Source organism: Antechinus flavipes, chromosome 1 (genome assembly GCF_016432865.1).
Source record: "Antechinus flavipes isolate AdamAnt ecotype Samford, QLD, Australia chromosome 1, AdamAnt_v2, whole genome shotgun sequence".
Lineage (NCBI taxonomy): Eukaryota > Metazoa > Chordata > Mammalia > Dasyuromorphia > Dasyuridae > Antechinus > Antechinus flavipes.
Window position 1 is genome coordinate 661,570,101 of NC_067398.1, and position 63,934 is coordinate 661,634,034.

At 39.6% G+C, this 63,934-nt stretch overlaps 1 protein-coding gene across 1 annotated transcript; it reads left to right on the top strand.

The window, feature by feature from the left end:
* Positions 1-19,998: 19,998 nt before the first annotated feature.
* MAP2K2 (mitogen-activated protein kinase kinase 2) lies at positions 19,999-52,884 on the top strand. The gene is made up of 11 exons (XM_051971934.1): positions 19,999-20,414; positions 22,202-22,412; positions 30,388-30,534; positions 36,518-36,595; positions 38,784-38,835; positions 38,946-39,070; positions 40,800-41,013; positions 43,834-43,898; positions 45,439-45,500; positions 46,865-46,910; positions 48,472-52,884. The coding sequence occupies exons 1-11, from the start codon at positions 20,323-20,325 to the stop codon at positions 48,580-48,582; spliced, it is 1,203 nt and encodes a 400-aa protein (XP_051827894.1). The 5' UTR covers positions 19,999-20,322; the 3' UTR covers positions 48,583-52,884.
* The last annotated feature ends 11,050 nt before the right edge of the window (positions 52,885-63,934 follow it).

Here is a 63,934-nt window from a genome sequence, read left to right on the forward strand (position 1 = left end):
GTTGGAGAATGACTGAATAAGTTCTGGCATCTGAATATTATGGAATATTATTGTTCCATAAGAAACAATCAGCAAGATTATTTTACAAAGTCCTGGAGAGACTTACATGAACTGATGCTAAGTGAAGTGAGTAGAACCAAGAGAACATTGTGCATAGCAACAAGAAAACTTATTCAATAATCAATTCTGATGGACTTATCTCTTTTCAACAATGAGATGATTCAGACCAATTCCAATATACTTGTAATAGAGAGAGTCATCTGCATACAAAAAGAAAACTATGGGGATTCAATGTGGATCACAACATAGGATTTTCACCTTTTTTGTTGTTGATGTTTTCTTTCTCATTTTTCCTTTTAATCTGATTTTTCTTGTACACCATGATAATCCTGGAAATATGTATAGAAGAATTGCATATGTTTAACATATACTGTATTACTTGCTGTCTAGGGGAGGGAGTGGGGGAAAAGGAGGGAGAAAAATTTGGAACATAAGGGTTTTTTATAGCTTTTTATATACAAAACATATGCACGGCTAATTTTTCAACATTGACCCTTGCAAAAACTTCTGTTTCAACTTTTCCCCTCCTTCCTTTTACCCCGTTCCCTAGATGGCAGGTAGTCCCATGCATGTTAAATATGTTAACATATAGAACATAAGGTTTTGTAAGGGTAAATGTTGAAAACTATCTTTGCATATATTTTGAAAATAAAAAGCTATTATTTTAAAAAAATAAAGAAGAGAATACAGTCTCAGATCAATGTTTTCCCAGACTCACAGAACCAATAATTAATAATGAAAGCATGATTCAAACCCAGGTTTCTGGGCTCGGAGATTAGCAAACTTTCATGATGCTCAGGAGTTGAATTCCTAGGTTTGAGCAACAACTACTATCCATATCTGGACTGGTCCTGGGGTACCTCATAGGGTTATAGATTCAGAGCTGGAAGGAATCTTGATCCAACAGATGTTCATTTTATACGTGAAGCTAAGATAAATTAAGCAATCTCCTAACATGGTTATTGTTCAGTGTCCAGCTCTTGGTGGCCCCATTTGAAGTTTTATGGCAAAGATACTGGACTGATATGCCATTTCTTTCTCCAACTCATTATATATTTGGAGAAACTAAGATAAATGGGATTAAGTCACTTTCCCAAGATTACACAGCTAGTGAAGTGTCTAAATTGGATTTGAACTCAGGTCTTCTTGATTCCAGGCTCAGCACTCTATCTACCTAACTACCCAGGTAATAAATAACAGTTACTAAGTACTAATCTCTTCCTCTTTTTAAGATCTGAGGTTTAGTTACATTTATTTATTAACCTTGAGCAAGTCATGTAACTTGTTTATGCCTGTTTTTTCATCTGTAAAATGGAGATAATAATTGAACTATCTATATCATTTGTCCTAGGAATGTCAGCCTTCATTTCAACTACTTTGGAATAAATTTCTTTCATTCTAGCTAGATGCAGTTAGATGGTACAGTAGATTGGGCACTGGATTTGGAGTCAGATACTGCCTTTGATACTTACTAGTTGTGTATTCTAGGAAAGTCACTTAACCTCTGTCTGCCTCAATTTCCTCATGTGTAAATGGGGATAAAAATAATCCACTTCCTTTCCAAAGTTGTGACTGTGTCACTTTGCAATCTTTCAAGTGCTACTCAGATATGAGCTGTTATTATCAGTGCATAAAAAGGGGACTTAAAACATGTAATGTGTTGATTGGTTGCAAAATGGGGTAAAAGAAAGGTTTAAATTTTCACAATTTGTCTTTTTATTGAGTATCTGTTAAGGTGCTTAACTTTCTGAAGAGAGTACAAGTATTCCTTCCTGTACTGTTTTTTGATCTATGTTTTTTGGTCCTCTTTTCTCATGTCTATAAAGCTTGTGGCACATGGTGGGTGCCATAAAATTTCCCCACCAATCCTATTTATATAACTTCCTTCATAACAGCTCCTGGGTCACACTCAGATTCTTGTATTTCTTGGTCTTATAGAATAATAGTCATGTTGATAATCATCAAGATCTAGGCAATGGATCTGTGTTTAACTCAGATCTTAGATGGGAGGAATAAAGTGATTCCAAGGAACTTTGGTCAGTTGCAAACTGGAAAGTTCTCCTTTCAAATCATCTAATTATGGAGCACCTCCTTTTTTTCCTTCCTCCTCTTTCTTTTTCTTTTGGAGATTCATTCTCATGATCTCCACATTGCTATTGGCTCAAATAAAAAAAAATGGAAATGCCTAGCCTGGAGGGGGGAGGGACCATGAGAGCTGTCTTCAAATATTTGAAGGGCTATCACATGGACGAAGGATCAGATATGTTCTGCTTAACCTCTCAGAGTAGAAAGAAGTTGCAGAAGTTGATATAAAGAATTAATCATTAGAACTGATCAAAAGTTGCCTTGGTAAGTAGTGAGTTCCTTGTCACTGGAGTGGAAGCTGGATGACCAATTGCTGGGGATGTTCACAAGGGTAATCTTGCATCAGACAGAATCTGGATTAAATGTGCTCTAACGTCCCTTTTAGTTTTCCAAACTGACGCCAACAAAAAGATGCATTTATACAATTAGCATGTATCCTATCCTTTTCCAAGGGAAAATAAGATAGACTGTTTCATTCCCTCCTCTAACACTAGGCTGCATCTTTTATGACTTCTCCAAAGTTGTATTCCCTGTTTGTTTTAATCTGGTAAAAGTGTAAGGACATTTTTTACAAATGTGGAGGAGAAGAAAGCCCATTGTGTTATTTATACTACATTCATTCTCTTGAAGGACAGTCCTAGCTGTTCCTGCATGCCCTCTTTTTCTCCTCCTTCTCTGCCTCCACTTTGTTCCCTTTTCCCATTTCAGTAAATTCCAGAGGGAAAAGTTGCATATAATCTCCTGCTTTGGTTTGATATTGCCCTCTATAGGAGCAAAGGGGCTTCGGTCTAAACTTCCTCCATTCCTCCTCAATCAGAGATTTACTAAAGATTTACTAGCCCTCAGCAAAATTGCTAAGATCAAAAAAAAAAAAAAAAGTTTGCCTTCATTATCTCCTTCATCATTAACCTTCCCCTTTCAGTTTCTAGACTCTTAGTACCAGGGCTCCCTGATCCTTTGAAGGTCATTGATCTAAAACATACTGAAATATATCAGAAGTGACATATCTATGTGCTCTTGGGAAACCAAAGCAGGAGTACTTTAAACATGATATGAGATGACTCCCTTATTTACACATGAAGAAAATGAAGCCCAAAAAAGCTTCCAGCATCACATAGTTAATAGCAAAGCTGGGACTAGAAGTCAAGTCTTCACTTGAAGGCCATTATGTTGTCTCCTGGAGCACACTCACAAAACTTTAATTTAGCACCTACTTTGTGTCAGGCACTTTGCTAGGCACTAGGGAGATAGAGGTAAAAAATAGAGCCTGTTCTCTAGGAGTTCACAGTATTTTTGTGGGAAAAAAAAAAAAAAAACATGAAAAGTTTCAAGAAAGGAGAGTTTGTAATGTCCAGACTGGCTCTCTGGAAGATCTCAGGATCAGCCTTGATCTTAGTGGAGGAGTGAAGGAGGCAGGAGAGCCACCAGGAAGATGGTCAAATATAGAATGTCTTATTTCAGTCCTCTCAGCCCTTAAATATCCTATTATAATTACATCATTAGAGCGTACTGAATATGTGTGAACTAGAGAACCATTACATCACCAAGCTAAGTACTAAATATATTTGCACTAAAGAACCATCATCTCATCAATTCCACTGAGTTAACATCTTGTTGTAAGTATCCTTGTTTCAAGTGTACTTCTCCAGCGTTCTGGCCTTCTATAGGAGTTGCCTTCAACAACATACAACTAGGCAAGATTTGTTCTAAGTTCTTTTGAATTTGTATTAATTTTTGGTTTTGTGATATATTTTTTTAAATTTTCCCTCCTCCAGCCCCACTGAGGGGAAAAAGGGAAAAAATCCTTGTAACAAAAGCAAAGAAGTAATAATAGGATATAAGACACATAGCCTTTTATGTACAACAAAAGGCACCTAGAAAGTGAAAAGAGTTGGATTCAAGTCCCAACTTTCCTACAGAGTAACTTTTGTGTAACTTTGTAACTTTGTGTAACTTTGGGCAAGTTACTCTATTGCTTTGAGCCCTAGTTTTCTCATCTGCAAAACTGGAATGACAAGGCTATTGTGAAGTGCTTTGTAAAATGCTTTACAAACATTTATTTTCTTTTTTTAAATTAAAGCTTTTTATTTTCAAAATATATGCATGGATAATTTTTCAACAATGACCCTTGCAAAAGCTTGTGTTCCAAATTTTCCACTACTTCCCCCCCATCCCCTCCCCTAGATGGCAAATAATTCAATATATTATATAAATATTTATTAAAGCCCTCCTGTGCAAGACTTTATGGATTCCAAGGCAAAAATAAAATAAAATAAAAGAAGCCAAGGCCCTGCCCTCTCAGAACTCATATTTGATTGGGGAATATGTAATACACACAAATAAGTATAGTAAGTCAACAAGTATTTATGATACTTATGTGTCAGATATATGATACTATGTGTCAGATATTGCGCTAAATTCTGAAAATACAAAGAAAGGCCAAAAAACCTGCCCTCATAAGAAGTTCAAACTCTAATAAAGGAGACAAACAGCTATGTACCAACAAGCTATATGGAGGATAAATTGGAGATAATCAACAGAGGGAACAAGGATTGGGAAAGGTTTCTTGTAGAAGATTGGCATTTAGAACATTTAATTCAATTCAAAAGGATTTTTTTGAGTCCTACATGTTAGGTAGATCTTCTATGAAGTATTTATGAGAGGATGTGAATAAGAATTCCCACAAAATGGGAAGAGGGTGCATTTGGGTTGTTATTGGCCCTGATAAAGGGAATGCCTATCTCAGTGAGATCATAGATGCAATGAATTATGGAAGCATAAGAATGATAGCTCATATTTATATAGATTTAATTAAAAACAACCACAACTTTCCTTGGGAGGTGGGTACTATAAATTTTATTATTCTCATTCTACAGATGAGAAAACTGATATCAAATTCCCATGGTTAGCAGATAGCAGAGCTAAACTCCAATCCAGTTTATGATTCCCAATCCAATGCTCTTTTCACAAAGAAAAATCCTTAACTCAAATAAATGAATTTCTACTATTAGAATATCAAGCATTAATGATTAGTTCACCAAATCACATTTCATAGGCAGGCAACTGTCTTTTTCAACAAGTCGTTCCTTTCTTTTCAGCATCATCAGCTTTCTCCCTAGATCTGCTATAAAATGAAGAAGTTGGACTAAATGTTCTCTTTCGTCTATAATAACAATAACAAAACATCAATTAGATATTTATACAATGCTAATTACCTATGAACTATGATAGAAATATAGAGCAATGTGGAGACTGTGGACTTTAGTCAGAGAACGTGGTTTGACATCTTGGTTCTAATTTATTTGATGATCTTGGCCAAATCACTTAATTTTTTTGAGTCTATTTTTCTCACCTATACTTATTTCAATACTACAAGGATCTATGATTGCTTTCATCAGTGGCAATCAATCAACAAGCATTTATTAAGTGCTTAATTTGTGCCAGGCACTATACTATTCATTTCAGGTACAGAAAAGGACCAAGGGGGAGGCAACCTATAAATAATTTATAGCACAGATAGAAGGTGATCTCCAAGGGAGAACAGAGACAACTAGGGTAATGGGAAAAGTCTCCTGGAATTTTGAGCTGAGGCTTGAAGGAAGCCAAGCAGATAGGGAAGGTAAGGCAGCAGAGCATTTCTGCCTGCTGTATTGGGGACGTTCAGTGCCATGATACATAGATGAAAGATGAAGTGGTATACAAAGAACAGTGGATAGGCCAATACAATTGCTTGATAGGAAATGTGAAAGAGACTAAAGTGTAAGAAGATAGCTAAGGTAGGAAGAGGCAGGTTGTGAAGAATTTTAAATGCCAAATAGAGAAATTTATATCTAATTCTAGAATAGGAAACCATTGGAATCTTATTTTTTTTCCTTTGATGACATTTTATTTTTCCAAATACATGCAAAGATAGTTTTCAGCATTCGCTTTTGCAAAACATTGTGCTACAAAATTTTTCCCTCTCTTCCCCCATCTTCCCTCCCAACATGTCAGCAATCCAATATAGGTCAAACATGTGCAGTTCTTCTAAACATATTTCATCATGCTGACCAAAAAAAATTAGACCAAAAGGGAAAAAAAACACACACACACAAGGAAAAAAAAACTCAAGCAAACAACAACAAAGGAGAAAATACTATGCTTTGATCCACATTCAGTCTCCATAGTTCTCTCTCTGGATGTGGATGGCATTTTCCATCTCAAGTCTATTGAAAATGCTCTGAATCACCTCATTGTTGAAAAGAGTCAAGCCCTTCAGAGTCAATCATCATATAATCTTTTTGTTACTGTGTACAATGTTCTCTTGGTTCTGCTTACTTCACTTAGCATTAATTCATGTAAGTCTTTCTGGGCTTTTCTAAAATTATCCTGCTCATCATTTCTTATAGAACAATAATATTCCATTATATTCATATAATCATAACTTAATTAGCCATTCCCCAACTGATGAGCATCCATTCAATTTCCAGTTCCTTGCCACTACAAAAAGGGCTGCTATGAACATTTTTGCCCATGTGGATCCTTTTCTTTCTTTTATAATCTCTTTGGGATACAGACCTAGTAGAAACACTGCTGGATCAAATGATATGCACAATTTTATAATTCTTTGGGCCTGGTTATTGGAGCTTTTTATTGACATGGATGACAATATTTTGTATCTTGGAAGATAGTTTCCATGAGTTTATTTGGCCAAAAAACTAATTACCATGTAGTCAGCCTTCTACTAGCAAACTTCACTGAATTTATTTGGCATGAAGAGCACATGGGACTACAAAGAGAAAAGTAGTGCTTCAAGTGTTGTCTTGAGATGTAACTGGAATAGCTTTTCAGAGTATGACATCCACTCAAGCTAAGAGGTGGTGGTCCAAGCTTGGACTGCCTGTTTGCTCCCATTGCACAATTTGTGAGCATCACCCACGTTCCAATTTTAAACAATTTCATCTTCAATTGAACATATTCAGTTCACAGCTCTTTAGATGTGTCTATGAAGGAATAAGTATAATTATCATAAATCTCTTGTGACTTAGTCCCTTAATGTACTGGAATTATTCTTTCTTTCTGTTAAATCTTATAAGCTGACTGAAGCTGACCTTAATCAGGTCCACAGACTCATGAACGGCTTGAGGCTGACCAGCTGCCCCCCAACTCCTCCCCAGCCCCAGCCTCTATCTATTTTACAAAATTCAACTCTGTTCCCAAATTTGGGACAACTAGATGGCACAGTGGATAAAGCTCTGGACCTGGAGTCAGGAAAACTTCCTCTTCATGAGTTCAAATTCAGTCTCAGATGCTTACTAGCTATAGGGTCCTGGATAAGTCATTTAACTCTGTTTGCTTCAATTCCTCATCTGAAAATAATATGGAGAAGGAACTGTCAAATCACTCTAGTTTCTTTGCCAACAAAACCCCAAATGGGATCATGAAGAGTCAGACATGACTACAAAAATAGAGGAAACCACAAAAACAAAAAACAAACACCCAAACTGAACAACCAGAAAAGATTACACAGTGAAATACCATTAACTTAGATGTCAAGGTGATGTTCCTAAAGCAAAAGTCTGATCTTTGACATTCCCTTGTTTAATAAAAACCAGTAGTTCTTTATTCCCTCAATGCTTAAATATAAACTCCTCTGTTTGTCATTTAAAAATCTTCACAACCAGGCCATAGACTACCTTTTCAGTCTTATTAGACAATATTCCCCTTTGTTTATCCTATAATCCAACCTCATCAACTCTGTGCTCCCCACACACATTTCACACCCTCCATTTCCCCTGTGCTTTTGCTCCATGTCTTAAAATGCACTCCTTCCTCCCCTCTGCCTCCTGGAATCCCAGGTTCCTTTCAATATTCAGCTCAAATACTACCTCCTCTAGGCCTTTCCTGATCCCTCTGTTTTGATAGTGCTTCTTCTCAGTCACCTCATTTTAAAAATATGTTTATATGTGTGTGTGTGTTATTTCCCACAATAGAATGCAAGCTCCCTGAGGCCAAAGACTTATTTCATTTTTGTCTTTGTATCTCCAGGGCTTAGCACAGTACCTAAGGCACTTTTAAATGCTTTTGGACTCACTGATTTTCTGATGCTGCTGTACTGGTATGGACAGGCTTATCAAGTTCTCTAAACAATCTTGAGTTCTTTGCGGGAAAGGTACTTTTAACATTTATAAATAAACAAATTAATAAGTTAAACTTGGACTAGTAAAAACAATCTTGATACATTCATACACTTATCAGATCTTAGCAGGTCTAGGTTATTTTTAATTGCCCTGTACAAAAGTCACTGCTCTTCCGGAGACCTTGAGTTTGATACTTTGAACAGAGAAATTATGCCATTTCATCAGAACCAAAATTGAATTCTTCTGACTGAAGACAGTTTATTATAGAACAAGGCAAAAGTTGGTGACATAAGGAACCCACAGCATCTCTTTGATTACCAGTAGGTTACGAGGAAGTGAAAGTTAATTAATTACACAATCATAATCTCAGTATGGAAAGGCCAAAGAATTCAATTTATTACTTGCATAAGAATTTCCTCTACAACAATGCTGCCAAAGTCAAATAGAAACCATCCTTGAAGCTGGGAGCAGACTGACTTAGAAAACCACAAATTAACACTATCTTGTTAACATTATTTATATTGTTAAACATTTCCCACTTACATTGTAATCTAGTTTAGGCAGCACTTGGGAGTTTTGCTAGTGGGGAGTTTGACATTTTTGCTCTATAACATTCCTCAAAAGAGGTCACTCAGCTTTCACTGTTGCTAGATGTTCTAGTTTTGTTCAACTCTTTGTGACCCCTTTTGGGATTTTCTTGGCAAAGACATTGGAATGGTTTACTATTTCTTTCTCTCGCTTATTTGACAGATAAGGAAACCAAGCCAAACAGGGTTAAGTGACTTGCCCAGGGTTATACAGCTAGTAAGTTTGTGGCACTGGATTTGAGATCTTTCTGATTCCAGGCTCAGGGCTCTAGTTCTTTTGATACTCTGCTATCCTTCAGCTTTCACTGGAAGATTCCTAAACGGAAACCTTCCACCTCCAGGGCATTAAGAAAATTTAGTGACTTGAATTTCATTGACTGATAGGATACAAGTAGACTGCTTGAATCACCTTTTTAAATGCAAAGGGTCATAGAATATTAGAACTGGAAGATACATGGAAGATCAAATCTAGTTTCCTCATTTTACAGATAAAGAAACTGAGGACAACAAAGGAGAAGCGCTCCATCCAAAGTTATAAAATAAATGATGGGACTGGAACTTTTTTTTTAATATATTTTTATTTTTTATTTAATGATTACTTTATATTGACAACATTATCCCTTGCACTCGTTTCTTTTCCGATTTTTTTTCCCCTCCCTCCCTCCACCCCCTCCCCTAGATGGCAAGCAGTCCTTTATATGTTGGATATGTTGCAGTATATCCTAGATACAATATATGTTTGCATAACCGAACAGTTCTCTTGTTGCATAGGGAGAATTGGATTCAGAAGGTATAAATAACCGGGAAGAAAAACAAAAATGCAGATAGTTCACATTCGTTTCCCAGTGTTCGTTCTTTGGGTGTAGCTGCTTTTGTCCATCATTTATCAATTGAAACTTAGTTAGGTCTCTTTGTCAAAGAAATCCACTTCCATCAAAATATGTCCTCATACAATATCGTTGTCGAAGTGTATAATGATCTCCTGGTTCTGCTCATTTCACTTAGCATCAGTTCATGTAAGTCTCGGCAGTCCTCTCTGTATTCATCCTGCTGGTCATTTCTTACAGAACAATAATATTCCATAACATTCATATACCACAATTTACCCAGCCATTCTCCAATTGATGAGCATCCATTCATTTTCCAGTTTCTAGCCACTACAAATAGGGCTGCTACAAACATTTTGGCACATACAGGTCCCTTTCCCTTCTTTAGTATTTCTTTGGGATATAAGCCCAATAGAAACACTGCTGGATCAAAGGGTATGCACAATTTGATAATTTTTTGGGCATAATTCCAGATTGCTCTCCAGTGGGACTAGAACTTATCCAAACTCCTAAATTCCAGTTCAAGTTGATTTCTGCTGGCACAAATAATTTCAATCACAAACATTCTTTCCTAAATAGGTTTTGCAATTTTCCTTAATCATAGAATATGCTTTTGGGAATCTAGAAAACTTTTAACTTACCTAAATATTTTATCGAGCTTCTAGAAGCTACAGTACAGAGAAAATGATTGTGCTTTGTAAGCCCACATGCAAAGCAGCATGCAAACAATCTTTTGCCTGACTCCAAAAAGCAAATAGGCAGCCTTTCAGAGTTGGCCCCTAAGGATAAGGTTCCATATACTGGCGCCTGAAGTCTGCTACTGAATTCTGCCACATGCTTGCGCATCATATTGTGTGATGATTCTTTAATAGACCAAGAGCTGGAACACCAACTCAAGAAGTTCCTTGCAACATATCAGATCCAATTTCAGACTAAACAGAAGGCCTCTAAGAGTATGAAAGAAGCTAAATTATTAACATTATTAACAATAACAGATGGCCAATAATATGTTATTAATTATGATTATAATGTTAATATAATGTTGATGATAAAGATAACATTCTCAAATAATTGGAGTATTTATTCTAGATTAATAATAATAATGAAGGAATGAAGTATTTAGTAAACACTAGGTGCAAAACACTGTGCTAAGCAATACAAATAGAAAAGCAAGATAACACTGCCCTTAAAGAGCTTATATTCCTGTGGGGAAGACAATACATATGGAAGATGAAAAAGTCATAGGATCTTGGGTGAATATTGGCAAAATAGAAGGTAATGCCTCGTCTTTAATGCCATTTCTATTGACAAAAGCATATTTGTTTCTGATATTAAACTTTTTGACAATACCAAGGATGTCTGTGGCAAGAACTTATTTTTCTAGGTCTTCAGTAGCTATGGTTGTAGTTCTTATGGAAGCAGTTGCCAGGCTTTATCTATAAAGGGGTGACTTGCTAGAATGATGGTTGTGGGCATCAGAGTGGGCTTGAAGAGCTGCTCTTCCTAAGGCTCTTGGGTCCTGCGTCTTGTACCATCTCCATAGGGGTCTGACGAGAGATAGTAGTGTCCAAACTGCATGACACATGCTGCTTCTGTCTTTGCCTCAGGGTGTCCAGCTTGGCTTCCCTGCCCAGTGTATAACAATTGGCAAGGATTATTGGCCCCTCCTCCCCTGGAGTTGTTTCCCTGGATGATGGCTGAAAACAGGACTGGTAGCATGAAAGATGTTATCACTCCCAGGCAAAGATGTACTAATAAACATTTAATAACCAGATTTTATACTTATACATCATGTGTATATATACATATATGTGGCCACAATACACTTTAAAGTTTTCTCTGCATTGTTAATATTTTCTCTATCCCTTTCTTAAACCTAAACAATCAACAAAATCAATAAATCAGGCCTTGATTTGTCTCATTTGTTAATTTCTGAGGTATAAAATGCTCACATGATATAACAATCAGCTCTCCCAAACTGTTTTTAGCTAACTCTAGCACACCCCTACCAGGCCTGTTCTTTTGCCTCAAAATGTGGCAACTTACAAACATAATTCCATTTCTTCTCATCAACAAAGCATTTATTAAGTATTTAGTATGCGTCAGTAGAGATGCAATATGGTATCTAGGTACAGTGCTAAACTTGAAGACAAGAAAGCCCGTGTTTGAATCCTGCCTCAGACAGTTATACATTCCCATGGGCAATCACTTTATCTTCCTGAATTTCAGGAAACTCAGTAGAGGAACACATTATAAACGGCTTGGAATTTTTGTTGGTACACAGACTCCCCACACTGACAAAAATAACAGATCTTTAATATTTCAAAATAACAACAATACTATCTGGCTTCTCAGATAGCTTTGCCATTATCATTTGATCATACTTTGATGGATCCATGTTTTCACTGCTTCAAGTACTGTCTCCTCAAGTGCTGTAGCAGACAATTCATCAGATACAATTCCCTTTTTACAAAATCCTCTCTTGTACAGAGGATACACCCAATGTAATTGAGATCTTAAGCTGGTTCTTTTAATATTTTGAATGGTACCAATACAACACTTTAATAGTAATAATAAAATAATCATAGCAACAACAACAGTAGTAGTAACTGGCATTTATATAGTACTTTAAGGTTCACCAAGTGCTTTGCAATTATCTTCTTTGATCATCACAACCATCCCATTGCTGTTGAGGAAACTGAGGCAAAAAGAGGTGCAGTGACTTGCAGGTAGCTAACAAGTGTGTTGAAGGCTCAGGACTAGCCACCCTTCAGTTCACCATCCAGCTGCTTGCTGGCTCTGTGATTAGCCACCACCCTTTCTGGTCATACCTGTTTTATATCCTTTATGTTGTGCACAAGTCATTATTATTAAGAGGTAATAGTTTATTTAGGTCTGACCATACTTAATCCTGAACAGCAATAGAGGCCCACTAACAATGAAGTTCTTGAAGCTGTTGCTCTGCCACCTGTATTGACAACACTTGTTGCAACACATTTTGGATGAGCAGAATGTTCCTTATTCATCAGATATTTATGAATGCCAGCAGAGTGCACAGCACTGGGCATAATGCTGAGAAGGATACAAAGACATTATCTCTGCCCTCAAAGAGCTTAAGAACCAAATGGAAGACAATCATGCAAGATAGCATACTTTACATGGTCTCTATTTTTGTCCCTTAAATTTCCCATGGAGCTCCACATTCATCCTCTGATTTTGCCCCTATATTAGCTAAATTTCAGCCCAGCCCATCCTCCTGAATCTGCCTTCCTCATTCTTGAGTCTTCCCAGGATTCCCCACTTACCCCCTTCAGATCTCTAGCTTCTGGCTTCACCCTTCTTCAGTGAGTTGTTGAACCAGAGCCACCTTTTATTGTCAGCTATGGCCTTGTGTCCAGACTCCCTTGGGTTTCACAGGACTCAATATTACCATCTGCCACAAGATTGGACACCTAGGGAGAGCCCTGAAATTTAATTGCCTCTCTCACATGACACAATGCATTCTTCCCATCCAAAATAAGTTGCAACAAGTGTTGTCATTATTAATTCTCCAGCCATTAATAATCTTCCTGACCTCATTCCTCAATAATTAGCATACTTAACTCCATAGTCTACCTATCTCTGTGATTCAGAACCCTCAGCTATCATTGTACAAAACCCATTCTCAACTGCCCATTCTCTTACTCTCATCCTCAATCCTTCTTTCCCCCTTCAATCTATCTTCCCCTTCCACTGGTCTTGTCCCCTTTGAAAAATCTGCTCCATAGTAAATAAATTTTAAATCTTCTTTCTCACTCTTTTCATCTGTACCCACTGAGACTTTTCTCAGTTTTCCTGGCCACCTTTTCAGCACTGGTTGAACTTTTACACATACCTTCCCTCTCCCTTCACTAGTCATGGGGTAGGGATGGGGAGTATAATACTCTGTTCCAAATTGCCACTTCAGAGCTTCCCTTGACCACCACCACCACTCAGTAAATTCTCCTACGTTGAGATTCATTCAATCCATATGTATTACCCAATCAAGATTGAAGAAGCTATTTATTGTTTTCAATTAATTCTGTATTCAGCTCAGTCTCTCATAGTCTCTCCTCCCTAACTCCCACCCTTATACTCAGTGACTTCAACATACGTATTGATGCTCTCCCAACACTCTAACTCCCAGTTCTTCAATCTGGTAATTTCCCATGAAACTAATTCTCCACTTTAACTCAGCTACCCACACAAGACAATCCTGCCAACACCTGCAAGTATTCCACTTCCATGTTTATCAGCAGAAATTCCTTTTCCAAGTCATCTTTTATCATCCCATCTTTTCCTCTTCCTTATAATTCTCAACCCTTTCATTTTCACCAATATATTTCAGTTCCTTTACCCAACACTCTACTTGTTTTCCTATTTTGATCTCTTGATGAACTACTTCAACTTAAACTGTCCTCTGCACCCAAGTCCATTGTTTCTTTATCCCATTCTGATCATTCCTTGCCAAGACCCAACCCTGAAGTATTCCTACCATCTGTTGCCTTTGCACTTATTCATGTGCTTCAAAACATGTGAAGTTGGAGGAAATTAGGAAATTGTGCTGATTGGGTTCATTACAAATTCATGTTACATAATTTCAAATAATCCTTTAAACAAGGCAGTTCTTTTATACCTCCTTAATTGACCTACTATCCTTCCTACATCATTTCTAGATTTTTTTTTCATCCTTCTTTAAATATTTCCCTATTCCCCTATCCTCTCAGTTGAGAGGACATATTTCACTGAAAAAAATTGAGTCCATTTGTCCAGAGTTCCCTTTTCTCTATATCTACTCAGATGTCTTCACTATTTCCTTCAGTCTTGTCTTGAATAAAGAGGTGACTCTTCTCCTTGATAAAGCAAACCTTTCTATATGCACATGTGATTTGAATCTATCTCATTTCCTTCAGATTGTTCCTTTTATCATCCCCATCCTCTAATGTTTTAATCTGTCTACTAGTTGCTTCTTTGCTGCCTATAATACCCTTCTCCTTTTGCTTTCAATCTTTCCCAACGTCATGGTCTTTCCAATGAGTTCTGTCTATTATGTGTCCAAGGTATTTAAGCTTCAGCTTTAGTTTTGTCTTTCCAATGAATAGTCTGAATTAATTTCTTTAACTGATTTGATCCTTACTGTCCAAGAAATTCTCAAGTCTTCTCCAGCACCATATGTCTAAAAGTATCTATTTCTATGACCCTCTGCTTTCCTTATAATCCAACTTTCACGGTCATACATTGTTTATTGAAAAAAAAACTAAAGTTTTGACTATATGAATCTTTGTCAGCAAGGTGATGTCTCTGCTTTTTTAGTATACTATCCACATTTGCTACTTCCAAAAGCATCTTTTAATTTCATGGCTGCAGTGAGCCCACAAATATAAAATCTGACACTGCTTCCATTTCTTCTCTATTTGCCAAATGTCTGAGGCTGGGTTTGAACTCAGGTCCTTCTACTTTCAGGTAAAGTGCTCCATCCACCGTGCCACCTGGCTACCCTATCTTAGGTTTTTTTGTTTTTTTTTAAGCATCAAGCCAATCAGTGTCAGACTAATTTTCTTTTTCCACTAACATAATCATGTTACTCTCCTACTTTTTCCTCTTGAATATTCCCTGAATTTTCCTGAATTTCCTCATGTTCTTCACTATGGAAAGTTCTCTTTACTCTTATTATGGCTACTAAATTCCTATCTAAGGAACCTTCCTTCCTGAATTTCACAAAGGACTTTACTTTGTACCTTACTAATTCACTTATGTATCACTGCATGTTATTATTGTCACTGATGTATCCATCTGGATCCTTTCTAGGTCAAAAGCTCCACAAGTTTACAAGTCATGTCTTCTCTAAACTGTGTGTTTTTCCCAGTATATATGTAATAGTCTATCTGTTCTGAGAGTATTCATGGAGATGGGCTCTTTCTGGCACCACATGCATATTTGTCCTTGGAACTGACCATTTCTGGCAACAATTTGCCCTAGTCCTTCCTGGTGGGTCCTTAGACAAGACCGGAGAGGATTGACCACCGAGGAACAAGAGCTGTCCATTCAGTAGACTTAAAAAGACAATATCTGAATGCGTGTTTTGGGACAGTGGCTTGAACTTTCAGAGAGGGTCAGAGTTCTCTTCCCCTCGAGCCCCTCCAGCTATAGTAGCTGTTTGTAAATGACAGCTAGATCATGAACTTGTTTAGGTAAACCTGAGAATGGCTCTCAAAATTTAAGCAACTCTTTTTGGCTTTCTTTCTCTGAGCACAGGTGACCAAACTGTGGTCCTGAAAAATGAATTGTTCAAGCCCAGTGGCTATTTAAGAGTTCAGGTGTTCTTGGGTTCTCAATTAGTGCCAAGTGTCTTGTGGGAGGTATTTCCTGGAGCTATATTCCATTCCTCAGAAGAGAAGAAGATCACCAATCACCAACTAGCAGGATGGGCCCCAAGCACACCAGTGTTCTCAGACAATAATACCAAGGTAAAAGTAATTCAGTTACCTTCTCAATCCTACAAAGTATTTCATGTATCAACCTCATGGTTGTTGGAGTTACAGATTGTAGAATCATGTTTTAAGTTTTTATTAAAGGGAATTTGAGTCTTTTATATTTTAAGCATTTCATTCATGGAAGAGAAAAAAATAGTTGTCTGATACTTGATTTACTCTATATACCAAGTGCCTTTCTATAACAGAACCTGTAATCTCTTTTGGGGAGGCCTTAGGCATTAGCCAAATCTAAGCTTCATAAAATTTTTTCTGGGGCTCTGTAGTAGGAAGGCAATGAGCCAGTAGCTCCTCTCAGGAATGAGGTACCCTCAGAACTGAATTTAGTCTATATGAGCACAGAGCTGAGACCTTTCAGTAAGAGGAGATATCAAGCTACGCCATGGGTGAAGAACCTTTTTTCTGCCAAGGGCTATTTGGATATTTATAACATCATTCAAAGGCCATACAAAATTATCAACTTGTAGAACTCAAGCATTTGGAAGATTATTGTACCTAGCTTTTAGTTCATCTTTGCCTGTGATTTAACAAATGATTTCAAGGACTTTATCTGGCCATCAAGCCAGACATCCTCCACCTCTGTCCTATATAATAGGTCTGTGAGTCTTTAATACATTTGCCAAATTAAGTAGGTTGAAATGGAGCAATTTATTATCATGACATACAAATATTTTGTGCCAATAGTGAGTGTAAGACCCAGAATTCCAAACTGCCTATAGCTGCAAAGAGTTAACAGTTACAAACCAAAAATTATCTATACTTGTTCCAATCAGTTATTTGGATATATAGCCCTCATTTAGCTCATATTCACATAATTAGTCATTAGAAATTCTGAAATTCCTCTATTCCTCTAGTACATCACATCTCTATTGTTTGTTTTCTCAAGTGAAAAATGAGGATCAATGATCAACAATTATCTTTTACTCTCAAATATTCTCAAAGATAAAGGGGATTTTGGAATCCATAATCTTCCTTGGTCAGCCTATATGCTACCTATTCTATGCAAAATACAATATATAGTTTTTCATTGCATTGTGGTCTGAAAAGGATTTAAAAAAAAAAAAGAAAAATACAATATATAGTATAATATTACATATTATTAAATATATAATAAAGTCCAGAAGGATGAATTCTATAGAGAGAAAAGTAAATTATACACATAAGTTACTAATAACCTATTATGACTGAAATAGATAAATGTTATAGCCTTAGATTAAGTATAATCTCAAAGCAAAATTTTCACTTCCTAGAATAAGAAAGTAAAGACACATATCAGTCTCTGGACACAGGGAACAGATGTAGTAAGAAAGGTATTTTTTCTAATCAGCAATAAATGAAAAGATAAATAATAGGGAAGGGCTGTAGATCAGAACATACTCAGAAGATAAACATAAGAAAAGAGGTGGAGGAACCTTGTGTACCTTGAGAAGACAAACTATGAACCCCCCATAAATTTATAACAAGCCCTTAGTGGAGAGGGCATTGGACTTGGAGATAGAGTGACCTAGGGTCACATTCTACCTAACAGCTTTTAGCTGTTGGACCCTGGACAAGTCATTTAACCTGAACTTAGTTTCTTCATTATGAAATATTAGACTTGACTTCTGGGGTCTCTTCCCTCTCTAAATCTATAATCTTAAAATCAGCCAAATTCCTAGGATATTTGTATATTTTTGCTTCCTTCATTTTCTCTCATGGTTAATAATCATTTGCAATCTGGCTTTTGATTTCATTATTCAACTGAAACTGTTCTCTCTAAAGTTACCAATGACCTCTTAATTGATAGACTTGATATTTTTTCCTTAGATCTCAATCTCTTGACCCTTCTACTTCATTAAACACTTTACTTTCTCTTTCTTGATAGCTTTCTCTAAATTGTCTTGACATTATTTTCTTCTGGTCCTATTTACTTGACTGCTCAAATTTCCTTTGCTGGGTTGCCATCTATATCACACTCACTATCTGTGTTTCCCAAGGCTCTGAGCCAGACTTTGTCTTTTGATTTCATAAGTTCCATGAATTTAATTATATTTATATAGTCTCTTCCCTGAGTTTCAGTTCCATATCACCAACTGGTCTATTGAAACATCTCAAACTGAACATGTTCCAAACAGAATTTGCTTTCCCCTCTAATCCATCCTTCTTCAGGACTTTCCAATTTTTGTAAAATAAACCACCATGCTTCCAGTCTAGTAGTTCATAATCTGTCATCAATTCCTCACTCCTTTGATCCATGTATCCAATCAGTTACAAAATTTGCTAGTTTTGCCTCTACTTCTCTTATATTCCCTTTTTGCTACTCACATGGTTACCACTTTAAGACCTAAATTGCTTCTCACAATGGGCTCTTATTTTGATTCCTTATTCCACCACTTCCACAAAGCTAAGTGATTTTCCTTATGTGTTGGTTGTTATTTATACTTTGTTTTCAGAAAGGACCGTGACATTAGGAAGGCCATACAGACATGCAGGTGGATTGGACTGAAGTGAGGGAGGGCTCTGCAAGGGCATCAACCTTACTTTCTCCGAAGTAACCATTTAAGTCCAATGGCAAGACACAGATTAGGGCAACTGCAGATGACCCCGGATGCAGGTCTGATCGTGTCACTATGCTATTCAACAAACTCCTGTGGTTCCTTACTGCTTTTAGGTCATGGCCCAAACTTATCTTTCCAACTTCCTTATGTATTGTTCATTTTCCCAAGTCTAGGCAAGTTGGCCTTCTTTTTCTCAGCTCTTGGGAAACGTCCTTTCTGAGCCTTTACAGAGGCTATTTCCACCCCCACCCCCCATTCCTGAAATGCACTGCTTCCTCCTACCTCATAAAATCCCTGTCTTCCAGACAAAGTTCAAGGACCACCTTCATCCACCCTCCCCAATTCCTTTGTATTTGTATTATATTTATTCTATTTATAGTAGTGTAAACATGCATACACATACATACATATAATTTTACTCCACAGAGCATGAGCTCCTAAGAATAGGAATTATTTCTTTTGGTCCTATACCCTGAGAGCCTGGCACAGCACCTGCCATAACGCTGGCATTCAAATGTCTTCAGATGATCCTTTGGATGCTTCTACATGGATTCCCTCTTGAAGCACAATTCCTTCCCTATGTTTAAAAAGGCACCTCTTGTCCAATGAAGAAGAGCCAGCACTCTACAGTGGAGGGACCCTGGACTTAGGGTTCAGGGGACCTAGAGACCCTCCACAAAACGCCTGACTTCAGGAGGGATAGCTCAGATTCTGGCCAGCGGGCAGGGAGGGCCTCGGAGGACGCAAGGAGGAATTCTCTTAGAACTGAGACTAACAAAGTCGTGTGACTTTTGGCCAAAAGAGGGGCCTTGCCTTAGAGGCTCTAGCTGCCCTCGCAGACCGGGCCCTTCTTTCCCATCCCCCTCCGCTGCTCCGACCCCGGGGGACTTGGCTCTCAGCCTTTCTGGGGTCATCCTCAGCTGTCCGAAGTCGCTCAACAAGAGAGCTCAGTATTGGACTCGAGCCCGGTCCTCTCAGTCTTTCTCGTCCCTCCACACTTCCCCGGCTGTTCAAGGGTGACAGCCGACCCTCGCAGCTGCCCGCTTCCTCCCGCCCGGGCCCCCACAGCGTCCCCGCGAACATGCGCGGTGAGGCTGGGGCGGGCAGGGGAAGGAGGAGGGAGGAGAGAGGAGAGGAGAAAAGAGGAGAGGATCTGGCTCGGGCGACCAACTCTCGCGAGACTCTGGGGCGGGTTCTTCTCTGCCTCCCTCCCCTCCAGCTGCAGCGTCAGCCTAGCTCGGCCCCGGCCCGGCCCCGGCCCCGGCCCCAGCCCAAGCGCCTTTGAGCGGCGGCTCCGGCTCCAGCTGGTCGTGGCCCCCGGCTCCAGTTTTCCGTACGGGTCCGGCCTCTGCAGCCTCCGTGGAGCTCCTGCTCCCCTCGGGAGCCGCCTTCCCCGCTCCGTCCCGAAGGCCGCTGCCCCAGCCTCGGGCTCGCCTAGGCCGAAGGTCCCCGCGGGGCCGGCGCCGGAGCCGAAGCCCAAGTCGGAGCCCGGCCGGTTCGGGCCGGAGCCGGGGGCGCCTCCTCCCTTATGGGCCCCGGCTAGAGGCGCTGCAGCCGCGCCCACCCCCACCCCTCACCCCGCCCCCCGCGAAGCCCCGATGCTGGCCAAGAGGAAGCCGGTGCTGCCGGCGCTCAACATCACCCCTACCATCGCCGAGGGCCCGTCCCCGACCAGCGAGGGCGCGTCCGAGTGAGTGCCCGGCCGGGCGGGGCCGCGAGCAGGGCCCGCGGGGGGCGGGGGGCGGTTGGGAGGGGGCCTCTCCTTCCCCCCACCGAGAGTGGTCCCCAGGGCCCAGCCAGATCCAGTTCGAATTCGAACCCGGCTTTTCACAGACTTCCGATTCCGTGCTCTCTCCCAAGTGTGCATCCCCACCTGGGGAGGGATGGAGGGACGGTCCTGCGAAGAAAGAAAGAGCCCGGAGGGGAGTCGGGGAAGGGAGTGTGTGTTAGATGATCCCACTCTACTAGCAAAGTTACAGTCATTTATTAAACGCTTATTAAGTTCTGAGGACCGGTGACCCAAGAAGGGGAAAGAATGGCGGGGAGCGGAGTGCCCCCCTCAGGGAAGGGGTCCTGAAAGGGATGAGGTGGTTCTAATGGAAAAGAGTAAATGTATAGGGGTACTTGGAGAAGAGAGGGGAAGGGGCCTAAGTTTAGAGTTAGTCACCTGATCCAGCCTCCCCTTATTTACAGATGAGGAAACTGAGGCCCAGAAAGGTCCAGTATATTTCTCCAAGTCACACGGGTAGTAGTAACAAAGTTGGAATCTAAACCCAGACCTTTTAAGGCTTCAAATCCAGTTGTCTTTCTCCTGTGTCATCTAATCCAAACACCTTTCTCCCTTTTTTCAATTTTATAAATGGGGAAACTGAGGCTCAGGGAAGCTATAACTGTACTCAAGGTCTCATCACAAGTAGTACTCGTAGATCTTGGATTTGAACCCAGGCCTTCTGACTCCGAATCAGGGAATCTTTCCAGTAAACTACTTTGCAGGGGAGGAGGGAGGTGTGCAGGGTTTGGGCAGAGAGGTAAGAGAATTAAAGGAAAATATTTGGGGGGGGAGGGGAGATGAAAAACTCAGGTTGGATAAAGAAAGGACATGAGTGGGAACTGTCAAGATGGAGTTGTACTTTGTGAGGGCAGATGAAGAAATTTGGGGACTTTGGAAGGGGACAAAAGCAAAGGGAGATGTTTGAACAGTGAGTGGCAGGTAATTATGGAATATGGGCAGGGAGGACTACTCCTGGAAGAGTCACCAGACTGGCCTCCCTCCCAGGCATGGAACGATCCAGGTGCTGAGGGAGCCTGGTGAATCAAGCAGGTTTATGGTCTGGCCTAAATAAATGAGCCAGGTGTGGTATGCAAAAGAGGAGACCAGTCTGTAGGGGCCACTTTCTAAGTGCCTTCCTTTGTTAAGTCCTTTTAGGACTTCTTCTGGTGTTTAATATCAGTCATATTCTTACCTTACCATTCGGTATATTGAGAAGAAGATCGTTCTCTACATATTTGCTTCCCTGATCTTGGCCTCTTATATTCTGTCTTTCTAAGTTTTAAAATATGAGGAGATTGAAGTATATTAGAAATAACACTAGATCTGATTCAAAAAACCTGGATCCAAAAAGTTGGTCTGCCACATAGTAGTAGTATGATATTGACAAGTCACTTACTGCTTTGAGTCTCTTTTTTTTGTCTGTAAAATGGGAATAGTTATATTTGTACTACCTGTTTTGCAGGACTGTTCTAAAGGTCAAAAGAGAGAAAATTTTTGAAATGCTTTGCAAACCTTAAACTGCTATAGAAATGTCATCTATTATTATTAGTAGTAGTGGTAAGCCCTTGGAATCCCAAGGCTTTTTATAGCCCCTGGTGGCGCCTTTAGACAAGGAATGGAATGATCTACACTTTCAGAGGACTGACCAGTCTTTTTTTCCTGTCTCCCTCCTTTCTGACATTCCCTTGCCCCTGGGATGTGTGCAGGGCAAACTTAGCAGATCTGCAGAAAAAATTAGAAGAGCTAGAACTTGATGAGCAGCAGAAAAAGCGGCTGGAAGCTTTCCTCACCCAGAAGGCAAAGGTGGGAGAGCTGAAGGATGATGACTTTGAGAGAATCTCCGAGCTGGGAGCTGGCAATGGTGGAGTGGTCACCAAAGTACAGCATAGACCCTCAGGCCTCATCATGGCCCGAAAGGTAAGCAGGCTGCTGCCTTCTGCTGCTGCTAGGGAGCTGCTCGCTCTCTTAGAGCCTGGAGGAGCTTCTTCTGTGTACATAAAAGATGCAGACCGTCCTGTGGATTTGCAGTGGAGACAGTCTGACCCTCAGAGATTTTATTTTGTCTTTGGTGGTATCTGATTTCATTGCTAGAAATTCTTGGTTTTCAGAACCTTCTTTTCTTTTTTGCTGAGGCAATTGGGATTAAGTGACTTGCCCAGGGTCACACAGTTAGGTCTTCTTTCTTTAAACCTAAGTTCTCTCATTTGTAAAATGAGAATAATCATACTGCCTACATCATGAGTTTGTTCCAAGGAAAGCATGTTGTAAAACAAAACACTATAGATATATACATTGTAACTCTTACCTTCCCTTTGACTCTTGACACTCGGCTTCCCCTAGGGGATAGAGGATTATGGAGAGTTCTTAAGTGAATGGGCACATTTTTTTTTTTTTTTTGGATGACTTATGGTGGGATGGGTATGGGTTGAAAGGAGTGCACTGTCCCAAAGAGACCACTTATTCCTTCAAAGTATCTATAAAAAAATAGAAATTATCCTGTTCTCCGGTAAGGGAGGAAGACAATATGATTAGAACCATTTTTAAAAATTAAATGTTTATTATTTTCAAAGATTTGCCTTATTTCTCTTTTGTCTCCCTTTCTCCTCCATTGAGAGACCAAGAAAAAAAAACCCTATTGATAAACATTTGTAATCAAATAAAGCAAATTTTTGTTGTTTATGTACAAAAAATAAAAACATTCTACTCTGTGCTCTTGTTTCTATCACCTCTCAGGAGGTGGGCAGCATGTTTCATCTTGAATTCTCTGAAATGTGATTGGTTAATAGTGTTGATCAAAGTTCCCAAGCCTTTGAAAGTTGTTTGTCTTTACTGTGATGTTGTTATCACATAAATTATTCTGATTCTGTGACACTTCACTCTTCACCAGTTCGTGCAAGTCTTTTCAGGTTTCTCTGAAACAGTCCCCCTCATCATTTCTTAAAGCACAATAGTACTCTTATCATATGCCAGTGGTTCTCAAACTTTTGTTTTCAGTATCTTTATCCTATTAAAAATTATTGAGGATCTCTCCGAAGCATTTTTGTTTATCTGGGTTATTATAAACTTTTACCATATTGGAAATAAAAACTATTTTTGAATTTGTAGACCCTCTAAAAGGGTTTCAGAGATCCCCAGGATTCTCTAGACCATACTTTGAGAACCACCGTCGTATGCCATATTCTTTGCCACCACAAAAAGAACTGCTGTAAGTTTTTCCATGTTTTAAAAAAGCTGTTTAAAAGTTTGATAATAGAGAATTGTGTAGGATCTCTAAATTTGGACTTTGAGCTCTGCTGGGGACTTAGTTTCTTGGGCTAAGAGAATCCAGGTACAAATTTTTCCAGAGCCATTGAACCTTGATGGTAAAATATTTGTCATCTTTTAGAACATTGTTTGATGCCCTTTCCTCCTACTCTATAATATAACCTCTTCAAACTTCTTATTAATAATACCTTTTGTTTAAAGAATGTCTTAAGGCTTACAAGTACTTAATAGCCTTTGGGAAATTTGGAGGAAAGGATTTTTTTTTTTAAAGAGTTATTTATAATCGCATCAATTCTAGTGACTTTATTCTCAATTTTGTATGTAGTGGAGGTTACCAGAGCTTTGTGAGAAAACTGTACTTTTGAACATAGAAGTCCACCTCCTAATAATTGTTTTGTAAGTATCAAATTGCTTTATTTAAAATCTGACTATTCCCTGCCCCAAGTGAATTTTTACAGATCCAAGCATTAATTTTTAAGGGTCTTGCCCCCACTGGAAATAGCGTGTTTTCTTTTGCTTTTTAACTCTGCTGATATTTATCCTTTTTTCCTGAGGTGCTGTTCCCTCTCCTAATGGAGCATAGTACTTTTCACTGCATACATTCTATTTTTGTTCTCACTGCAAGCAATCTTGTCAAAGACAAAAGTTACATTTCAAGCCTTTGGCTTGCTTTAGACTGGAGCACAGGCAAGAAAATGGTTAGAATGTGATTGAGGAAGAAAAAGCTAAGGGTTAAAGATATGGAGCTTGTCTCTTTGGAGAGTTTTTTCTATCTCCCAGGATCTAAATAGGCTCTCTACCTTGATGAAAAAGAATTGTTTTAGATTATTGAAAGATACCCCAGGATTTGGTTAAATTAAGAATACTAATTCTAGGAAATTTATCTTCAACTTTATTAGAACATTGAATCCTCTCACTGGGATAAATATCATGTACTTCAGCCATTTAAAACTGGGAAGCAGACCTTAGCAGAAATCATCCCTCTTGGTCTCTGACTTAACAGAACCTTTTCTTTCTTGTCTACTCTCCTGGAGCTTGAAGACCAATTCTATGCCTTCTTTCAGTCTAACCCTTCCTTTCCCTCATCCATGTTTTAAAAGATAGAAAAAAATGAAGCATAGAGATAAGTGACTTGTCCACATTCACAGAGAAAATTATTGGCAAAGCCTTGACTTGACCTTGGCCTCTGGATCATTGTTTTCCTGCAGTGCCTTGTTGGGAGCATATACAATATCTTTAGCACCATTTGGCTTGTTTCCTTGCGTTGTATTTAAAACTCAAGTTCATTTGATTAATTGCATAGTGGTCATGTTTGGATGGAAAAGGATTTAAAGGGGGAATAATCTTGTCTTTATTACAATAAATTCCAGGTGGAATGCATGAAGAGTGAGGGCTGCTAAAGAAAATTTCATGGTTGTTTTTTTTTAACCTCAATTACCTTCAAAAGTCTTGTCACAGCTATCTTTGTTAGTCACAATTCTTCTGCAGCCCAGCCTCATCCATTTTCAGCATGTTGTCTCCCTTACTCTTGGTGCAGAAGCAGGCCATCTGTGTTTGGGAGTGGTGTAAAGCCAATGGTCTTCCCCTTTTTTCTGTGTCATGGACTGTTTTGGTAGTCTGGCAACCAGACAGTAGACCCCTTCTCAAATTCATGTGTTTAAATGTATAAAATTTATAAGGATAATGTTCTCAAAAAAACTTTTTTTTTAAAAGTTTAGATCCCAGGTTAAGTAAGTATTAATCCTCCAAGAATCTATAAACATATAAAATATTGAATATCCTTACTTTACCCACATATGTCATGAAGTAGTTTCCTTTTTAAATGGTTTCTTGTATATAGTGGCTGGTTTCTTTGTTCTTCCCAGAGCCTTACATCTTTTAGTTTGGATTTTGTCCTGGTCACATAGAGAGTTAGAACCAGGACAAGAATACAGCTTATCAGGTTCTTTTTCCACTGCAATATATTGCCTCTTTTGTCCTTTGATTCTAGGCCCTCACATGTTGAATGTATGTGGGCATTTTGCCCTATACACAGTTTAAGTAAATGGAATATTTTAAGATTGGACTGAAAATATTTGAAAGGTATTTTTGAGGCCAGCTTGAGGAAGAAGAGATTAAGCAACTTTTCCCTGGTCACGTAGCGAGTTGGCAGAAGCAGGACAAGAACCCAGATTGCCAGACTGCAGTGTGTTGTCTCTTCTGTAATTGGCATTTGTTGAGATTGTGCAGAGAGCTTGATGTTGGATCAAGGATCTGTGGAGAAAGAAGAGCTGAGCTCTGTCATTCATCCCACCCTCATTCCCTAAAAGAAAATATAAATACTTCTGTTTGTTCTTTATAGCCCTTCACAAAATCAGCACAGTCTATGTTTCAATCATTCTAATTGTTAGTTTTTCCTTATATCAAACTTAAATGTCTTTCCAGCCTTGTTTACACACACACACACACACACACACACACACACACACTTAATTTCCTCTTTCGTACACAAACTGTATACTCCCATATACAAGCTGTTTATCCCTTGTTCTTAGAACACAATTCCCTTCCCACCTCCACATTGTACAATACCTCACTTACAAACATGAAATCCTTTTGGATTCCCCTCCCAAGCAATTATTAGGATCTTCCCTTGTATTTATTTTGTATATATTTAGACATATACTTGTATTTCCCAAATATATACAATAATAGCAATTAATCATTTCACTATATTTTAAGATTTTTAACACTTTATAAATATTAACTCCTTTTATTTTCACAAGCACCCTGGAAGCAAGGTGCTAGTATTATCCCCAATTTTCAGACAGGGAAACTGAGGCAGATAGAGGTTAAGTGTCTTCTTCAGGATTATCCAGTTGATAAGTATATGAAGTTAGAGTTGAACTCAGGTCTCCTAGGCTTTAGATCTAGTGCCCTGTCCACTGTACCCCTGAGCTACCACATAAGCTCCTTGAAAGTAGGGTTTATTTCCTTTTTGCTCTTGCTGTCCCTAGCACATGGCAACACATCTGGTGCTTGCTAAATACTTGTTTCTTGGAAATATCATTGCATTCTAGAGAATATGAAATATCCAGAGAAACATGTATTGATGCTGATGTGATATAAAGCAAATTGAAGCAGGAATAAAACAATAAACAGTGACTACAGTTCATTAAAGTAATAGGAAATGGCACCCAAACTCTAGGAATAGAGAACACAGAGAGCTTCCAACCTTTTGAACTGGAAGGACTCGAGTACTGAATATTGTACACTCTGTAATGGTTACATTGTCAGTTCGATTTTTCTTGACAGTTCTCCTTTGTTACAAATAAAGGGTTTGATGGATCAAGGGGGAGATATATTGGAAATGACTAAGTTTGGGGGTTATTTTTTTTTAAGGCATCAATAAAACAGACATCTAAAATGCTCTCCCCCATCCAAATAATTTGCATTCTTAACTTCCCCTTGATGCACTCATTGATTTACCTGTGACTTCTGTCTCCTGTCAAACCAGAGTTTGAACCAATTGAATCCTTTTTCCTTTCTGGCTCCCACTTTTCTTTAAAATAAGATAATTGATGATAAATGGTCAAAGTATATGAACAGATAATTTTCAGATGATGAAATTGAAATTATGTCTACTCATATGAAAAGGTGCTCCAAATCATTATTGATTAGAGAAATGCAAATTAAGACAACTCTGAGACACCACTACCCACCTGTCATATTGGTTAAGATGACAGGAAAAGATAATGACGAATGTTGGAGGAGATGTGGGAAAACTGGGACATTGATGCATTGTTGGTGGAATTGTGAATGAATCCAGCCATTCTGGAAAGCAATCTGGAATTTTGCCCCCAAAGTTATCAAACTATGCGTACCCTTTGATTTAGAAGTGTTACTACTGGGCTTATATCCCAAAGAGATATTGAGGAAGGGAAAATATTTGTGGCCCTCTTTGTAGTGGCTAGAAATTGGAAACTGAAAACTGAATGGATGCCTATCAATTGGAGAATGACTAGGTAAATTATGGTATATGAATGTCATGGAATATTATTGTTCTGTAAGAAATGAGCAGCAGGATGAATACAGAGAGGTTTAGAGAGACTTACATGAACTGATGCTAAGTGAAATGAGCAGAACCAGGAGATCATTATACACTTCAACAGCAATACTATATGAGGATCAATTCTGATGGAAGTGGCTATCTTTGGCAATGAGAGGATCCAATTCAATTCCAATTGATCAGTGATGAACAGCTATACCCAGCGAAAGAATACTGGGAAATGAATGTGGACCACAACATAGCATTTACACTCTTTCTGTTATTGTTTGCTTGCATTTTTGTTTTTCTTCTCAGGTTATTTTTACCTTTCTAAATCCGATTTTTCTTGTGCAACAGGAGAACTGTATAAATTTGTACACATATATTGTATTTAAGATATACTTTAAAAAAAATTCAGATATCTGAATTATTTAATTACAGTCTAGTTGGAATTAGAAAGTAGATGGAATACTGCATTTGAATTGAAAGTATCCCTGGATTAATGTGACTGACAAGCTAATAAAAATTGGCAGATAAAAAAAAAAAAAGATAATTGAAGTAAAAGGCCTCCAGGGTCCCTCCCAGCTCTCCATCTGTGAGCTTAGGATCTGTACTGCATCTCTAATACAAATATGAAGACCTTTTTTTAATGCTAAAGAATGATGGATGTACTGTGCATCTGTTGAGTAAGGACATATTGATTATAAAGCCTCATAAGTTCAGTGACACTTTGAATTAATATATATTATGCTCATCACAGTAGCATTTATATACATTTGAAAAACTAGCGCATATATAAATGTGAAACTTCAATTTACAGAAAGCTTGTTACATGTGTAGATTTAGGGAAAATATATAAGATCTTTGCAATCCACAGATTGAGAACTCTTGGTTTAGTGCTTCCCTTCTCTGAGCACAAGTGTCGGTGGGACTAGACTGTTGAGTTGCAGTGAGGGGGCAGTTTGGGTTTGGCAAAAGTTATGGATAAGGCAGACTCATAGGGTCAGATCCAAGAGCAAAGAGTCTGGAAGGATTAGGTGAATGGTATAAATCCAAGGAGGCAGATACTAGGCTTGTAACATCTAAAAGCTGGAAGGAGCATCAGAGTTTCTCATCCATTCTCTATCTGTAGTAGAGATCCTCTATGCCTCTAAAGATTAAAGAATTTCCACTGCACGTTCCTGGTTCTGCCATCATTAGCCAAGAGGACTAAGTCCAATCCTTTCCTGACACTCTTAGAGATGCCTGAAGACAAAGTTTACATCCTCTAAGGCTTGTCTGCAGTAAACCTCCTCAGTTCCCTCCACTGATCCCTTCCAGTTTTCCTCCCTATGCCCCCTCTCATCTCCTAACATTTTCTGTACTCTAGCTTGTTAATATCCCTTTGAAAGTTTTTTGCAAATTAAGACCAAAGAGACAGTCCACAAGATCACAATCTCAGAGTTGGGAAGAACTTCCTAGGCCATCTAGTCTAGCATATATTGAATAAGCATCCCTCTAAAACATAATTCTCTGCTTAAAGATCGAAAAGTTAACTATTGGCTTTGAAATCAGCCCATTTTACTTAACAGTAATTCCAGTTATTCACTTTTTCCTGTATCAAATTTAATTTACTACTTTATGACATCTACCTATTGTTCCTAATTTGACCATTTGGGTTCCAGCTGAACCAGTCCCTCTTCCACACAATAGCCTTCGAATACATAAAGATAGCTATCTTATCAGTTCAGTCTTTTCTTTTGTAAGACAGACATCTCTAGTTCCTTCAGCATTCTTCATACAGATTGATTTTAGGACTTCACTGTTCTGGGTGTTTTCATCCAGATGTATTCCAGTTGATCAGTGTCTTTCCTAAAATGGGATGCATACACCTGAATACAATAATACAGATGCTTTCTGACCAAGACAAAGCCTGCTTAGTCCTAGACAATGACTCTTTTACTATTGCCCAGGATTGCAAAATCCCAAGATCCAGAACTCATATAGTCAGCAAAAGCAACACCTGTATGCAACATCCCGAGGCTGTAGGCGGTGGTTTTAATAATAATAGCTAGTTTTTATATAGCGCTTGCTTAGAGTGCTAAGCCCTTTGTGATTGTCCTCTTATTGGATCCTTATAACAACCCTGCAAAGAAGATGTTTTTATTATGTCCATTTTACAGTTGAGGAAACTGAGGCAGGCAAAGGTTGTGATATGCCCAGGGTCACAGCTGGTAAGTGTCTGAAACTAAATCTGAGTTCAGCTTGTCCTGATTCCATTGGCATTTTACTGGTTAAGCTGTGTGATAATTGTTTTAGCCAGAAAGAGGTGAGACCCCTGTTTGATGAAGGATTGTAAGTGATAGAATGATTGGGTCATTCTGATGCTGTCACCTGCTCTTCTGTACCTTTCTGGTTTGTCTTTATCTAACCTGACTCCAGAAAAGCTGTTGGTATTCCATTATGATGCTGCAAAATAAGAGTAGAGAAGGGCCTGTCAGGAACAATGAGTGTGCTAAAGATAAAATGGGTCATCAGCATTACTTGACTTCTAAGCATTACTTGTCTACTTTCTATGTGCTTGATAAGTATTTATTGAATTGAATTTTTGTTACTTTGCAGTTAATTCACCTAGAGATCAAACCAGCAATTCGGAACCAGATTATCCGTGAACTCCAGGTCCTACATGAATGCAATTCTCCATACATCGTGGGTTTCTATGGTGCCTTTTATAGTGATGGAGAGATTAGCATCTGCATGGAACACATGGTGAGTCCAACTCTGGAAAAGGCTACCTTCATAAGAAGCCACTTCATAAGTGGCTTGTGGAAAAGCCATTGTTTTCTAGAAGGTAGAAGAGGTGCTTCTCTTAGGTCTCTGATCTAAGAACTTGTTAATTTGGAAGAAATAAAATTAAGCAGAAATGTTAAAAGCAGAAGTGGTGAGAAGTAAAGCCCTCTGGAGGAAATGCCGGAACACCCGCTCTCCCTACTTCCCCCACTCCTGCGGCCTCTCTCATTCTGCATCTGCCATTGAGCACAGCTGTGGAAGGCCTAATGATATTGGCTCACATTTCTTGAGTACTTTATAATTTATAAAGCCTTTTATTCCTTTCTACTTTATGGGGGAGATGACATTGTAGATATTATGATCTGGGATTGTATAGGGGAAGAGGCTGACGGTTGGAGAGGGTAAAGACTTACTTTAGCATCACACAGCTAGTAAGTAGGAGAGGTGGAACTCAGAGCTGATTTCCAACTCCAGATCCAACTTTGGTTATGTATACTATCGTAACGTTGTTCTTTTATAGTGTTCAGGTAAGACAGGCAGCATGACATTTCTTGAATTTATTTAGCTATAAGATTCTTTTGGGGGGCAGCTGAATGGGGCAGTGGATAGAGCATTAGTCCTGGAGTCAGGAGAACCTGAGTTCAAATCCAGCCTCAGACACTCAACACTGCCTAGCTATATGATCTTGGACAAGTCACTTCACCCCAATTACCTTGCCCAAAAAAAAGAACAGAAAGGTCACTTTGGGATTTGAACTATATTGGCAAAAACTACAAATATTTGGCCTACTTCCTTGAATTCCTAAATTTTGGATGTATAGTGCAGGCCCTAGATGAAACAAAAATTTGGGAGAAAAATGGAGAAATTAAGCCTGTTTTCCTATATTGAAAACTTGCAGAATGTAAGTATTTTTGATAGAAAGCAGGATAATCTAATGGAAAGAACATGGTGTTTGGCGTCTGAGCAGAGCTTATGTTCCAGTGTCTGGCTTTGCTCTTGATTACTTGTGACCCATTATACCTTCTCCGAGAAATAAGAAGCCTGGGCTAGGCATTTTCCAAGGCTTTTTCCAGGTCAAACTGATAATTTCCCATTTAGAATTTTAAAGGGTTTGAAATCTTCAGGACCACATGCCCCCACCCAGTCCTAATCCATGTTGTATGCAAGGCCAGGGTTTAATAGAATCCAGCCTAGGAACCAAGAGAGTGAAACCAGGAGTCAGGAGTTGGGCTCTGCTCAGCAGGAACCATGTCATCTTGGACAAGCCATTCCCTCCTACTCTGTGAAAGGACTGAATGAAATGATTTTGGGGTCTCTTCTAACCACAGAGGTTATACATGAATACGTGTGTCATAAAGCATTCATGGTGTGTCTTTCTTGTAATTGTTGTGAATTAGGTCCTGTCCTCACAAGGAAGTTCTGTTTGTCTTTTTAAGTACTGATTAAGCTTTTACATTTAAATAGTGCTTAATAGTTTGACAGGTTTTGTTCCTGTGTGATCACCTCCTCTTTCCCAGAGAACATTGTCACAGGGATTGTTCTGCAGGGAATAATTGTTCCAGGATTGCTGTGACCACTTTGGTGTTTTTTACCTGTCATCATCAGGCTCAGTCTTGTTTAGCCCTAAAAATTCTCACTATTAGCCCCTGAAACATTTGCACTTCATCGCCTTTCTAACTAATGACAGTGTTTACAATTGAAAATTCCTGAACATCTTACTTGTAGGAATCACATTCTTAAACTTCATTTGCATTCTTGCTTCCTCATATGAAATTGGGTATGAAATAATTGATCTTCCTTCACTCTACTTCTCCTACTGCACTGTTTAACTAGGCTGAATCAGGGATGGGTCATTTCAGGGCTGATGGATAGATAGGTCTCCAGAAAAGCTTAACATGTGAAGTGACCTCTGTGTCCAGGGCTACTTTTGACCATTATTAATGGTAATGATAGAAGCTGACACAGAGAACACTTTTCTTCCCTCTCTTGACAAAGTGCTTTACCTACTTCATCTCATTGAGGGCTCAGAAGATAAGTTGTATTTTCCCCATTGTATAGCTGAGAAAACTGAGGCTCATACACAGGAAGGACTTCATCTGAGGTCACATGATCACATTTGTTTCCTACACCAACCTTAGGAACCAAGTAACATACATTGTTTTCCTCGTTTCATATATGTGGGCACCGAAAATTAGAGAAATGAAGCATGACTGGTAAATGGGCACTCTGGGGCTTGGCCCATTTTTCCCATCCCTCAGGGTGCCTCCCTTGGGTGTCAGTGAGACCCACTAGCAGTTATGACTCATGAGGTTAACTGCCCGGTGTGGGGAGCTTGCCAGAAGGCAGTTGGCTTTGGGTGCTGCCTGGGTGGCTTCTCAAGCTCTCAATACCATTGTTTTCACTCCTACAGGAAATTTGACTAAAAACAATATATAACTGTCTGCCTCACCCAAACCAGCCTTACATGAACACCTCTAGTCTTGGGTTTTATTTGAAATCGGTTCTATCTCAGTCTTTTCATCCATACCCACATCCAGATATATATTCCTGCCATTCTTGATATCCTTTAAGGTCAAAAGAGAAGTATCATTTGTAAAGATGGAATATGGCTCCTTGAAGGTTTCAATGGTTTTTCCTTAACTACTGCCCAACAGAGTAGAAACTTGGTAAGGGCCACTAGCTGACTGTTTTCCTGAAGTCTTAGGGTAGTGGTGTTATTATTTTTAAATGATCCTCTCTCATAGATTTTCCCACTGGACATATCTTAGAAGGAGAAGCAGTTGGATATAGGAGACCCAGCATTTTTTCTAAATCTTTGATTTCATTAGTATGAGAAACTATCTCTACACAACATATTTGTAACCAAGTCTAAGAGAATTATGTAGAGCATTGAGAGTGTTCATTGTATTGTCTAGGATTATACGGTTGGTTGTATCAGAGGCAAGACTTGAACCCAAGTTTTTTGAACTCTTACATGGATTATACCATACTGTCTCTCTAGAGTAAGAAAATCCCACATTAATATAACATTTTATCATTTACAATAATTCCCTGCAATCTAGGGAAGGTGGATACAGAATGAAGTATCATTCTGAAGAATTAGCCCTATTTTGTAAACAAGGAAATTGAGGCTCTGAGCACTGTTAGATTTCTAACTACTTTGTATTCTGTATACATTTGTATTTGTCTTTTTTTGTCCCTATCAGATTACTTACCCTCCTACATATTAGGCACTTAATGATTGAGTAAACTGACTCATCACACATCTAGTAAATAGCAGAAATGAGTAGCAGAGTCAGATCTCCTGACTGCAGGTCAGTGCTATTTCTGCTACACTGTTCTATCTAGCTAAAGACTTGCATTAAATCCTAATTCTACCACTTGATCTTGGGCACGTCAGCACTATTTTGGAGGGGCCTTTGTAAAATGCCAGTATGTTCTCTCTGGCTTATTTTTTTCTTCAAAATGATAGGGTTGGATTATAATCATCCCTGAAGTTCCTTCCAGCTTTACCACTTTTTGATTCTGTAAAGAGAAGGAAGTTGCCGAAAGGGTAGGAGCTAAAGATCCTGGAAGTTGTAAGTTTTTAATAAATAAAAATCCAGTTCTCTGAAGGACATAATGCTGACCTGGATTCCTCATGAAATGGAAATACTTAGCCTCTGCATTAGGGATGATGGGAAGGTTTCATGTGAAGGTAGCTGGGAGCTCTTGACACCTGAGGAGGCATTGCGGCAGAGTATAGAGAATGTGAGCCAAATGACCAGCAGCCGTGGACCTGATATGGGCTCCTTTGTCAGCTTCCTCACGTGACCTCCCCAGGTCACTTCACTGCTGCTTCTGAGATGGTTGTCTTTTCTCCCAGGGGGGAGGTATACCACTGCCCTCCCCAGCAGAGGGGGTTGTGAGGATCAGTGGAGAGAAAACATGTCAGCATATTTTGGACAGTATTTGTGTTCTGTGTAGATGCAAGGGAGCAGGCATTTGAGACATGCAGCTGTTTGATTAGAACAATAGAAACAGTTCTTCGGTTCTCTATATCAGACTTAGGCAAGAGCTCAAAACATGTCATCCACTGGGCCTCATCTGCCCTTATACTAGAATACCCACTAAAGAGCTACAGTTTTGTTAGTCAAAAGCTTTTAAAGGCTTTAAAGTTGGAAGAATACTGTGGAGATGTTCCAATTCAGTTCCCACTTGTGGGGATTCTGTTCCTGACAGAGCTACCTCCGGTGACTCAGGAGCTGGGCCTGTGAAGTGCAGTGATGGAAAGAGTTGTCACTTGGCATCCATTCCTCCCTTTAGCTGGGCTGGCCTAATGTGAAGGCAAGATAGTAGGTCTGTTTTACAAGGAGAACAAAGGAAAAACAAAAGGGGATATCTCTCTCTTCACAGAGCTGGGAAGGGGTTGTCGGGAAGAGACCCCACCTCCGAATCAGCAGTTTCCTTTGGTGTGCCTCATGTGAGGCTCCAGAAACATTCTCCTTTGTTACCCTTTCCTCAAACCCCCGCTTTTAGGTGGTGAGGCAGCATTGTTTGGAGAGCACTAGACTCAGGGGTCATACTTGCATTAATGACCCATTGACTGTGTGACAGCAGTAACACGTACATGGCACGAGCACTTTAAGGTTTACAAAATACTTTCCGCCCGAAAACTCCATTTTACAGATGAAAAAACTGAGTTCTAGACGGATTAAGTGGCTTGCAGTCACACTGCTCATAAATTTCAGGGCAGGGATTTAAGCCAGGACAGAGAGGGTTTGAGGCTTCCAGGAGATGCGGGGAAGCCCAGCTTCCTTCTCACTCCTAGTCTGGGGCTCTCTGTGTCGTGCCGCTGGGTCTCCCCAGTGTGTTTCACTGGGTTTGTGGTCTTATTCGTATAGGCAGTCATCATCCACAGGTGCACACATTCGTGTTTGGAGTTCCTCCGTAGAGATCTGTGGCTTTCAGGTTCTTTTAGCATGTTGTGGATGCTGGTACCCTTAAGTTACAAAACTGGGCCACCGTCTTTTCCAGTCATTCATAGCTAACATTTAGCGAGCACCAGATGCTACATTGGACAGAACTCTTTACAGTTGTTTTATTTGATCCGCCTTACAACCTTGAGAGATAGGTGAATTTTGTGGAAGAGGAAACCGAGACAAACACAGGTGAGTGACTTGCCTCGTAAGTGTTTTGAGGCTAAATTTGAGTTTTGTAGACTCCAGGCCCAGTGCTGTATCCATTTGCTGTGCCCCGTGGTGTGACAGAGAACTGCAGGAGACCTCCAAGGCCGTTGGGCCAGCTGAGACCTAATGAGCCCGAGTGACGCCTGCGCTCCCTGCCTTACCCACTGTCACACCCAGATCTGATGGGGCATCGTGGTGCTAAGCGCCTTGTCAGTGGCAGGGAGCATGGAGGATGCTGCTGTGAGCCCAAAGCTTTGGGAGAGGGGCTGGTTCCTGCTCCTGCTCTTATTCCATGTCCACATTGCCCATGCAAGACCGGGGCCGGGTTTTTCTGTGGCCCCACTCGTCTGCCTGAACCGCTTCTGGTTTAGCTGACTACAGTGTCAGTGTGCTCCACATGAGCAGAATTCCCTGCCACATGAACCATCAGAAGAATAAGAACTAAAAAATAAATAATGCCCAAGCCCAGGGAAGAGCAAGGCTTCTCGGATGGCACTGGTGTCTTTTCTTTCATGGTGCAGACACATTTGTGTCTGCAGAGCTCTTATAAGGGAGACAGACTAAAGGGGCCCTTCAGTTTGCCAGTGTGTTTGGCCCTGAGTCGTTCATATTTCCTGTAGAGGAAATGGAATAACACCTTGCAGTGAACCGGGGAAATGCTTAATTTTTATGCCTGCCACTAGGGTTTTCCCTTGGGAAATTAAGGTTCAGCGTTGCCAAGTAAAATGGAAAACAGTGCAGCTACTTGGTGGCTGTCTTGACAGGGACTTTTCTCTTTTCTTTTGGGGATTTAGGATGGAGGCTCTCTGGATCAGGTATTGAAAGAGGCCAAGAGAATTCCTGAAGAAATCTTGGGGAAGGTTAGCATTGCGGTAAGTGGTGGTGGTGGTTTTTTTTTTTTTTTTTTTTTTGGGGGGGGGGGAGGGTGGGTTCTGCAAATGGAATCTGACCTTTTACACTTTAGGAAGTCCTGATTCTTGGAGGGAGTGTTAAGTGTTTAAATGCTGTATTTATATTCTTTATATTCTTATTGGTAACATTCACTCTCAAGTATACCTATTCTTGCTTTCATTCTTTTCATTTAGCAAAAATTGAAAGACAACTTGAATCATTTGTATATACTTGTATGATGGACAAGTCAGATCACTGGATTTGGTACCTAAAGATCTGGATCCTTTTTCTGGCTCTCAGTGGCTGGGTCATAGGCAAGTCATTGACTCTTTTGACCTTCAGTACCTACATCTGTAAAGGGAAGGTACTGAAGTAGATTCCTTGTAAGGTCCTTACTAATTTTCTGATTTTTTGTTTAAAAAACCAAATGGTACTTATAGGCTATTCATTGCTGCTGTTCTCTAACATAGCAAGGAGCTTTTTGTAGTAAGGGGGCTCCCTTGTTCCTCACTTGTCATTCTGTGATTGATGGAGCAGGAGACATTAATATCAGGGAAGGATGTGTGTGTGACAGGGAAGTGTTTATGTGGTGACATTGGTTGATGAAATAGGAGTCCTTGGTGATGGGAAAAGCTACAAGCAAGCTACAAAAGGAAAAACCAGACTTGCAGATTGGAGTAGTTCAAGCTGAGAGGCTTCTTGCTACTTCTCCCCAACTTTACCAGAAATGTTTTTTAATATGGAGCAATGGAGATGAAAGTAGCACAAACTTCATTCCTTTCCTTGCAACCTTTTATAATTTAGGGTCCTTGTTAAAATAATCTAATGATTGGAGGAAAGATGCCATAAAACCTGTTAATCCTTTCAGAACTTAATAATATGGTGTTCTCTCTCATTTTTGAAATACCATCATTTTGCTAAGCAGAACTATTAAAGCTAATCCAGTAGAAACATGATTTTCAGTAATATCACTTTTTGCATCTTGATCTGAATAACAAAGGGAGTAATGAGGATTCTTGGCTGCTTTCATAATGATCCTTCAAGTTCAAGTATTTATTGACTACTTTCCACATGGTTATTCTCTTCAAAGAGCTTGAAACTAGTACACTTACATGCTGGTGTAATGGCATTTTCTAACTAGGAAACTGTTGGTTCACCAGGCTCTATCTGTAGAGTACACCTAAATTTTGACTATTCCATCCCTCATCCAATATTATGTACTATATAAGGAGAATTGGGGCAGAGTGTCCTGGAGAGTGATGTAGAACTGAACAAAGCACAAAAGGCAGACATAGTCCCAGGGACAAGACAATTATACATCTGGTTTTCCTGCATGGATGGTCTTGCTTTGCTGTTAACAACATATGGTAATGGCTGGCAATGTCCATGGCTTCTTGTTACCTGTTGACTTGTCATTTTGACCTCATCAAATCTCCCAATTATATATATACTTGTATAGCCCAAGTGAAAGGTACTTTTAGAGTGAGCACTGGTTGAAGGGAGTTAGGCTCTTCCTTTTACTGGGTCACCCCATCTCAGAGTCCACCTGGAGAAGACTGCTGACAGGTTAGGCCTGGGCAAAGGCCTCCCCAGTGGAGAATGTCCTGCTTTCACAAGTCAAGTGGGTCTATGTATTCATCCCTGTGTCAGAGGAGAGGCACAAGGTAACATGGTAGAAAAAGAATGGGGGTTAGAGTCAGACGACCTGACTTTAGATCCTGTCTTTTCTGCTTGCTATTATGTTACCTCGTTCAGGACACCCCTCATCTGTAAAGTGAAGGGCTGCACCAGGTAATCTTGAAGGGCTCTTCTAGCTCTGACTTGTGTAATGGGGTAAATAAAGCTGTGTGGTGGAGGAGAAAGGAATCTGCTTTGGGAATTAGGAAAATTTGGATTCAAGCATGCCCCAGAATGGGCATTTAAAACAATAAATTGCAGGAGAATTGACTTTTTGCATAATGGAGGGAGGTTCAAGTCTGCCGTACACCAGTGAAATCACAGATCCAAACTTTTTCCTTTCCCCCTCCTCAAACCCAAAAGGGCAGCAATCTACTGTACCAGGCCTAAGAGTGCTAGATTTGCACAAAATGAAAACATGGTTTAGATACACCTATAGAGAGGAAAATCCTCTGCCCTTCTTAAGTCTGCCCTTCCCTCTGTGTTTCATAGGTTCTTCGGGGTTTGGCTTATCTAAGAGAGAAACACCAGATTATGCACAGAGGTAAGAAGGAAATGAAGCAGCCCTCTTTGGAATTTATCCTTAGGCTCCATTCAGCAATTGCTGTCAAATGTTGTTGCAATTGTGATATTTTTGTCTTGATTCACTTTTAGATGTGAAACCTTCTAACATTTTGGTCAATACTCGGGGAGAGATCAAGCTCTGTGACTTTGGAGTGAGTGGGCAACTCATAGACTCTATGGCAAATTCCTTTGTAGGAACCCGATCCTACATGTCTGTAAGTTTCTTTTGACTGATGCTTTTTGCAAGTAGTTATATTAAATAACTGTTATGTGTCAGCTACTGTATTCATTGCTAGAAAAGCTAAAAGCTAGTCCATGCCCTCATGGAGTTTACAATCCATTATGAAATAGGAAGACACAGAGTTAGAGATTTGAGAGTAGATAAAAACACAAACTGTAAAGCATAATTGTAATGAGAAAGTATAAACAAAAAGGTCTAAGGGAGAAGGTTGTTACTGATGGAAGATCAGGTTTGAGTTCATAGAGGATATGAATTGGACTTAATAATGATAGTTTATGTTTACATAGCACTAGAAAATTAATCAGGACAAGGAGAAGACATTGCTTAGGAACATCATGAGCAAAAGTGTGTAAGAAAAAATGTGGGAGTTCCGTACAGGTGACGGTGAATAGTCTGGCTTGCCTGGAACATAGATTGAGCCAGACTTGAATGTTAAGCAAAAGAATTTATCCATTAGTCAGTAAGGGAGCAGTTAAGTAGTCTTACTATATAGGAGTAAATATTAATTTAGCCTTAATTGTAATCTTCCCAATTTGATCTTTTTTTTTTTTTTAATACTTTTGGATAAAACATATTGGTTATGTTTCCTCTAGCTTTCTTGTAATTCCTTTTCTTTAAACTTCTTTTTCAAGGACACTTGGGTGAACTAGTTTGGTGATCCAGACATATACAAATGCGTTTTATGCTAATAATCTTCCTTTACACCTTACTATAGAACCACTTTAGTCAATTGTTCTGTAAGAGAATTCTCTAACTGGGTGGTATCTTAGTAAACTTTCAAGACCTCACTATTCTTCTTTTATTTAAATAAATATTTATTAAATATTTAGTGTTAAGAGCACTTTGCTAAGCACTAGGAAATGGAAATATATTCCACATGCACCAAACTGGTCCAGCAGAATGGAACTTGATAGTTCACTTTGGCTAGAACTGGAATCAGGGAGGACCAGAGAGGGAACAGTCACTTCTGTTCCAGGAGGATAAGGGTTCATGAAGAAGGTAGCGTTTAAGCTGGGTCCTTATTGAAGGGTGAGTTAAGATATCATTTGGTGGTTTGGATAGTGGGCAAGGAAATGGTGTTAAAAGCTTAGGCAAAATCCTGGATGGGGGAGGAGGCAGCATGTGTTTCAGGAATAGTGAACAGTACAGTTTAGTTTAAGTGTCAAGTACCTAAGGGGGAAAGGGAAGAAGTGAGCCTGGAAAAATAAAGAACTCAACCCTTAAAGTACCTCAGGTACTTTTACCTATTAGCAATTTATCCTGTTGCACTTTATATTTTGTACATAGTGAATTTTCCAGGGCATATAAATTGTGGAAGGGGAAGAACCAGGGAGCTTATTAATTTTTTTTTTAATCTGTCATCCCCAAGAGTATAAAGGATTCTAAACCTTGAAAGGAATTCTAATTGATAGGGAACTGAAATTCCTCTGTCTCAGTGTGTCTGAAAGTAATTCTACCCTTGAGAATTAATTAAGCCATAGATAGTATGAAAATTTAGTTGTTTGGGAGTAAGGGGAGAAAGAATAACTTTTTTTTTTCACTTTAGTATTTAATATTAGAAGATGGGATTGTGGTTTAGAACAGGATTGATACTAATTTACCGGATTATATGATACTAAAGGGATTGAACAATGTTGCCACTCATTGGTCTCTGGATCCATTTTCTTTCCACTGAAGCATTTTGTCTTTTTCTCAACTAACAGCCAGAACGGTTACAAGGCACCCACTACTCAGTCCAGTCAGATATCTGGAGTATGGGCCTGTCCTTAGTAGAGCTGTCCATTGGAAGGTACCCGATTCCCCCACCGGACTCCAAGGAACTAGAAGCGATATTTGGTCGGCCCATGGTCGATGGGGTAGAGGGAGAACCTCACAGCATCTCACCACGGCCAAGACCCCCAGGACGTCCCATCAGTGGTATGGTCTGGGCTTTCACCCTTGGAAAGGAAGTGGAAAATTTGGGGAATATCTTCTTCAGGCAATCAGCATTCAGTAACTTCGATTTTAAAAACAATCTGCAATATGCTCACTGAAGGGGTAAAAAGAGTAAATTAGATATGGGCCTTGCCCTTGTATCTGTTGCAGGAAAAGATACATAAAAAGACAACTGTAATTAAATTTATGTTATGCATTAAAAAGATACAAACATAGTCTGTCAAGTCCAGTGAGGAGGTGTCTTTATTCACAGGGATGGGGAGGTGGAGGTCAAGAAAGCTTTCATGAAGGCAGTGGTGTGAGATGCGCTTTACAAGATGAGTAGCATTTTATCATGTCTGAGAAAGGGAAGGAGACATGTCTGGGGAGGGCACGGAGCATGTAGGGGCTCATTGCACTAGAACTCAAGGAATGGATGGCTTAACTAGGTCTCATGAGACATCAGGCCTAGGCAGAAGATTTTGAACTTGATTTGGTAAGCAATAGAGAGCTGCTTGGAAGAAGGAATTAAAGCAGGGAGAAGACAGAAATGAGAAGACATAGATGGGATTGTAGATTTAGCACTTAATGTGATTTCAGAGGCCATCAAGTCCTACCCTCTTGTTTTAGAGATGAGAAAATTAGCAGAGAGAGATTAAATGCCTTGTCCCATGCTATGCTATGCAGCTCTAAGCATCTGAAGCAGGGTTTGAGCTGAGTTCTTCCCAACTCCAAGCCCAGTGCTATTCTCTACTACATGGAGGTCTGCTCTAGGGCAGCGCTATTAAGTGGAAGGGTTGTCACAGAGGTGGAATCGGATTTGATTGATTGAGTAGGAGAGGGGAGGAAGAAAGTCACAACTTTTAAGTCAGACCATGGAGCTGATAAGATAATGTTAATTTGAGGTGCTGCTACCTGGACACATGGAGAGAGTTGTGGTAATTTAAGAGTTTGAAACTTAGTAAAGCGGTCTTGTGTCCTGACCCCCACTCCATAGCTTTCTGTTTCTGAATAGTTTCTGAAATGTTTCTTTAACTCTTTTGGCCCAGTAGTTGAGAGATAGGTGCAGCAATAGAGATCAGCTGTCAGAGCTCTAGGTTAGCTTCCCCCAGCAGGAACTTCAGCTTGAAATGAGATTTCTTGGGAAATTAGGAGATAGCTGAATCATTCCCAATCCTGGCACCAATTTAGTTACCCTTATTGTAGGAAACAGAAAGCTGTCTTTTTAGGCAAGCCATTTTTAAATAACTCCCAAAACTAAAACCACCTAGGAAAATGGTAGCAATCCCATATAGTTATAGTAACTCCTGTTTCTGTAGCATCTTGGACTTTCTCTTGTAAGATCAACAGAACAAATGTCATCAAGCCCACTTTATGTATGAAAACACTGAGGTGATGAGAAAGACAAACTTGTCCAAGAACCATCTAGTTGTAAGACTTGGGAAATCACCCTCACTGGTTTGTTGTTTTGCCTTTATTGGAATCAAAAGGACTTTTGGAAATAGAATTAAAGTGGTAAGGATATTTAGTGATGGAAACAATAGGAAAAGGGCCAGTGTGAAAACATACCAGACTAGACATTAACCTGGGTTTCTGCTATCTGTTAGCTATGTGACTTCATTTACTTGAGCCCATGTTTAATTTCAGTCAGTCATCAAGCAACTATTAAATACTTATTATGTGCCAAATCCTAAGACCATAAGGAAGTGTAAAAACAAAAAATACCACAGTCCCTGCATGGTAACCTATCAAGTACTTATGATGATGATTGTGTTATCTGTCTCAGATTTGTTTTGAAAATGGAATGAGAACATGTCTCTGAAGCCCATGGCAAACTTTGAAACACCATGGAAATGTGAGCGGCTTTCTGGAATAAAGAGGATTAGAACACAGTGAAGGACATGGCTGGAAAGTGTAGTTTGCACATAGGATTTTGTTCACATAGGATCCCTTTAGGGATGGGTTTCAAGTTTAGATTTTTCTCAGTGTCCATGTCAGTCTTCCTCAGAAAACTCATGATATTGTTGGACTTTTTCTTCCCAATAGTCTTTACCTCCAGTTTAACATTTGCTTTTTCCTCAGTTGCTTAGAGGCACCATGTCTGCCATATTGTCATCCCTCTACCTCCTGACTCCCTGCCTGCATCTCACTACAAACCAGTGACTTTCAGACTGCAGCTATCTCCTCACCAAACTTCTCTGACCACTTCAGACTAGAAGGGAGAAAAGGAAAAGCAGTTTCCTCTGTGGAGTCAGATTTTGTTGGTAGTGTTGAGAATGGCAACTTATGACTTCAGCAACATGCAAAGTCTTAGCATGAGATTTTTCTTGTTCTGCAAACAGTAGGACACTGAGGGCCTAGCTTATTTAAAATGTACATGTGCATGTGCATATTTATACAAATACATAACATGCAAATACAATAATTTATACAAATACATAATGAAGCTGGAAGAGCACTAAATTTCAAGACATAGATTTGATTCTTAGCTCTGCTTCTTAATGTATCATCTTGGACATGTCTGTTCTCTGGATTTCATTTTTTTCAACTGTGAAATGAAAGGTCTGGATCAAATAATCTCCAGTGTCTTGCAACAAGAGCTCAGAATGAATCTGCAGCTGTGTGAGAACCATCTGAAGTCCTTAAAGATCTTACTCATTAAGATCAGGTTGGCTTAACAATGGATGGAAAGTTAAGCTTGTTATGTGTTTAGCACATGTACCAAAATTGGGTGTGAACAACTATAACCTTCTCTCTGCTCATAGGGCTTCCCTCTTGCTTTTTTCTGTCCATCTCACAATCCACTATTCATATCTTCTACAGGTCATGGGATGGACAGTCGACCTGCTATGGCCATCTTTGAGCTGTTGGACTATATTGTTAATGAGGTTTGTATTCTCACTGAAATTTCCTTCCTTCATCTAAACCAAATTTGTTTTGCTAAGTTCTCTAGTGTATTGCCCAAATGGTGAACTAACCTATATTTTAATGTAGTTTTATTGAGACAAAAAATAGTTTTGTATTCTTTGTTACTAGCTGGCATAAAGTTTTCAGAGAAGTGTATATTTACAAACCTAAGGTAAGAATTTCTTTAGTTATTTACTTTCAAGATCACATTTCTAGAAGTTACATGCCATCTGAATTTAGATCATAGAGTTTAGAACTGGCCAATTCACCTGAATCTTAGAAACTCAACATCCTTTATAGATCACTCTGACAAAACAGCTTTTCTGAATGTCTCAGAGTCCAGTGTACATGAACTCCTCAATAATTGCTTCTTCCCTAGAAGGATGGTCCTCAGAGAAAAGGGGCCTGAAAATGAATTGGTTCACCTTTAGCACGTTATTGAAAGAGCTAAGAATAGCTAGACCTCTGTTCTTTTCTTGAACCAGTAGAACACTTCCTTTTCTGTTTTCTGAGTGGATCTTTGCTTTGATAGTAAATGAGAATGACATGGGATGCTGGTTGTGTCCTAGGACCCTTGTATGGCCAAGGACAAGAAGAGACAGTAACAGTGCTAATCTGTAGCACTGGGCTTGCTTTAAGGTTGGTTACACAAAATGAGAAGCAGGGAGGATGGTTTAGGAAGCAGATGACAACAGAAGAGGGTGGGGCTGCCATGACACATCTTTCCCACTTCTGCCAGTGGCACCAGAGCCAGAATGCACTCCTGTTGTCCACTACCACCTTCGTCGTTCTGGGACCAGTGTTCCTTCCTCTCAGTGAGAAGAGGTTATGACCCCAGGACTTGTAAATCAGAGAATAGATAAGGAAATAAAAATAGAAGAAGGAGGAAAGAATAAATAGAAGACCCACAATCTGTGGGTTGGACCATATTGCTGCCTTCTCCATTTGTTTCCCATACCAGAGCTTGACCTTGTATCATTGCACTTTCACTTGTACTACTTTTAATTAATTCCAGCACTTTGTACACCTAGCCACGCATTCTGGAATCCCCCAGTTGTTAAAATAAAGTGGTCCTTTTTTCTGTCTAGGCATATGGCATTCCTGTAATCAAAAAAGTAATATTCCAAGGAGGGAAATCCCATAAAGCATGAGTGAAATGGTTTGTGGCCCTTTTAAAAACAATTGGAAAATTATAAAGCAGTGTACAAATATTTTTATTACTAAACTCTTCCCTAAAGGAAGAGACTGGCACATGTCATACGTTCAGTGAGTGCAACCCTCCCTTTGTGGAAGGCTGTTGCAAGGAAAGAACAGTTACCTAAACCATGAAGGAAGGATGGTGGCCTCTTGCCTCATAGTAAATGGTTCAGGGGTGGGAACCAAAGGAAGCTACATGAAGATGCACGTTGAAGTGTGATCTGATTATATTCTGTGTACCTTGGTGCCATTTCTCTGGCCTTTTCTGAGATAGTGCTGAAGTTTTGCTGTAACTGATACAAATGGATCTGTTTGCTTCCCCAGCCTCCACCTAAACTGCCGAATGGTGTTTTCACACAAGATTTCCAGGAGTTTGTAAATAAATGGTAAGTTCCACAAATCCATTTCATGGCTAGGTGCCAGACTGTCCGCCTGGAGGGTAAGGCAGACATCCTGCTTGTCCTCTGGGACCTGCCCACACTCCTCACCATTGACCCAGAGAGGACAATTGCTTCTTGATTCTGGGATGTCTTAGTCCAAGACAATTTTAAACCTGCTAAGTAAGAGTCCTTTTAGAAGTTACAGATTTGGTAAAATGCCTAGGGTCTCTCTTCCCACAGTTGCTTGAAGTGAATGAACACTTTAACCTTAGAATCAAAGCATAGAAAGTTTATGCTTTTAATCCAGAGCCATCATCTGCACCTTAGAAACAGCCAATTTGCCTACTTTTCAAAAAGTGAGTGAAGTCTAAGGGATGTAGATGATCATTGAACTTATCCCAAAAGACTTATACATGTTTTAAAGAAGGCCCTTCTAAGAAGATTTCTTAGCCAACAAGGTTCTTGGTCCTCTTAAAGTCTTAGAGAATAACTAAAGTTTTGTTTTTTTTTTTTGGTCTAGCTTAAAATTTTTGACTTTGCCATAACATTTTTTTTTTTTTTGCACCTTCCTGGTGGGAAAATGCTTTTGAGGATCAAGAAGTGATCTTAATGATTGACTCTTTAGTCAGAAAAAAGAATTGGTTTTATTTTTTAATGCAGTCTTGCAAATAACTTGGACTTTTATGAACCTCTCCTAACTTTGAGAACTCTCCATAGTTTAACAGCACAAATCATTACTTGATTTGAGCCGTTGGGCCAGTAGCTAATTGCCAAACATCTTGCAGTTTGAATTTCAACCAGTTTCATTTGCTTGTTTATTCTGAAAAGGTAGAAAAAGACAAATTATTCTGATTATTTTCAGCTAAGCAGCTTTGAGTATAAAAATTTTATAATTAAGCAGGTTATTTTTTACCACTATTTCATCCTTTCTTTGAGTAGCTATTTGGAGTATCTAGTCAGATCTGCTTTTAGCTTTCATTTTGTAACTGTGATACCCCATTTTGAAAGGAGAGTTTTCATTAAAAATGTAGCTGAGGTTGTTAACTAAAGTTCCTGTCAGGACACCGGTGGGAATTTCCCTTCTCTTCTCCCCTCCCTCTCCCCCTTTCCGGGATCACTTCCTGTTTTCAGACCCTAGCCCTTCCCTGCCTTCAGGGGGTCCTGCCCTCCAAATCCTGGTGACATGCTGGGGCCCCTCACCCAAACAACAACTTTGCACAGTTGCTGCAGAACAGGTTTTGTTCTTCACAGTCAGGTTTCCTGATATACTAAATTCTAGGATAACACAGCTAAAAGTGAAAATAGGTTTGGAAAGAATAACTGACTGGTCTTTTTTCTCTCTCTTTCTATTTCTCTCCTTAAAATATCAGCTTAATTAAAAACCCAGCCGAGAGAGCAGATCTGAAGATGCTGATGGTAGGTATTTGATTCAGGTTAGGGAGGAGAAATGACAACTTCAAGGGCCTTGGATTTGAGTCCTTAATGGGAATAGAATCTTACTGTTACGTTCTCACTACCATTTTGGGGTAATTCTTCTCTCTGAGCAGAAGAGATCCAAAAGAAATCGGGTTCTACCCTCTCACACAGTGTTTTATTACCTGGAAGTAGAAAACCCAATCAGTCTTCACCCTTTTTCTCACCTCCAAGGCAGGCATAATTCAAGCTAATTCCTTAGGATGCCTGTCTAAAACCAAGGCCTGGCTTTGAAAGTGTTCTTATTCTGGAGGATGACTCCTGGATTAGTTGAAGAATTTACTGAAGAATTCTTTTGACCTGGAGTAAACAAACTATTGATCAGTGATTATTGCCAAAATTTCTAAATATATTTTAAAATGGACATAGCACAGTTTGTAATTATTTCTAAAGGAAATCAGTTCTCTTTAAAAGTTTACTGGGGCTTTTATGGGAATTATGAAGAGGCAGCCTCAAATCCAGTACAGGGATAACATAAAAAATTTTAGCTATCCAAAAGTCAGTGTACTTCAGGGATCATTGCTTTCCCTGTCCCTGAAGAGCTTCATGTCCAAGCTGGAATTAGAGAGAAGATTCCTCTTTTGTTATGGTTTGGACAAGCTGCCCTCTGAGATGCCAGAGTTCAGTGATAGCTAAAAAGGGCCCTGAGCCTGTTTTCAGAGTCTAAGCCATTCATCTTTTCACCTTTCCTCAGTTTTTCCCTTTAAGCATTTTATAAAGTCAAGTTATTGCACGCATACTCAGGAGGTAAATATGTTCTTCGTCTTCTTTTTTCCTTTTTATCTTCCCTTACTGAGGAGTCAGCTGAGGTCCAGTTGGTAAAGTCAGCCAAAGACCCTGTCCCTTTGATTAACCTTGATGCTTATGTTCTTGATAACTGTCTTCCCTTGATAGAACTAATGTGCAGTATGAAGGTACTTGCTAATCTAACCCCACATTTTTAACTCCCATATTCCAATTAGCCTAAAAGCTAGACCTTTTGGTGTTCATGACATAAGCATGGGAGTCCAGCTTCTTTCATTTATCTTCTTTTGCCCAAATCCTGTTCCTTTTTATAGCATGATATAGTAGAAAGAACACTAGCTGAGTCAAGGGATCCAGGTGTTAATCCTGCTTCCTTTGGCCATAGACATTCTGAGGCAAGTCATTGGTCCTTAGTCTTTCCATATATAAACTGAAAGGAAAAATTGCAGATGTTATTTTTTTTTTGCAATTGTATGTTGTTTTTTTCCTCTTTAGACTTCTCACTATTGCTGGTGTTAAAAATGGAGGTTATAGAGGAGACCCTCAGTGCCCTGGTTGATTTTTTTTTTTAAATGACCACTGAATTTCTAGTTTGTATCACATGAAGGCATTTCCACTCCAGGAGTTCCTTTTACTGATGAAATAATGTCTGACAAAAAGAGAGCAAGACAGAGAGAAGTCAGAAACAGACAATCTTAGTTTGACCCCTTTGGGCCAAAAGCTTGTTAGATTTATTAATGTCTTTTATTTGTTCTTTCAGAATCACACTTTTATAAAACGGTCAGAAGCGGAAGGAGTGGATTTTGCAGGCTGGTTATGTAAAACTCTGAGGTTAAACCAGCCCAGCACCCCCACACGCACTGCCATGTGATGGTGAAGCAGGCTGTCCTGTGTCCATCGTCTGTCTCCCTGTCCATCACTGTTTCTTGCCCTTTGGGCTAAAGACAATCTCTTCCTCCAATTTCTTCCTCCCTCCCCATTCTTTATCCTCCCTCCATCTCTCTTTCTCACGCGGACCCTGACTTGGACAGCACCATTGGGGGAAATGTCTGTCGCCTCTTATGAACAAGCCAAAACCAGCTTGCTTTATTTTGTTAATTCTCTTGCACGTCTACTTCAGTCCAGTGCAGCTCTTTCTCTGATATTTGGGAACTGTGGTGCTCCTGTTGTTCACTTAGGGTTTTTTAAAAAGGAAAACAAAAAAGGCAGGGGAACCAAATTGTGCACATCATGCTTGCCTCCCTCCATTGGGTGTTTTTGTCTTTCCCTTTAGTCCCCAGGTTGAAGGGCTTGCCTGGTCCTAGAAGTAGTCTACAGATGCTGAATAGTAGAGCCAGGCTGAAGGAGGAGGAAGGTAGAATTCAGAGACTGTTTTAACTCTTAAAAAGATACAAGTAACTGTAAATCCTAGGTGTTGAGTTGTTGAGCAGGCCAAAGAAAGGCCGTTGCCTATTGGTTTTCAGTGGTCACTTCACTCCGTGTTTCTGTACTACCTTATGGTGGTTTTGATCCTGCTAAAAAATGTCAGAATCAATGAAAATTACTTGAGTTAGAGAAACGGCAGAGCCCTATTCCATCCCCTCCCTGCAGGTCTTCCCTCTCTCCTCATTCAGGGCTTGGCAGCAAAGGTCTTTTCAGAAGACTTCCACTAACTTCAGCAGGTTGATGTTAGAGGGCAGCTTCGCCCCACCTCTGTTCCTTTAGGGAAAAAACTTGTTCTCCCTTTGGATGAGTTTATATTCAGCTTTCTTGAAGGCAAATGTGACATGATTTATAAAAACCCAACTTCCATAGTAAATAAAAATGCATCCATATTTTTAGCAGGTATTCAGGAACAGGTCTGGTTCTTTGACCTTTCCCAGCCTACCCTGACCCTGCTTCTCTCGCACAGTGTACACACAAGGACCTCAAGTCATTCACACTCAGCCAGATGGACTTTATCTGTTGTGAAGTTGAACCCACCATGCCCTTCTTTACTCAGACAAAAGTGGTTTTATCTATCTGTAGTTAACACTTTAAAAATCATACTCGGAGTGTCACAAATGTGATACTTGGCCTCCCTGATGCAGTGAAAGGTAGAGTATTGAACGAATAAGATATGCTACCCTTCCCTAGATGAAAGGCCAACTTCTTCAGTGCTAAGTCATCACTGAGGCTGTTTGGCTGGTGGTTGATAGAAAGCAGAGAGTATTAAGGAGTGTTTTCTGCTCTCCGATTCTTCCCTGAAATTGCTAAGATTTGAGAGGTTTTTTCTTTCATTTCTTCCTCACATATACCAATGTTAATATGCCTGTGTACAAGTTGCACGCTTTAATAGTTTTAAAAGAATGGTACTTGTTGTTACCCACCCAGCTAATCGGCATTTGTGTGACGAAAGGGAAGTGAATAATAATAGTCCCAAGAATCCCTCTCCTCCCTTTTTAAAAAATGACTAGAAATCATGTCTTGTGCAGATCAGTTGAAGGAACTTTGGTACTGAAAAAAGAAAAAAAGACTGGGGGAGGAAGAGATCCAATGGGAAAACGGAGGGTTCTAAATGGATGAATTTTGCTAAAAAAAAAAAAAAAAAAAAAAAAGAAGAAAGAAAAACACAATTAAATTTGATGTAAGTAAAAACTTTGTTAAAGAGTTGTCCAAAAGTGGAATGGCCTGTCTCAGGAGGTAATCAGTTCCCCATCCCTGAAAATCTTTGACCAAAGGCTGTACAACTATATGTCATATATGTTGGGGAGGTAATTCCTTTCAATTGTGAATTGGACCAGATAATACCCAAGGTCTTTTACAATCCTGTAATTTTGTGTGGGTGGTGGGAGGGATGGGGAGTCCCATTAGCTCTCAGTTCTTTCTAGTCCTTCTGTTGACTCCTGATCCCAGAGGGTAGCCTCCCCAAGTGATGTCAGGATTCAAACCCTAAGCACACTGACCATATATTTTTTGGGTTCTCCTTGGAAAACCAGCTTGACATCCCCCTCTGATACTTTTCCAAATTCTCTTCTCCCCTCCAGTAAACAAAGGAGAGGCTACTTTTATTCTTAATCTGATTTTGACAAGTAACTAGAACACTTATTCTGGTTCTTGTCCTTCAGGGACTGAAGCATATACAGTGTTGCAGGTTTTAAAAACAAACCTCTCCCAAGCTCTCAAGCTGCTGTTGTGTAGGTAACCAAGTTCCCTTAGGAGCATCCCTCAGAGGGGTGGCCTGATGTCTGTTAAGACTGGTCTAAGCATTAACACATGCTTGAGATTTTTAGTTATGCCTTCTTTTAAGGGCGTTGAGCTTTTCTGGCTTCCCAACGGAAGTCAGGAATTGGGGTTAAGAGCTAGGTGAAGCTGGGCCTTGAACACAGGCCTTCCCAGAAGTAGTTATAATAGTAAGAGCCATGGGGCAGGTAGGTGGTACAGTGGATAGAGCACAGATACGGGGTTCCAGACGAGTTCAAATCTCATTTCAGACACTGGCTGTGTGACCCTGGGCAAGTCACAACCCCAGTTGCCTCCCCAGAAATGGAATGGAATTCATTTGAGCCTGAATTCAGGTGCACTTATCATTGTGAATGAAAGTTGTTCTAGATCCTTGAAGTTCTCTGAGAAGGAAGTGAGATTGTGCGTTGCCTAGGCTCGGGATCGAGTTGGGGATCAGGAAGAACAAATCAAACATCTGCATCTGCCCCTCCTCCTATGTGATTGGTTAGATCTCGTGCTTTTCTGCATGTCATTCATGGAATTAGAGTAGTGGAAGTGGCTGAACCCCTTGTCATGCAGTCGACTGGTGTGGACTCCATTGGGGAGTGGGGAGGGTCCAGATTAGGTTTTTCAGTCAATTTGAATCTGATTTAAAACCTGAAGTACTGACTTGGTTAAGCAGGAACTATGAGTTGTTACTGGAGCCCTGGGGGAGGAGGGGTGCAGGGAGAGCTATTGGCCACCAGAGACTTTTAGTGTGCAGTGAGATGTGTATTTTATGGCAGCAGAATGATTATTACTCTTCTATCTCCTTCCCCTTTGGTGCCTCAGTTTCCTCATCTGTAAAATGGGGATAATAATACTTGCACTACCTACCTCACAGGGTTGTTGTGGGGAAAGTGCTTTGTAAAGCTTAAAGCACTATAGAAATGTGAGTTATTATTCCTGCCCTCATCCCCTCAAAAAAATCCCCCAACGTTGTTGTCCTTTAATCTGCAATTCCTAATTCTGTTAGGTCTGTCAGAAAGGGAGGGGCTTTCAGTTGGGACTAATTGCTACTGGCATATGGCTGTCTGAGGTCCAAGAAGAGGCATGGACTGTCCATTAACAGGTTGGCAAAGTGTGATAATTTAACAAAAGGGGTACCCTTTTTGCCTTCTCATCCCCATCATGCTGCTGATTTGTGATTCATATATGCTGGTGTGTGTGGTTTGTTTGTTTTTAAGAAAATTATAATGGATTGTGCTTTTATTTTGTTTATTTAGTTTGCAATGATTCTAGCCCAGAGAACCCTTTAACTTGGCCCAAGAATTTTAGATAGACTGCAGTGCTAACTCAGTCTTTGTAGAAGCTGGGAGACTTATTGTCTTACCCACAGATCTGAATTCATTTGGGTTTCTTTCTTGAATGAGGTACCTTTGCCTTCTCGGGAAAGCTTCTGCCTTCCCAGACCCAAAGGACAGCATTGCAGCTCTCTGTATCAGAGGCCCTGGGGAGATCCCACCCCAGGAACTCAAATCTGATGAACATTTTAAGCAGGAATTGGATGTTAAAAATGATTAGCTTGGGGGAGGGAAGGAGGAATGGGAGCTATTAACCTCTTCTGATTGGAGGGTTATTGACTTTGGACATTTCTGGGCTTAGATGTTGAGTACCTTGTATAGACATGGGGTGGGAAAAAGTTTTTTCTAAAATATGAATGAACCTGTGTAATTGTGTGATTGAAATGACTACTGGCATCCAGGGTTGTATGGGTCTAGACATACCTGGGAATTCTGAAATTCACTTGTGAGTATTTTATTTTAAAAATTAGGTCGGACTCTAGTTCTAAAACTATTATCTTGGGATTATTTCCACCCTACCCTCCAATTGTTGCTATTTTTTTGTGCTTGGTTTTGAAGGGGAAGAAGAAAGTGTATCAAACATTTTGTTGGTGCAAATTTTTTTTTAACTCGATATTTTCATCATAAATAAATGGCACTTTACATGATCAGATGTGGTTTCCTTTAAGTCCCAAATGACTGGATAGGGGTTGGCAAGTGTCAGTCCCTAGTCTCATTTAAAATACAATTTCCTTGGTTTAAACTTTGGCAGAGGCTCAATATAATGCCTAAATTGAAACGTCTCCATTTCCACGGGTTTTCCTTCCTTTTTAATGTTGCTTGTGCCGGTGAACTGTGAAAGAATTACAAGGTTTAATTAAAACACCATGAACCTCAGCTTTTTCCCAACCAATTGACAGCAGCCTGTCACATTAGCGTGAGGGGTTCAGTAATTGACACGTTAGATTCCAGAAATATGACGCTCTGGGAAGAAATGATGAAGCATGTTACTGCCCTGTTAAAGGAGGGAGCCAACATAAGGGAAAATAGTTGGGAGTTGGAAAAGCTGCATTTTCAAGTTATGTCTTTTAGGGGAATTAGGAGTTCATATACTTGGTGGTAGTCTCATCATTCCTCTCATCCTCAAGAGAAAAAACGGGCCTAGAAAGGGGGAGGAAAGCCCCCAGGTTACACAGGCAGTGAATGGCAGAGACCTAGGTTCCCCGAAGTCCAAATTTCTGGCCCTTTCCATTATATACTACCCACTCTGCCTCCCTCTGTCTAGCTGAATTCTCTTCTCTGAATTGGCTGGATATAAGATTGTCACGAAAACTTCAGGGTGGGGCAGGGGAAAAAAAAGGTCAGCAAGACTGGTGGGTTGTTTTGAGGTTTTTAGATAGAAATCTGTTCCTGCGCATTGTCAGAGCTGATCACATCATGGAAGCTGCTCATCTGCCCCTTTTCCTACAAAGAGAAGGTAACCAGTGCCTGAGGAGTCCCAGCTGTGTAAATAACTGCTTAGTGTAAGTAACTAAGGGTAAGCTGTCCTTTGGAAGAAGGAGGACCCCCATATGCAGGAGGTAGCCGTTGTCCCTGGGGCCAGTCAGCCCAGAGGCTCAGGAGCAGGGGGACACCTGGACTGGAAATGGAGCTAGAATTTCTTAGAGCTGGCAGGGACCCTAGAAATCCACTCCACCCCTGTCATTTTGCAGTTGGGGAAACAATCTTGCCCACAGTTACAGTCACTGCTGTTCAGATACACGTTCTTGTTTGTCAGGAAAGTTAGTTCCTGTAGAGAATACTGAGAGTAGATAATTTATTTTCAAAAAGAATAATTGGGAGAAGGCCTGGAGTTGGAGAGGGAGAAAAAGGAGAGGAGAGGAAGGGGGGAGGGGTGGTAGGGAGGGGAAGAGGAGAGACTGGACAGAAAGGAGACAGAAGTGCGAAACTAGTGTCCTGAGGGGATAATAAGAGCATTCCAGCCTGGGGTAAATTGTTGGGGCCCCTGCAGACCCACGACTTGCTCGGGTGCTTCGGCAGTAATTCTAAGGAGACACCCTCCAGTCCCCTCCCCCACCAAGGGCCTGGACTGCAAACGGGGACGTGAGGAGCAGTCATGGGCCCAAGTTCACTCAAGTTCCCAGGAAAGAAGTGGTAGGCTTTCCCAGAAGCCTGTCGTGGGGAGTGGGAAGGGGGAGGGGGAAGGGCGAGGAGGAAGGGAGCTTAACTGCTGCGTGGGTCAAAGTGAAACTAAGCCGACACACAATGGAGGCCTCCAGGCCTGCCTGGGAGAGGCCAGCACGGGCTTTGGAGCCCAAGCTGGGGGAAGCCTTATCGGGCGGCTTCAGTCTGCTCAGGACTCGGCTGCAGGCTGCCGGGCGCCTCACCCCTGCCCCCGGAGAAAGGACTTGTCCAAGGGCTCCCCACCTCTCTCCGGGGCCCAGGGGGCCTGCAGGTTGGGCAGTGTCAGGCGCTGAGCAAAAGCCTAGGCCAGAGCCAGCGCGACCTCGCAGAAAGCCAAGGCTGCCGCGGAGGACTAGGAGAGAGCCACTGCGAAGGAGAGAGGCCTGACTTAAGGGCTTTGGGCGGCCACCTTGAGCAGCAGCCGGGGAGGGGGAAGGTGCGAGGCTGAAGCTTCCAGTTCTGCAGCAGGGCTGGGCTCAGGGCAAGGAGGGGCTGCGAGAGCAGGGAGCAGAGGGAGGAGCCCTGCCTCCAACAGCCTCCACATAGACCCGAGTCACAAGTGCCGGGAAGTGACTTCCAGATCAAAGGCACAGCAGCCATGTATTTAAGTAGCATTTTGTAATTTGGGCCTGGAAGGGCCTTGGAGATTACCAGCCCCTTTCATTTTTCATTTTATAAATTCAAAAACAGGCCTGGAGAGAAGTGGTTTATCCAAGGTCACACAGCTAATAAATAGTAAAGATGGCAACAGAAGGCAGGTTGTTTGACCCCAAGTCCAATGTGCTGCCTCCTGGAATGTGAAAGAGCTAAACGGCATTCAAGGAAACAACCGTAGAGTGCCGGAATTAGGAGAGGGTTTTTGGAACGCCATGTTTGAGGGGGGAAGGACTTTAAAGGACATTCTCCCTATTTTGCAGATGGAAAAGCTGAGGCCCAGAGAGGTTAAAAGTGATTTGTCTAAGACTACAAGGGAAATTGTAGGTGAGTGAGTAGAGGGCTGCATCTGGAGTCAAGAAAACGAGTTTAAATCTGGCCACAGTTATGTGATTCTGTATGATCCTAGAAAAGTGTTAACCTTTTTGTCTTAATCCATTGGAGAAAAAATGTGGAACCACTCCTGTATCTCTGCTAAGAAAACCCCAGATTGGGTCACTGAGAGTCAGCTACAAGTGGACAACCCAACAACAATATACTGGAGAATTAAGGCATCTCTCCACTCACCAGACATTAGGGGTGATAAAATAGTCAGATCTTCTGGGATAATGGAGAAGTGAATGAAGAGAGACAGTTTAAAACACCTGGTTTAGAAGCCATTTCTCCTTGGTTTGGGAATGTATTATCCTTCTTTGGGTTGAATTACCTTCTTAATTGTGTTTTCATTCTATCACTTATAGATCAAGTGCTTAAATTTTTCAAAGCTCTTTATCTCATTTTGTTTGGTATATACAAATGCTTAGTACACTTCTAAGCTGTTTAACTTCCTTTGACTTGTAACCAGGTCCTCTGAAAAAAAGAATTGAGATTCCGGGGAACCATCATACTCTGAGATTATGGAGCAAAGAGACTAATTTGGCAGGAAACCAAAACTTTAGAATGACTCACTGTAAGAGACTGTGGCAGGTAGAAGTTAATAAGCTTTTATCAAGGGCATATTAGTTACCTGCTGTGTGACCCTGGGCAAGTCATAATTCTATTTGTGTCGGTTTCCTCATCTATAAAATGATCCTGAGAAAGAAATAACAAACTACTTCATTATCTTTGCCAAGAGAACTCCAAATGGGGTCGTGAAGACTTGGACACGACGGAAATGACTGAACAAAAATATTCCGTGCCTTTTGCTAAGCACTTCACAAGATCTTTACATATATCTTCAAGGTATTATGATCTCCATTTTATAGGTGAAGAAACGGAGACAGAGAAGAGGTTAAGTGCTCAGGACTGGGCAGGTGGGGGCAGCTGGATGGTACAGTGGATAGAGCACCAGCCCTGAAGTCAAGAGGACTCAACTCTGGCCTCAGACACTTAACACTTGCTAACTGTATGACCCTGTCTGGGAATATAAAGAAAAATAAAAAACAACCCCTGACCTTGAGAACTTGCCATCTAATGAGAAAAGCAACATGCAAATAACTAGATACAGAGAAGATAATATATAGAGTAGATCAAGGGGGTTTGAGTTTTTGGTCTTATAGACCCCTTGGTCAGTCTTGTGAAACATCCTTTCTCCGAATCATGTTTTTAAATGCACAAAATAAAATACATAGGGTTACAAAAGAAATCCATTATATTAAAATAGAGTTAGCAAATTAAAAAATTATAATAAATTTATATTAAAATTAAGAGCTTCTGTAGTAGATGGAGATTGTTTGAAAGGTAAAGGAAATAGCTGCTAGGGTCTCTATCTTTCAATAAATCCTTCACAGAGAAGACACCCAACACTGCTTCTCAGGTCAATATATATGCTGATAGCCTAATTCAGTGGACTTCCTGCCCCTCCAACTGAAGGCCATCATTTGGACAACATTCTTTCTTCACTTACTGTGATTCAATTATCCACACTAGAAAAACAACATTTTTTTCTTTTTAAAAATTATTTTTCAATGAAGAAAAAATGTACCTTTTTGGCCCTTCCCTAATGAAAAACAAAGAGAAACAATTTTTTTTTTAAACAAATATCCATGGTCAAATAAAACAAATTCCCAGCCTGGTAAAGTCCAGAACTGTTTATCAACACTCTTTACTGAGTCCATAACATCTCTGTCAGAAGATGAATTTCTCTGTGAGTCCTCTGGAACTATGGTTGGTCATTTCTTTGATCAGACTTCTTAAATCTTTCAAAAATTATTTTTGAATCAATTCAGAAAAGTCTTCCAAAGTTTCTCTGAAACCATCCCTTTCATTCATTCTTTCCATTTATTCAATTTTATTTTGTCTTTTTTTTTTTAATGTGTCTCCGAAAGAATAAAACTCAAAGACCTTGAACATAAACAGATATATCAACAAGAAAAATACAAACAACTAACATGGCTTCCAGATCTAGTAAATGAATTCAAGTATCTATGATTGAAAAGTTTTGTTTTCTTATTCAATCTATCACTCTTTTTCTTTTCATTGGATCCTTTAATTCATGCACATTTAAAGTTACAAATTAAATTTATATTTTCTTCTATTTCTAATACTGAGGGTTTTTCATATACTGATTTCCCCTCTCCTTTCTGCTATAAACACAGCATTATGTTCCTTCAATTACATTAATCTTTTTTTTTTTTTTTAAGTGACCTTGTTCTCACTGGGATTCATCCATGCTAACCCCCTCCCAATCCGCAAATCAAGGCCTCCTTCCTTTCCCTCTTTTCAATCTTTCTCTTTTCTCCTCATCCACTCCCTTGTAGGTTCTTCTCTTTCAGAGGCTACAGAGATCACGTTCCTCTTATTGTTAATGCTTGATTTGACTCTAGTGCATCCCACACTCTACTTTTTGCCCTTGCTCTCTCTTCCCCTTTCATGTACCCAGCATGTTGTAAGGTAGTTCCACAAAAAACAAATAACCCATTGATTTACCTGTAGGCAAAATGTTACCCGATTCTACTCATAATGGTTCCTGACTACCTCATCACTATTACCTCTGCCAGATTTTCTCCTTCACTTCTGTTACTTTTTTTTACATCTAGAAAGAAATCTTTTATTGTTCTCTCTGTTGTCACTCTATTGCTATCCTTGCCTTCTGTATCTATTGGCTCCTCCAGTATTTCTGTTGTGTGGGGTGTTCAAAAAGCAAAAAATCTCTTTACTTCTGGTATACTTAAAAAAAATTTAAAACTCATCTTGCATATTGAATGTCCATCTTTTTCATATATGATTAAGCTCAAATTTGCAGGAAAGTCACCCTAGGCTGCATCTTGAGGTCCATTGCTGCCTGGAACACATTATTCTATTCCACTTACATTTTTAGTAAATACAGAATAATATTATGTTATTTGAACATCCTTTACTTTGTCATTGAAGTTCGTTCTCTTGATCAATTGCAGAATTTGCTGTTTCCCAATTGAATTATTAAATTTAACTACTATGTGGTTTAGAATTTGAAGCCTTGAGGGTTTTTTCCTGGAAATAATCTTGGAGTTCTTTTGATTGATATTTTATTTTCAATGTTCAGAAACTCTTTTCTGTTATTTCCTTCATCATAGTGTTAAGTTTTTTTGGCTTGTTGTATTCTTCTGGGAGACTTATAACCTTTAGGTTGTCTCTGTGCATCCTGTCTTCAAGATTAGTATATTTTGCTTGCATAATGAACATAATTCTTTTAATTGTTATTGGTTTTTGTTTCTTTTCTTCTAGATTGTGCTTCATTTCTATGTATTTGTATTCTCAATATATTGTTATCTCTATTGTTTCTTTACTAAGGCTTGCCATTACAGATTCCAGTTTTTCTATTCTACCCATTATTTTTGCTACAAATTCTGCTGTCATAATTCTCATTTATTTTTTGAGCCACTCAGGGATAGGATATTGTGTTTCCATGTTCTCTTCAAATTCCACAGGATCCTCTTCAACTGTTGAATCATTTTCTTTTTTTTCCCTTTATTTTATTCATAGTCCTGAACTCATTTACTAGATCCAGAGGCCATATGCTAGTATTTTTCTGATATTAGTATTTTTCTTGTTGATTTATATGCTTGTTTCAGGTCTTTAAGTTTTATTCTTCTTGAAATCTTTGATGATTTTAGTCTTTGAAAATTTTTCCTTATTTTCTTCTGTTGCTCACTTTCTGACTCTCTCCCCTCTTATTGTGGTTTCCTTAAGGGCTGGATCTCAAGCTTCCTCCTACACTGGGCAATACATCATTCACCAGTCTGAGACTGCCCCAACTAGATGTTTTGCTCTTTTCCCCACAGGCCTAGTGGAGTGCTGTATAGCACCTCCCCTTGGTCTCTCCCTGTTGTCTTGTTCTGATTTTCTGTGCTGCTCCCTCTTTTTTTTTTTTTTTTTTTTAAGTTATTTGACTCAGCACTAGCAGTTTGGAGCTTTGCAGCCCTGGCACTACATGATTGTTCATCCTGGCACTGGTTCTACTAGTTTTACAGGTTGTTGTCCTAACTCTGGCTCTGCTGATCTTACTGAGTTGTCTACTCTGTCAGTAGAACTTCAAATATTTGAAGCACTAGTGCTCCAGGACTTTGGTTTCTGGAAGGTTTTTTGTTCCTAAGGGACTTCAACCCCCTGCCTGATTATTGTCACCATAGGTACTGGGAAGAAGGGTTGAGGACTAAGTTTATGTCTAATCGTGTAGGATTACTACCAGTATTGTAGGAGATAGAAGGATGCTACTTGAACTCAGGGTCAATGAGTATATCAGTTCATGGTTGTGTTTTATTTATTTTATTTTTTACCTTTTTTTGCAATCTGGATGTCCTAAACCATGGAAATAGCTAAAGTTGCTTTGTCTTTGACATAAAATTTATGTTTTAGAGAAGTTTGAGAGTCTGGTGAGATAAAAAAAAAAAAAGTCTAGTTCTCCATTTTGTTGCTCATTCAATCAATCAATCAATAAACATTTATTAAGTATTTACTGTGTCCTAAGTGCTGAGAATACAAAAAGAAACAGCATATAATCTGTGCCCTCAAGGAGCACATGTATAATGCTTGTGAACTTTCCATCTTCTTGAAATGATTTGGGCTGTCTCCTTAGGTTTCTTCATTCAAGTCATGCTTAATCGTTATAATTTTGCTACATTTTTTTTTTTTTTTGGTGTACAGTTATTCTTTCCATTTACATTGTTTTAGTTGTGTATATTATTTTCTTGGCTCTTTTAATTTCACTTTGCATCAGTTCATATAGATCTTTTTGTGTTTCTCTGAATTCACCATATCCATCTTACAGCACAATAATATTTCATTACATTCATGTGCCACAATTTGCTTAGCTATTCATCTACTTGGTTTCCAATTCTTTTCTATCACAAAAAAATGCTGCTGTAAATATTTTGATGTATATGAAGACTTTATTCTTATTGCTACCTTTCTTGGGGGATAAGCCTAGTCCTGAAGTCTCTGGTTTAAATGATATGGACATCTTAGTTATTTTATTTCCATAATTTCAAATTGCTTTCCAAAATGGTTGTATCATTTCATAGTTCCACCAACAATGTATTGGTCTGCTTATCTTCCCCATTACTTCTAACATTGAACATTACTATTTTTGTCATCTTTCCTAATTTACAGATTGTAAGATGAAATCTTAGGGTTATTTTGATTCGCAGTTCTCTTATTATTACTGATTTGGAGCATTCTTTTATGTAGTTGTGAATACTTTGTAATTCTTCTTTTGAGAACTGTTTGTTCATATCCTTTGACATTTGGATCATTTTTAAAAACAATCTTTCAAATGCCTGTGAATTTTACTGAAGAGACCCTGTAGCACCTCATTTCTATTATCTCATTTGTTCTTTTCAAAAACCTTGGATATATCCTTGAAAGTATTACAATCCACATTTTACAGATGAGGCAACAGATTTAGAGAAAAGTGACTTGTTTATGATCACATAGGTAAGAAAGGGTAGAGCTGGAATTCACAAATCTTGGACCCTCAAAACCAAAGCTTTTTTCTACTCTGCCTTTAAAAACTAGATCATTGAACCCCCAACCTATTGTTTGTTATAAGCTTTGAGTACTTAGTTGTAAAAGGATTTTAGGTTCCATATTTGCAGAGTTAATCAATTAGAGTTTATAGAACACTTAGGCATTATTAGAAACTATGAGAAAAATTACTATTTTCAATAGCTTTTCATTTTTCCAAATACATACAACTATAATTTTCAACATTCACTTTTGCAAAATCTTGTGTTCCAAATTTTCCTCCTTCCATCTCTCCACTCCCTCCCACAGACAGTAGGCAATCTGATATAGGGTAAACATGTGTAATTCTTCTAAACATGTTTATCATGGTCACAAGAAAAAAATCAGATCAAAAGGTAAAAGGAATAAAAATGAGAAAAAAGCAAAAAAAAAAAATCACCAAAATGAAAATTCTATGCTTTGATCCACATTCAGTCTATTGAAAAAATTATTAAAAGTTGACTTTTATGGAGCTTTCAGTAGCTTAAAAAGTGAATTCCAGAGACTAGCCCTATGAAATAGTTATCTCAAAGAGGATTATCCCCATTTTACAGATGAGGAAATTGAGGCATAGGAAGGTTTTGGTTTTTTCTATTGGATTGCATCTAGTAAAATGAAAGCTAGTAGGAATGAATATAAAATCTTGCACTTGGGATGCAAGAAAATTGTTTTTAAGTACAAAATAGAGAAGACACAGAGAGCTGGCAGTTTGTCTGAAAATGATAAGGAGATTTTAGTGGACCACAAATTCAGAATGAGTTGATGTTGATATATTGACAACCCAAAAAGTGCTAATGAAACTCTCCTAAACGCACTCTTAAAAGAGGCATGGTATCCAAAACAGGAAGGTGATACTTCTGATGCCCCTTTGTCAGAACCCGTGACGGCTGTATGATCTTAAACAAGTCACTTACCTTCTATCTGCCCCAGTTTTCTCAACTGTCAAATGGGGATAAATAAAAAAGCACCTATTTTCTAGGATTGTTGTGAGGCTCAATCAAATTAGCACATTGTTTGGCACACAGAAAGTACTTCACAAATGCTTGTTTCCTCCCTGTACCTGCTTTTCCAGTGGACATATCTGCCAACATCTGAGTCTAGCCCTGAGGATTCTCTTCTCCAGGCTTACACATTGCTCATTTCTACCTTCACTTCTCATATGACATGGTCCCAAGACCCTTTGACATCTCAGTTGCCCTGCAAAGGAAGCTAATGTCTGTTCAACCTAGAACAACACAGTACTCTTGATGTGGTTTGATCACATCAAAAAACAACCTTCACTGGGACCAATGTAGAAAATTCTGTGACATGTAAAATGTAAATAAACATTTCTGTGACGTGTATAAAACACGTAAAATTAGCATGTGAATAACATTTTTGTTTTTTATTTTTAAAATGTTAACTTTTTTTGTCTGAATCTGTGATTTCATCTCTGTAGGGAAATGTTGGTGTGGAAATTCCCTTCCCTAGGATAGATTAGGAGGCCTCTGTAACTTATAGCTATAAAGGCTTTCCTGGGGAGCCAAGAGGTGAAGCAGTATGCACATGTCTAAGCAGTGTCCACATTGCTAAGATATGTCAAAGGCACAACCTGAATCCAATTTCAGGGCTATCTCTTTTTTGTGTTATGCCATCTCTCTGAAATCATTGCCTAGACTATCCATACTTTCAACTTTTAAAAGCAACTTGAAGTAAACTGTACTTTAGTACAGAAAAAACTGAACTAGAACTGAAGAAAGTATTTATCTATTTATTTATGAGCCCTTATTTGCCTTATCTACAAAATGAAAGATGGGGAAATCCATATCTTTTGAATTCTTCATCCTCTCAATGTACATTTATTTTTTAAAGTATTTTATTTTTCCAAATACATGCAAAAATAGTTTTCAACATTAAGCTTTTCAAAACCTAGTATTCTGAATTTCCCTCCCTCTCTTCCTTCCTTTTCCCCTGCTCAAGACAGCAAGCAATCTGATGTGGGTTAAACATGTTAATGCATATTTTAAATGTCACCTCTTCCATGAAGACTTCCTCTTTTTCCCCACAGGTAGCCATCTTTCCCTTTTCTGACTTTACATAGTACTTTGTGCTTTGCTAATCTTTTGTGTCTAATTAAGTTGTTGTCTGTAACTGTCATATTCCATTAGTAGTTTATGAGCTCCATGAAGACAAGGATGAATCTCACTTTTTTGTATCATCTCTAGGGGCAGCTAGGGGTCCCAGTGGATAGAGCACCAGCCCTGAAATCAGGAGGACCTGAGTTCAAATCTGACCTCAGACATTTAACACTTCTTAGCTATGTGACCCTGGGCAAGTCACTTCACCCCAATTGCCGCAGCAAAAAACAATAAATAAAGAAAAGGATCATTTCTGCTTTGGCCAGAAACCCTGAGGGTCTTTCTTCCCTTCCCAAATTTATTTATTTAGAATATTTTTTTTTCTCACTAAGTAAAAGAGGCCATTCTTTGCCTCAATTGCTATCTAGCCTTAATTACTGGATGGGTGCTCTCTCAATCAAACTGAGACCTGCTGAAGACCTTAGCTTAAAAAGACGATGGTCTCCCACTGCATCCAGGAAGGTCTCTAATTGTCCTGCTCTGTATCTCGTCACTGGACCCAGATGGCTCTGGAGGGGAAGATGAGGCAGGCGATCTTGCACAGCCCTTCCTCATTAAATCAAATTCACTTGCAGTTATGCATCCCCTCCCTGATGTCATGGGTGTTTTGGAGAGCAAAGGACAAATAACAATAATAATGATTTTCCAAAGTAGTGTGGAATTGTGAAAAATTTAGGCTCTTCTGAATTAAGTTGGGGCTGAGTCCCAACAGACTATGACTTGAGCAGGTCACAACTTCCCTGACTTCTTGGACGAGGATAATATTCCTCCTCCCCACCTGAAGGGCTTGGGGTGATTTACA

Excerpts from the sequence above, each read along its gene's own strand:
- MAP2K2 (XM_051971934.1), top strand. The coding sequence starts at position 20,323 with ATGCTGGCCAAGAGGAAGCCGGTGCTGCCGGCGCTCAACATCACCCCT. Across the intron at positions 22,413-30,387 it reads GCCTCATCATGGCCCGAAAG|TTAATTCACCTAGAGATCAA; the intron begins GTAAGCAGGCTG and ends GTTACTTTGCAG. Across the intron at positions 36,596-38,783 it reads TGGGGAAGGTTAGCATTGCG|GTTCTTCGGGGTTTGGCTTA; the intron begins GTAAGTGGTGGT and ends TGTGTTTCATAG.